We start from the raw sequence: 72,089 nt of genomic DNA on the forward strand, positions 1-72,089 counted from the left end.
TGCTGCTCAAGTAAAGAAGCCCAAGTCTGATCCTAAGCCTGAGACTAAGTGCTTCTACTGCAAAGGGACTGGTCACTGGAAGTGGAACTGCCCCAAGTATTTGGCGGATAAGAAGGATGGAAAGGTAAACAAAGGTATATTGGATATACGTGTTATTGATGTGTACTTTACTAGTGTTTATAGCAACCCCTCGGCATTTGATTCTGGTTCAGTTGCTAAGAGTAGTAACTCAAAAACGGGAGTTACAGAATAAACAGAAACTAGTAAAGGGTGAGGTGACGATGTGTGTTGGAAGTAGTTCCAAGATTGATATGATCATCATCGCACACTCTCTATACTTTCGGGATTAGTGTTGAAACTAAATAAGTGTTATTTGGTGTTTGCATTGAGCATGAATATGATTTGATCATGTTTATTGCAATACGGTTATTCATTAAAGTCAGAGAATAATTGTTGTTCTATTTACATGAATAAAACCTTCGATGGGCATACACCCAATGAAAATAGTTCGTTGGATCTCGATCGTAGTGTTACACATATTCATAGTATTGAAGCCAAAAATGCAAAGTTAATAATGATAGTGCAACTTATTTGTGGCACTGCCGTTTAGGTCATATCGGTGTAAAGCGCATGAAGAAACTCCATACTGATGGGCTTTTGGAATCACTTGATTATGAATCAGTTGATGCTTGCGAACCATGCCTCATGGGCAAGATGACTAAGACTCCGTTTTTTGGAACAATGGAGCGAGCAACAGATTTGTTGGAAATCATACATACTGATGTATGTGGTCCGATGAATATTGAGGCTCGCGACAGGTATCATTATTTTCTGACCTTCACAGATGATTTAAGCAGATATGAGTATATCTACTTGATGAAACATAAGTCTGAAAAGTTCAAAGTATTTCAGAGTGAAGTGGAAAATCATCGTGACAAGAAAATAAAGTTTCTACGATCTGATCGCAGAGACGAATATTTGAGTTACGAGTTTGGTCTTCAATTAAAACAATGTGGAATAGTTTCACAAACTCATGCCACCTGGAACACCGTAACATAATGGTGTGTCCGAACGTCATAACCATACTTTATTGGATATAGTACAATCTATGATGTTTCTTACTGATTTACTAATATCGTTTTGGGATAATGCATTAGAGAGAGCTGCATTCACGAAAAAATGGGGCACCATCTAAATCCTTTGAGACGACACTGTATGAACTGTGGTTTAGCAAGAAACCAAAGTTGCCGTTTCTTAAAGTTTGGGGTTGCAATGCTTATAAGAAAAAGTTTCATCCTGATAAGCTCAAACCCAAATCGGAGAAATGTGTCTTCATAGGATACCCAAAGAAGACAGTTGGGTACACCTTCTATCACAGATCCGAAGGCAAGAAATTCGTTGCTAAGAATGGATCCTTTCTAGAGAAGGAGTTTCTCTCGAAAGAAGTGAGTGGGAGGAAAGTAGAACTTGATGAGGTAACTGTACATGCTCCCTTATTGGAAAGTAGTTCATCACAGAAAACGGTTTCTGTGACACCTACACCAAATAGTGAGGAAGTTAATGATGATCATCATGAAACTTCTGATCAAGTTATTACTGAACCTCGTAGATCAACCAGAGTAAGATCCGCACTAGAGTGGTACGGTAATCCTGTTCTGGAAATCATGCTACTAGATCATGATGAACCTACGAACTATGAAGAAGCGATGGTGAGCCCAGATTCCGCAAAATGGCTTGAAGCCATGAAATCTGAGATGGGATCCATGTATGAAAACAAAGTATGGACTTTGGTTGACTTGCCCGATGATCGGCAAGCAATTGAAAATAAATGGATCTTCAAGAGGAAGACGGACGCTGGTAGTAGTGTTACTATCTACAAAGCTAGAATTGTCGCAAAAAGGTTTTCGACAAGTTCAAGATGTTGACAACGATGAGAGTTTCTCACTCGTGTCTATGCTTAAGTCTGTCCGAATCATGTTAGCAATTGCCGCATTTTATGAAATCTGGCAAATGGATAAACAAAGTTGCGTTCCTTAATGGATTTCTTAAAGAAGAGTTGTATATGATGCAACCAGAAGGTTTTGTCAATCCTAAAAATGCTAACAAAATATGCAATCTCCAGCGATCCATCTGTGGACTGATGCAAGCATCTCGGAGTTGGAATATGCGCTTTGATGAGATGATCAAAGTATATAGTTTTATACAGACTTGTGGTAAAGCCTGTATTTACAAGAAAGTGAGTGGGAGCACTACAACATTTCTGACAAGTATATGTAAATGACATATTATTGATCGGAAATAATGTAGAATTATTCTGCAAAGCATAAAGGAGTGTTTGAAAGAAGTTTTTCAAAGAAAGACCTCGGCGAAGCTGCTTACATATTAAGCATCAAGATCTATAGAGATAGATCAAGACGCTTGATAAGTTTTTTCAATGAATACATACCTTGACAATATTTTGAAGTAGTTCAAACTGGAACAGTCAAAGAAAAGAATTCTTGGCTGTGTTACAAGGTGTGAAATTGAGTAAGACTCAAAGCCCGACCACGGCAGAAGATAGAAAGAGAATGAAAGTCATTCCCTATGCCTCAACCGTAGGTTCTATAAAGTATGTCATGCTGTGTACTAGATCTATTGTATACCCTACACTGTGTTAAGCAAGGGAGTACAATAGTGATCTAGGAGTAGATCATTGGACAGCGGTCAAAATTATCCTTAGTGGAATAAGGATATGTTTCTCGATTATGGAGGTGACAAAAGGTTCGTCGTTAAAGGGTTACATCGATACATGCATATTGAAAGTGGGAGCAATTAGCTAGAGTAGCTCCGTGCAGAGCATTGTTGACATAGAAATTTGCAAAATACATACGGATCTGAATATGGCAGACCCGTTGACTAAACTTCTCTCACGGGCAAAACATGATCACACCTTAGTACTCTTTGGGTGTTAATCACATAGCGATGTGCACTAGATTATTGACTCTAGTAAACCCTTTGAGTGTTGGTCACATAATGATGTGAACTATTGGTGTTAAATCACATGGCAATGTGAACTAGATTATTGACTCTAGTGCAAGTGGGAGACTGAAGGAAATATGCCCTAGAGGCAATAATAAAGTTATTATTTATTTCCTTATTTCATGATAAATGTTTATTATTCATGCTAGAATTGTATTAACCGGAAACATAATACATGTGTGAATACATATACAAACAGAGTGTCACTAGTATGCCTCTACTTGACTAGCTCGTTAATCAAAGATGATTATGTTTCCTAACCATAGACAAAGAGTTGTTATTTGATTAACGGGATCACATCATTAGGAGAATGATGTGATTGACTTGACCCATTCCGTTAGCTTAGCACTCGATCGTTTAGTATGTTGCTATTGCTTTCTTCATGACTTATACATGTTCCTATGACTATGAGATTATGCAACTCCCGTTTACCGGAGGAACACTTTGTGTGCTACCAAACGTCACAACGTAACTGGGTGATTATAAAGGAGCTCTACAGGTGTCTCCAAAGGTGAATGTTGGGTTGGCGTATTTCGAGATTAGGATTTGTCACTCCGATTGTCGGAGAGGTATCTCTGGGCCCTCTCGGTAATGCACATCACATAAGCCTTGCAAGCATTGCAACTAATGAGTTAGTTGTGAGATGATGTATTACGGAACGAGTAAAGAGACTAGCCGGTAACGAGATTGAACTAGGTATTAAGATACCGGCGATCGAATCTCGGGCAAGTAACATACCGATGACAAAGGGAACAACGTATGTTGTTATGCGGTCTGACCGATAAAGATCTTTGTAGAATATGTAGGAGCCAATATAAGCATCCAGGTTCCGCTATTGGTTATTGACCGGAGACGTGTCTCGGTCATGTCACATTGTTCTCGTACCCGTAGGGTCCGCACGCTTAAGGTTTCGATGACAGTTATATTATGAGTTTATGAGTTTTGATGTACTGAAGTTAGTTCGGAGTCCCGGATGTGATCACGGACATGACAAGGAGTCTCGAAATGGTCGATACATAAAGATTGATATATTGGACGGCTATATTCGGACTCCGGAAGTGTTCCAGGTGATTTTGGAGAAAACCGGAGAGCCGGAGGGTTACCGGAACCCCCCGGGAGAAGCAATGGGCCATATGGGCCTTAGTGGAGAGAGAGAGGGGCAGCCAAAGGTGGGCCGCGCGCCTCCTCCCCCCTGGTCCGAATTGGACTAGGAGAGGTGGGGGCGGCGCCCCCCTTTCCTTCTCCCTCCCCACTTCTTTCCCCCTCCTAGTAGGAGTCCTACTCCTACTAGGAGGAGGACTCCTCCTTGGCGCGCCATAGGGGCCAGCCGGCCTCCTCCCCTTGATCCTTTATATATGGGGGCAGGGGGCACCCCTAGACACACAAGTTGATCCACGTGATCATATTCTTCGTCGTGTGCGGTGCCCCCTTCCACCATAATCCTCGATAATATTGTAGCGGTGCTTAGGCGAAGCCCTGCGATGGTAGAACATCAAGATTGTCACCACGCCGTCGTGCTGACGGAACTCTTACCCGACACTTTGCTGGATCAGAGTCCGGGGATCGTCATCGAGCTGAGCGTGTGCTAAAACTCGGAGGTGTCGTAGTTTCGGTGCTTGATCGGTCGGGCCATGAAGACGTACGACTACATCAACCGCGTTGTGCTAACGCTTCCGCTGTTGGTCTACAAGGGTACGTAGATGACACTCTTCCCTCGTTGCTATGCATCACCATGATCTTGCGTGTGCGTAGGAATTTTTTTGAAATTACTACGTTCCCCAACATGTGCATGCTCCAGATATGTGTCTCATTAGGCTTTGTATCATCCGCCTTGGCACAGTGCATTGTATGCAAAGAGAGTGTCATTATTTGGTTAATCAATTGACTAACACGTGTTTCTCTAATTTAGTTTCACAATTTTATTATAACACCTAAAATCGAATAAAAACAATGAGACACTGCTCATCGTGGACTGGAGGAGGCTAATTGAATTAAACTAATTAAGCAAACTAATGGAACTAATACACCTAATTGAACTAAACCAATGAAACTATACTAACTAGCAGGTAACAAACTAATCCATCCAAATCCAGCACTAGCACCTAATTGAACTAAACTAATGAAACTACACTAACTAGTAACTAACTAATCCAACCAAGTTCATCTCTAACACCTGTACACCAAGGAAATTTCTAAAACATAAAAACAAAAGAAGAAAAAACAATAAAAAAGGCAGGACCAGTCACCATGGACTGGAGGAGGTCGCCGGCAGAGGACGAGGCGGATAGAGGTGTGTCGCAAGAGAAGGCGGACAGCGGCATGTCAGAGGAGGTGGAAGCGCAGCTTTAGTTTGGTGTCGAAGGTGGCACGACACGTCGGAAGAGGCGGAGGTGCGACGTCGAAGGGTGCGGCAGTGGGGCGCGGGGCGGTGACGACAATGGCCTAGGGCGGAGGAGGAGATGGAGGAGACGACAAGGAGGAGGAGAACGGACGCGGGGTAATGTCTATGTGTGCACGCGCGTGTGGGGAGAGGGGATTACAACGGGGCTTGGGCGAGTTGCCCATCTTACTTGTAGCGTTGATAGGTGGGTCTCACACCACCACTATTAACTTTAAAACAAAAATATAGTGTGTTATTATTTTGTAGTCTATTTGTTTTCAAATTTTGTATAGTATTATTATTTTGCAATCGATTTTATTTAATGTGATTTTTAGGTTTACTTATGTTACTTTTTAAGTACTCCCTCTGTAAAGAATGTGATAAAAAAGATCCTATATTTCTTATAGAGGGAGTAATATTTTATTTAGTCTATTTTGTATTTAATTTAATGTTTAATTTTATTTATTTAGTTTAGTTTAGTTTATTTTGTATTTAAATTTATTTTTAGCTTAGGTATTGTCAAGATTAATTTTAAATTATTTTTGTTTATCTTTTATTTATTGAAGTCGACCTAGGTATATATTAATAAGAAAACATAATACCGACCTGAAGGCTAAACAATAGCTACTAATCGTTCCGCGACCTACCTACTTGCCTAAACTTGCAACATGGCACTCCAATGACTCGGACAAGAAGTTAAGAAATGTTGCCACCAATCCAGCTAAGAGTGCAAGCTCAACCATAACACTAGCTAAAAGTGCATATCGTACCTTCTTGAATTTTCTGATCTAGTCTCGCATCTCATTGTTCTGGGCTTGCATCACATCTAGCTATAGTACTCGAGCAACTCGCTTGCGTAGTTCTTCACGAGATTTACTCATATCCATGTGTGGCAAGAGACTCCTTTCTACATATATGTATACATAATGATGTGAGCAATGCAAGTTTGTATGCATGCCAATTTGCTAACACAAAGGGACATTTTATGTCATATACCTTTCCACGGCCAGCACAGGTGAAGAACTCTCATTGTGGATTCCGTGGTGTGCATGCAGTTCTCTTACCAAGAGGGAATTGGAAGCCACAAAACAAAACGAGTAGCCTAGCTGGATTCTAGGCCGCTTCGCCGCCGGTGGTGTAGGATATGCTGCCAGGTCAAATGGACGTGCTGCTGCAGTGGGATGATTAGCTAGACACGACCAGTTGCAAAGGCCATGGTAGCGAGCTCATGACCGAGCCAATAGGGGCGAGAAGTAGATCAGCCAAGGCGGCAGAGCCCCAATTTTTCGGCGCTCTCGACTAATGTGGGCTCGCGTGCGGGGCTCGTTGAGGGTGTCCTGGACTATGGGGTGCACAACACGCCAGCCCACCATTTCCGGGCCAGGCCAAGGACCCACCAATAATCGAAGAATGGGCCCCGCATGCCCTGGCCCTTGGCATGATGAAGATGAAGTTCTTTGAAGACTTTGCATACACTTCAAGGAATATTTAAAGGATCGACATGCTTATCAGTAGGTTGTAACCGACCAAGTGTAAACCCTATATACCTCTGATGCCTATATAAACCAAACCAAGGGATTTTAGTCGATAGACACGATTTCAAGGTCTAAGAGCTTAGCATTCATTCATACGATCTCGAGGTAGATCATATTGTACTCTGTACCGCATCCACAATGAAAATAACAAGAGCAGGACATAAAGTTTTACCTCTTTGAGAGGACTCGGGCCTAGGTAAAACATTGCGTCCCTATTCTTCATGTTTACATCTTGCTCAGATCATCAGCCTGAGACCCCCTACCCGAGATCCGCCAGTTTTAGCGCAGACATTGGTGACCATGGAGGTCCCGCTGCGTGATCATGGGAGCTTGATGTCGAATTTTCTGATCAGTGATAGCATCGACTGCGAGGGTATCTTCATCCCTGGCCAGATTTTTTTTCCTTTGGCAACATTGTGTTGCATGCTAACTCGACTGGCCACCTTGGCCAAGTAGAGAATTTCGCTCTAGGAAAAACCATTCGGTTTGGCCATCTGGAGTATGCCACGGATCCACAAGACGATCTCACTTTCTCTGGATGGGTGTCAGACCAACCTGAGAATCCTACGGATGTTGTCGTCCATGCACTAGATTATATCTCGGAACCGGGCTCTGACAAGATCGGCGTCTCGGATTTGGCTTCAATCTTGGATCCGAGCATCCACCTATCGACTCAAGCGTCAAGCCCTACCATCGAAAATCCCGAGGCAGGCATTACCTCACCTAAGCTTCAGGTTAGCCCCACCTATTGTCAAGAGATGGGCGAAGCCGACCTCAATGCACATGGTGAAGGAAATATGCCCTAGAGGCAATAATAAAGTTATTATTTATTTCCTTATTTCATGATAAATGTTTATTATTCATGCTAGAATTGTATTAACCGGAAACATAATACATGTGTGAATACATAGACAAACAGAGTGTCACTAGTATGCCTCTACTTGACTAGCTCGTTGATCAAAGATGGTTAAGTTTCCTAATCATATACATGAGTTGTCATTTGATTAACGGGATCACATCATTAGGGGAATGATGTGATTGACTTGACCCATTCCGTTAGCTTAGCACTTGATCGTTTAGTTTGTTGCTATTGCTTTCTTCATGACTTATACATGTTCCTATGACTATGAGATTATGCAACTCCTGTTTACCGGAGGAACACTTTGTGTGCCACCAAACGTCATAACGTAACTGGGTGATTATAAAGGTGCTCTACAGGTGTCTCCAAAGGTACTTGTTGGGTTGGCGTATTTCGAGATTAGGATTTGTCACTCCGATTGTCGAAGAGGTATCTCTGGGCCCACTCGGTAATGCACATCACTATAAGCCTTGCAAGTATTGCAACTAATGAGTTAGTTGTGGGATGATGTATTACGGAACGAGTAAAGAGACTTGCCGGTAACGAGATTGAACTAGGTATTGAGATACCGACGATCGAATCTCGGGCAAGTAACATACCGATGACAAAGGGAACAACGTATGTTGTTATGCGGTCTGACCGATAAAGATCTTCGTAGAATATGTAGGAACCAATATGAGCATCCAGGTTCCGCTATTGGTTATTTACCGGAGACGTGTATCGGTCATGTCTACATAGTTCTCGAACCCGTAGGGGCCGCACGCTTAACGATCGATGACGATTTGTATTGTGAGTTATGTGATTTGATGACCGAAGTTTGTTCGTTGTCCCGGGTGAGATCAGGGACATGACGAGGAGTCTCGAAATGGTCGAGAGGTAAAGATTCATATTGGAAGGTTGCATTTGGACATCGGAATGGTTCCGAGTGGTTCGGGCATTTTTCCGGAGTACCGGGAGGTTACTGGAACCCCCGGGAGAAGTATTGGGCCTATTGGGCCTTATCGGAGGAGAGGAGAAAGGCCATGTGAGAGGGGGTGTCCCCCCGCCCCTTGCCCAAACCGAATTGGAATAGGGGAGGGGGGCGGCCCACCTCTTTCCTTCTCCCTCTCTCTCCCTTCCCCTTTTCCCTCTCCAGTGGAAGGAAGGAGGGGGGTCGGATCCTACTTGGACTAGGAGTCCAAGTAGGACTCTCCCCTTACGGCGCGCCCCCTAGACCGGCCACCTCCTCCCCCTTTATATACGGAGCGGGAGGGCACCCCAAAGGCACAACAGACATCTCTTAGCCGTGTGCGGTGCCCCCCTCCATAGTTTACTGATGTCTACTACACAACCTTCTTCTTGTAGACGTTGTTGGGCCTCCAAGTGCAGAGGTTTGTAGGACAGTAGCAAATTTCCCTCAAGTGGATGACCTAAGGTTTATCAATCCGTAGGAGGCGTAGGATGAAGATGGTCTCTCTCAAGCAACCCTGCAACCAAATAACAAAGAGTCTCTTGTGTCCCCAACACACCCAATACAATGGTAAATTGTATAGGTGCACTAGTTCGGCGAAGAGATGGTGATACAAGTGCAATATGGATAGTAGATAAAGGTATTTGTAATCTGAAATTATAAAAACAGCAAGGTAATGAATGATAAAAGAGAGCGTAAACGGTATTGCAATGATAGGAAATAAGGCCTAGGGTTCATACTTTCGCTAGTGCAAGTTCCCTCAACAATAATAACATAATTGGATCATATAACTAGCCCTCAACATGCAACAAAGAGTCACTCCAAAGTCACTAATAGCGGAGAACGAATGAAGAGATTATGGTAGGGTACCAAACCACCTCAAAGTTATTCTTTCCAATCAATCCGTTGGGCTATTCCTATAAGTGTCACAAACAGCCCTAGAGTTTGTACTAGAATAACACCTTAAGACACAACTCAACCAAAACCCTAATGTCACCTAGATACTCCAATGTCACCTCAAGTATCTGTGGGTATGATTATACGATATGCATGACACAATCTCAGATTCATCTATTCAACCAACACAAAGGACCTCAAAGAGTGCCCCAAAGTTCCTACCGGAGAATCACGACGAAAACGTGTGTCAACCCCTATGCATAGGTTCATGGGCGGAACCCGCAAGTTGATCACCAAAACATACATCAAGTTAATCACGTGATATCCCATTGTCATCACAGATATCCACGGCAAGACATACATCAAGTGTTCTCAAATCTTTAAAGACTCAATCCGATAAGATTACTCAAAAGGGGAAACTCAATTCATTACAAGAGAGAAGAGGGGGAGGAGAAACATAGGATCCAACTATAATAGCAAAGCTCGCGATACATCAAGATCGTGCCAAATCAAGAACACGAGAGAGAGAGAGAGAGAGAGAGAGAGATCAAACACATAGCTACTGGTACATACCCTCAGCCCCGAGGGAAAACTACTCCCTCCTCGTCATGGAGAGCACCGGGATGATGAAGATGGCCACCGGAGAAGGATTCCCCCTCCGGCAGGGTGCCGGAACAGGTCTAGATTGGCTTTCGGTGGCTACGGAGGCTTCTGGCGGCGGAACTCCTGATCTAATCTCCGTTCTGGAAGTTTTAGGATACGTGGGTATATATGGGTGAAAGGAGTACGTCGGTGGACCGAAAGGGGGGCCACGAGGCAGGGGGCGCGCCCCAGGGGGGTGGGTGCGCCCCCTATCCTCGTGAGCTCCTCCTTCATCTTTTGATGTAGGGTCCAAGTCTATCCGGTAGGTTTCTTTCCAAAAATAACTTCTCCAGTTGATTTCGTTCCGTTTCGACTCCGTTTGATATTCCTTTTCTTCGAAACACTGAAATAGGCATAAAACAGCAAATCTGGGCTGGGCCTCCAGTTAATAGGTTAGTCCCAAAAATAATATAAAAGTGGAAAATAAAGCCCAATATTGCCCAAAACAGTAGATAATATAGCATGGAGCAATCAAAAAATATAGATACGTTGGAGACGTATCAAGCATCCCCAAGCTTAATTCCTGCTTGTCCTCGAGTAGGTAAATGATAAAAAGATAATTTTTGATGTGGAATGCTAGTTGGCATAATTTCAATGTAATTCTTATTAATTGTGGTATGAATATTCAGATCCATAAGATTCAAGACAAAAGTTCATATTGACATAAAAATGATAATACTTCAAGCATACTAACTAAGCAATCATGTCTTCTCAAAGTAACATGGCCAAAGAAAGTTATCCCTACAAAATCATATAGTCTGGCTATGCTCCATCTTCACCACACAAAATATTTAAATCATGCACAACCCCGATGACAAGCCAAGCAATTGTTTCATACTTTTGATGTTCTCAAACTTATTCAATCTTCACGCAATACATGAGCATGAGCCATGGACATAGCACTATAGGTGGAATAGAATGGTGGTTGTGGAGAAGATAAAAAGGGAGAAGATAGTCTCGCATCAACTAGGCGTATCAACGGGCTATGGAGATGCCCATCAATATATATCAATGTGAGTGAGTAGGGATTGCCATGCAACGGATGCACTAGAGCTATAAGTATATGAAAGCTCAACAAAAGAAACTAAGTGGGTGTGCATCCAACTCGCTTGCTCACGAAGACCTAGGGCATTTTGAGAAAGCCCATCATTGGAATATACAAGCCAAGTTCTATAATGAAAGATTCCCACTAGTATATGAAAGTGACAACATAGGAGACTCTCTATCATGAAGATCATGGTGCTACTTTGAAGCACAAGTGTGGTAAAAGGATAGTAGCATTGCCCCTTCTCTCTTTTTCTCTCATTTTATTATTATTATTATTATTATTATTATTATTATTATTATTATTATTATTATTTGGGCCTTCTCTTTTTTATGGCCTATTTTCTTTTTTTATTTGGGCTTCTTTGGCCTCTTTTATTTATTTATTTTCGTCCGGTGTCTCATCCTGACTTATGGGGGAATCATATTCTCCATCATCCTTTCCTCACTGGGACAATGCTCTAATAATGATGATCATCACACTTTTATTTACTTACAACTCAAGAATTACACTCGATACTTAGAACAAGATATGACTCTATATGAATGCCTCCGGCAGTGTACCGGGATGTGCAATGATGCATGAGTGACATGTATGAAAGAATTATGAACGGTGGCTTTGCCACAAATACAATGTCAACTACATGATCATGCAAAGCAATATGACAATGATGAAGCATGTCATAATAACGGAATGGTGGAAAGTTGCATGGCAATATATCTCGGAATGGCTATGGAAATGCCATAATAGGTAGGTATGGCGGCTGTTTTGAGGAAGGTATATGGTGGGTGTATGATACCGGCGAAAGGTGTGCGGTATTAGAGAGGCTAGCAAAGGTGGAAGGGTGAGAGTGCGTATAATCCATGGACTCAACATTAGTCATAAATAACTCATATACTTATTGCAAAAATCTACAAGTTATCAAAGGAAAGTATTACGCGCATGCTCCTAGGGGGATAGATTGGTAGGAAAAGACCATCGCTCGTCCCCGACCGCCACTCATAAGGAGGACAATCAATAAATAAATCATGCTCCGACTTCATCACATAACGGTTCACCATACGTGCATGCTACGGGAATCACAAACTTCAACACAAGTATTTATCAAATTCACAACTACTCAACTAGCATGACTCTAATATTACCATCCTCATATCTCAAAACAATCATCAAGTATCAAACTTCTCTTAGTATTCAACACACTCATAAGAGAATTTTATTATTCTTGAATACCTAGCATATTAGGATTTTAAGAAAATTACCATGCTATTTAAGACTCTCAAAATAATCTAAGTGAAGCATGAGAGTTCATCTATTTCTTATAAAATAAAACCACCACCGTGCTCTAAAAGATATAAGTGAAGCACTAGAGCAAATGACAAACTACTCCGAAAGATATAAGTGAAGATCAATGAGTAGTTGAATAATTATGCAACTATGTGAAGACTCTCTAACATTTAATAATTTCAGATCTTGGTATTTTATTCAAACAACAAGCAAAACTAAATAAAATGACATTCTAAGAATGGCAAACATCATGTGAAGAAGCAAAAACTTAGGATCAACCGATACTAACCGATAGTTGTTGAAGAAGAAAGGTGGGATGCCAACCGGGGCATCCCCAAGCTTAGACGCTTGAGACTTCTTGAAATATTATCTTGGGGTGCCTTGGGCATCCCCAAGCTTGAGCTTTTGTGTCTCCTTAATTCCTCTCATATCACGGTCTCCCTAAATCTCAAAAGCTTCATTCACACAAAACTCAATCAAGGACTCGTGAGATAAGTTAGTATAAACCATTGCAAAAACCTTATCATACTCTACTGTAGAAAATCACTAAAATTATTATTCAACATTGCATACTAAATACCTCTGCATATTTAATAGTCCTATCCTCAAATAGAATCATTAAAGAAGCAAACATATGCAAACAATGCAAACATAACAGCAATCTGCCTAAACAGGATAGTCTGTAAAGAAAGCAGCAACATCCATACTTCCCAGCCTCCAAAAATTATGAAAGAAAATTCCCACTGTGGTAAATTTATCAGAGCTTAATATGCAAAAGTTTTCAACATTTTATAACATTCTGACTTTTCTAGGGAATTATTGCAACAGTGACAAACTTTCTGTTTTCAAACAGCAACATGTATACTTGTAACATAGGCATAGTAAAAACTATCAATGCCACTTTTATTGAAATAAAAGATGCAAAACATTGTTCTAAATAACAGAAAGCAAATCCTAACAAAATAAATTGACACTCCAAGCAAAACACATATCATGTGGCGAATAAAAATATAGCTCCAAATAAAGTTACCGATGAACGAAGACGAAAGAGGGGATGCCTTCCGGGGCATCCCCAAGCTTAGGCTCTTGGCTATCCTTGAATATTACCTTGGGGTGCCTTGGGCATCCCCAAGCTTAGGCTCTTTCCACTCCTTGTTCCATAGTCCATCGAATCCTTACCCAAAACTTGAAAACTTCACAACACAAAACTTAAAGTAGAAAACTCGTGAGCTCCGTTAGCGAAAGAAAACAAAAGACCACTTCAAGGTACTGTAATGAACTCATTCTTTATTTATACGGGTGTTATAACTACTGCATTCCAACTTCTCTATGGTTTATAAACTATTTTCCTAGCCATAGATTCATCAAAATAAGCAAACAACACACAAAAAACAGAATCTGTCAAAAACAGAACAGTCTGTAGTAATCTGTAGCTAGCGCAAGATCTGGAACCCCAAAAATTCTAAAATAAATTGCTGGGAGTGAGGAATTTATCTATTAATCATCTGAAAAAAGAATTAACTAAATATCACTCTCCAAATAAAAATGGCAGCAATTCTCGTGAGCGCTAAGTTTCTGTTTTTTACAGCATGATCAACAAGACTTTCCCCAAGTCTTCCCAAAGGTTCTACTTGGCACAAACACTAATTAAACAACTAAAACCACATATAAACAGAGTCTAGATGAATTATTTATTACTAAACAGGAGCAAAAATTAAGGAACAAAAATAAAATTGGGTTGCCTCCCAACAAGCGCTATCGTTTAACGCCCCTAACTAGGCATGATGATTTCAATGATCCTCTCGTAAAAGATAAGAATTCAAACATAAAGAGAGCATCATGAAGAATATGACTAGCACCTTTAAGTCTAACATACTTCCTATGCATAGGGATTTTGTGAGCAAACAACTTATGGGAACAATAATCAACTAGCATAGGAAGGTAAAACAAGCATAACTTTAAAATTTTAAGCACATAGATAGGAAACTTGATATTATTGCAATTCCTACAAGCATATGTTCCTCCCTCATAATAATTTTCAGTAGCATCATGAATGAATTCAACAATATAACCAGCACCTAAAGCATTCTTTTCATGATCTACAAGCATAGAAAATTTACTACTCTCCACATAGGCAAAATTCTTCTCATTCGGAATAGTGGGAGTATCATAGGAAACTCGAATACTATAAGTTGTTTCCACATTAAAAGAGTAATGTTCATAGAAGGGGTAATCATAATCAAGACAAGTTTTATAAATATAATCACTACTTTTTATAGCATAAGTATCATCACAATAATCATCATAAGTAGGAGGCATGCTATCATCATAATAAATTTGCTCATCAAAACTTGGGGGACAAAAATATCATCTTCATCAAACATAGCTTCCCCAAGCTTGTGGCTTTGCATATCATTATCATCATGGATATTCAAGGAATTCATACTAACAACATTGCAATCATGCTCATCATTCAAATATTTAGTGTCAAACATTTTATGGATTTCTTCTTCTAGCACTTGAGCACAATTATCCTTTCCATCATACTCACGAAAGATATTAAAAGGTGAAGCATATGAGACAAACTCAATTCCATTTTTTTGTAATTTTCTTTTATAAACTAAACTAGTGATAAAATAAGAACCTAAAAGACTCGATAGCAAGATCTAAAGATATACCTTCAAGCACTCACCTCCCTGGCAATGACGCCAGAAAAGAGCTTGATGTCTACTACACAACCTTCTTCTTGTAGACGTTGTTGGGCCTCCAAGTGCATAGGTTTGTAGGACAGTAGCAAATTTCCCTCAAGTGGATGACCTAAGGTTTATCAATCCGTAGGAGGCGTAGGATGAAGATGGTCTCTCTCAAGCAACCCTGCAACCAAATAACAAAGAGTCTCTTGTGTCCCCAACACACCCAATACAATGGTAAATTGTATAGGTGCACTAGTTCGGCGAAGAGATGGTGATACAAGTGCAATATGGATAGTAGATAAAGGTATTTGTAATCTGAAATTATAAAAACAGCAAGGTAATGAATGATAAAAGAGAGCGTAAACGGTATTGCAATGATAGGAAATAAGGCCTAGGGTTCATACTTTCGCTAGTGCAAGTTCCCTCAACAATAATAACATAATTGGATCATATAACTAGCCCTCAACATGCAACAAAGAGTCACTCCAAAGTCACTAATAGCGGAGAACGAACGAAGAGATTATGGTAGGGTACGAAACCACCTCAAAGTTATTCTTTCTAATCAATCCGTTGGGCTATTCCTATAAGTGTCACAAACAGCCCTAGAGTTCGTACTAGAATAACACCTTAAGACACAAATCAACCAAAACCCTAATGTCACCTAGATACTCCAATGTCACCTCAAGTATCCGTGGGTATGATTATACGATATGCATCACACAATCTCAGATTCATCTATTCAACCAACACAAAGGATCTCAAAGAGTGCCCCAAAGTTCCTACCGGAGAATCACGACGAAAACGTGTGCCAACCCCTATGCATAGGTTCATGGGCGGAACCCGCAAGTTGATCACCAAAACATACATCAAGTTAATCACGTGATATCCCATTGTCACCACAGATATCCACGGCAAGACATACATCAAGTGTTCTCAAATCTTTAAAGACTCAATCCGATAAGATTACTAAAAAGGGGAAACTCAATTCATTACAAGAGAGAAGAGGGGGAGGAGAAACATAGGATCCAACTATAATAGCAAAGCTCGCGATACATCAAGATCGTGCCAAATCAAGAACACGAGAGAGAGAGATCAAACACGTAGCTACTAGTACATACCCTCAGCCCCGAGGGAGAACTACTCCCTCCTCGTCATGGAGAGCACCGTGATGATGAAGATGTCCATCGAAGAAGGATTCCCCCTCCGGCAGGGTGCCGGAACGGGTCTAGATTGGCTTTCGGTGGCTACGGAGGCTTCTGGCAGCGGAACTCCTGATCTAATCTCCGTTCTGGAAGTTTTAGGATACGTGGGTATATATGGGTGAAAGGAGTACGTCGGTGGACCGAAAGGGGGGCCACGAGGCAGGGGGCGCGCCCCAGGGGGGTGGGTGCGCCCCCTATCCTCGTGAGCTCCTCCTTCATCTTCTGATGTAGGGTCCAAGTCTATCCGGTAGGTTTCCTTCCAAAAATAACTTCTCCAGTTGATTTCGTTCCGTTTCGACTCCGTTTGATATTTCTTTTCTTCGAAACACTGAAATAGGCATAAAACAGCAAATCTGGGCTGGGCCTCCGGTTAATAGGTTAGTCCCAAAAATAATATAAAAGTGGAAAATAAAGCCCAATATTGCCCAAAACAGTAGATAATATAGCATGGAGCAATCAAAAATTATAGATACGTTGGAGACGTATCATTTACCACCTCGGTCATATCGTCGTAGTGCTTAGGCGAAGCCCTGCGCCGGCAACTTCATCATCACCGTCGCCACTCCGTCGTGCTGATGGAACTCTCCCTCGTCCTCAACTGGATCAAGAGTTTGAGGAACGTCATCATGTGAACGTGTGCTGAACACAGAGGTGTCGTACGTTTGATACTTGGATCGGTTGGATCGTGAAGACGTTCGACTACATCAACCGCGTTACTAAATGCTTTCGCTCTCGGTCTACGAGGGTACGTGTACACACTCTCCCGTATCATTGCTATGCATCTCCTAGATAGATCTTGCGTGATCGTAGGAATTTTTTTGAAATATTATGTTCCCCAGCATAATAATTATTATTAACTAGCAATATACCATGGATTCTTCCCAACCCGGTTTCTGCCAACACAACAATATAATCATATCATACACTTTTCTATTTAGGAATAAAAAATTGATCCACGAATGCTTACTCGTTAGTTGCTCATGTTGGTGCCGACGGCCCTCATATCGATGCCATTGTTGTTGTTGTCGAAGTTGTCCATCAGTGCGGACGAACTCATGGTGGCGGGATGGCCACGTTAGCGGAACACTCAATTTGAATACCTGCAAATTAAGCAAACTATCTAAGTAAACTACAGTGCCATAATTATTAAACAATTCTAGCAATCTCCACTGTGACATCAAGTGAAACACCCACAGAAAAGATATGTGTGTGCTCTCGATTTGTATCTCGTTAGGCTTCGTATCATCTTTCTTGGCACAGTGTAGTACGGGCAAAGAGAGTGTCATTGTTTTGTTAATCAATTGATTGACATGTATTTTTCTACTATAGCTTCACAATTTTGTTCTAACACCTAAAAATAGCGGCACCACTCACCGTGGACTGGAGGAGGCTAATTGAACTAAACTATGCAAACTAATGGAACTATTAAACCTAATTGAGGTTAAGAAAATTAAACCTAATTGAACTGAACCAATGAAACTATACTAACTAGTAACTAACTAGTCCACCCAAATCCATCTCTTGCCCTAATTGAACTAAACTAATGAAATTAAACTAACCAGTAACTAACTGATCCATCAAAATCCATCTCTAACACCTAAGTACACTAAGAAATTTAGAAGAAGAAGAAGAAGAAGAAGGCACCGCTCACCATCGATTGAACGAGGCCGGCAGAGGAGGAGGCGGATGGAGGCGTGTCGGAGGAGAAGGCAGACAACATCGTATCAGAGGAGGTGGAGGCACAGAGCTTTGATCCGGCGTCGAAGGTGGCGCGGCGCGTCGGAGGAAGTGAAGACTCGATGTCAAAGGGAGAGTTAGTAGGGCGCGGGGGCGGCAACAACAATGGCATTGGACAGGGGAGGAGATAGAGGAGGACGAGAATGGGGTAATGTGTGTGTGTGTGTGTGTGTGGTGTGTGTGTGTGCGTGTGTGTGTGTGTGTGTGGGAGAGAGAGAGAGAGAGAGGTGCGGCCTTTGGCCAGCGGCCCACGTTGCTAGTGGAGAAGGTAGGTGGGCGCCATGCCACCAGTATTAATTTTAAAACAAAATTTTAGTGTATTACTATTTCGTAATCTATTTCTTTTTTAATTTTACTTAGTATTATTATTTCCCTGCCTATTTTTTACTGTAATTTTAGGTTTACTTAGGTTACTTTTAAGTAATATTTTAATGTTTAATTTATATTTTATTTAGGTTATTTAGATTTTATTTTGTATTTAGGTTTATTTTTAGCTTAGGTATTACTAAGATTATTTTTCAGTACTTTTTTATTTATTTCAGTCAACCAAGATACATATATTACTAAGAAAACATAATACCAACCTGAAGGCTGAACAATAAGTACTAATTGCTACTCAATCTAGCTAATTGCCTAAACTAACAACATCATCACTGCAATGACTCACAGAAGAAGAAATGTCATCACTGCTTCGTCTGGCAGTACGAGCCCAATCATAACACAAGCTAAAATTGTGTATCGTGCCTTCTAGAATTTTTTGATCTATTCTCGCATCTCGTTGTTTTGGGCTTGCATCTCATCATCTTTTACTTGCATCTCGTCGAGTTGTTGTGTCATAGGTCCATTGCAGTATTTGAGCAACTCACTTACGTAATTCTTCACGAGATGACGCATGTCCATGTGTTGCAAGAGACTCCTTTCTGGACATGTTTATACATAATGATGTGAGCAACGTGAGTTTGTATGCATGCTAGTTTCCTGAAACAAGGGAGATTTTCTATCATATACCTTTCCATGGCTAGCGCAGATGAAGAACTCTTGTTGTGGATTCCATGGTGTGTATGTAGTTCTCATATCAAGAGGGAATTGGCAGCCGCAAAGCAGGACGGGTGGCCTTGCTGGATTCTGGACTGCTTTGTCGTTGGTGGTGTTGGATTTGCCGCCGGATCAAATGGACGCGCTGCTGCAGTGGGACGAGCCTGCAAACATGGCTCGCTGCATAGGCCACGGTGGTGAGCTAATGGCCGAGCTAACGGGGGCGGAGCGTAGCTCGGCCAAGGCGGTGGAGCCTCAATATTTCAGATCTCGGCCAACATGGGCTCGCATGTGGGGGTCGTGTCGATTCTCGAAGCTCTGATGGGTCCATTACCGGCCACATAGCTAGGAGAGGAAGACCAAAAACTAAGAGGAGCTAGCTAATGAGAATTGAATGGAGAGAAGAAGAGAATTGGAAAAGGAAGTGAAATCATGGGAGGAACAAAGAGAGGCTGCGAACACTTATGTACGCATAAGTTACTAATGGCCTGCCACCTATCCCAAATGCCCCCACTAGTGACAGTACCAGTGGTCTGTCACATGCCACCACTATTTCGGAAAATTAATTGTGGCATTGATTGAAAGTAGTGCACCAACTAAAATTTTGTGTAAGCATTTCCGCAATAGTGCAAGAAGCTACTCAATGAAGCTTTCTTCGGATATCATTTCAAGGGAGGGGTCATAAAAATGATTGTCAATAGTTGAACAAAAATAGCATCATGTGCTTCAGGCACAAAGCCGACTTCATCTGCATGCAGCAACCAGAAAATAGTCAGACGGATGGCTACTAGGTCATTCACCATTGTATGCATATGTATGGGAGGGAGACATGTTTTCAAAGCAATCTAACGTCTTCACGTGGGGGAAGACAATGGATCAAAGTCTCAGAAGGAGATCGCAGCGATGAGTTCATATGCATCCAACATAAGTTTGAGATCATAATCCACCGGGATGTAATTCACGCCCATGTGAGCGGTTCAAAGAAGGTGCAGCAAGCCCGGAGGAGATATCCGATTGGTTACAGCAACAGAACCGCCGTGCTGATGTTTGCCCCGCTAGTATGGCATGGCAAGAACACCAAAACGATGCTTATGTTATGTAATAGGAGAGGACAATGATGGGGTCTTGAGTACTCAGTTACATGTCATTATGTGTTAACGTTGTTCCAAACTTGCCTGGCTATCTATCATCTTGACTACTCTTTTAATTGTTGTTCTGTGTTAATAAACGTTATTTCAAACTAGTTTCCAAATTCTATTACTTACTATGGTTAAGTCCATTCTTTCTATATTGACATGTAATTATGATACGCAAACGTCTACACTGATAATCATATTATTTGCCATGTTAATTGAATATGATGCCATGTATGCAGAAAACGCTGCCGTTGGGGTATAGTTCAGTTGCCTGTAAACTCAATTAGTGGCATGTGTCGCCACTACTGTTCATAATCACTAGTGGTGTCTATATATTCAACACACACACACACACACACACACACACACACACACACACACACACTACTGGTGGTGTGGGGCCTACCATGCCACCAATAACACTTATCAGTGGCACATCATTCGTGGTGTGGGGGCTGCACACCACCAACATGGTTTTGGCACGCCACAGGTAGCATTTTTGTACTAGTGTTTATAATTGATAGTCACTGTTAGACAAGTTTGACTACATGCTTTCTAGAGTTTCCCTGTTTGCAAACAGAAGTAGTATTAGTTTTATCTATTTTTCTTTAGATCTAGCAATGGTATCCCCCATTCTTGAGTTTGGCTGTTCTATGATCCCGCTCACATGTGTTTTTGTGCTGTGTAGTGTGACTACACAGACCTAGACCACATCATTCTAACATATTAAAGAACAAATCAATCTTCAACAATTATAATCCTACCAAACCTATAAATTCCTAAAAGTTAGAATCCTATAAATCAAATATAGAATATGTTCTCAAGAATTATAATCTTACAAAGTTCTTTTGAAAATTATTAAGTAAAAATTGTTGCAAATCTACGTTATCAATTAAGATGAAACCTCGTTAGTGATTTTTACTGACAACAACCTTGTTGTATTGATCATGCTGAGTTGAAGTGTTGGTTGAAAAAATATTGGTGGGTCGATTGTACGTGGCACTAGATCAGTATGTGCCATTAAAGTTTGGAACATGTCTCTCTCAAGCGATCACCGATACTAAGTTGGTGGGTTGGTCATACAGTATATCATGTTAGTACACCCTATCATTGGATTTGAATCATCTCACCTTCATTTATTTATGTCATGAAACCATAAGAAAGGAACAAGTGAAGCATCTAGAAGTGCTTGCTTTGCCGCACACACAAAAATTCTTCATGGGAAAGCCAACTAAAGATTCTATTTGGACTTTGTAGAAAAGGTTATGTTCTTGTCCGCATAGGGCTGCTCCATGGCCCTGTCCCAGGGCACTAAGGATTTTTTTTTAGGGACAAACAAAGGTGTTCTGAATCAATGCTTTTGTTGTGACATGCTAAGCTTTCTCCCCTATAGCTAGTACGTTGCTGGGTCTCACACATCACACACATGTTTTGCCCTTGCTTAACTCGTAAGGGAAAGACATGTGATTGAGTTTGTCCATGGCCTTATAAGAATTCAAAAAATAGATTATCAATTTGAGATAAATTTATATAGGCCAAGCCTTTTAGTTTCTGAAATAAACAATTTTGCAACATTACATATAAAAAGATGCAACTCCCTACTGTACATATCTCAATTTAAAAGTGCACTTACTTTAGAATATGTAGCAATTAATTCAATTAAATGGATGATTTTTTTTAACTTCGGCATGTCAGATGGATGAAGGTTGTACCGTGTCTGACCAAGTGTTATGTAACATTTTTCTTTGTTATCTTACTCCTTAAAATCAAAGATTAATGGCCAGGCTATGTGGCTCAACCAAATTGCTCAAAGAAAATCTGTATATTTTATAAAGTCACGCCCATATATCCTTGGAAATAATAATAAAACACTATTAATAAAATTAATAATAAAAAAATAGTATTACCTACATCCTAAATTAATTGTGATGGATTTGTCTAGATACGAATGTATCTAAAACTAAAACATGTCTGTATCTAGACAAATCTAAGACGATTAATTCGGGGGAGAGGGAGTAGGTAGGTATTATTAGCCAAAGAAAGAAAAGTTTTACTACTTACTATTTTATAAAGTTACCGCCATTTATCCTTGGAAATAATAATAATACGTTATTAATAACATTAATAATAATAAATTATATATATATATATATTAATAGATATAGGTTTTAATGGAAATAATACTGGCATGATTTTACAGCTTCTAATCCCCGCTTATATATATGTGCCTCAAAGCGGAGATGGCGTACGTGTAATCTGCGTATAACCCGTCTAGTTTTCGCTGCAAGTGCGCAGGGAAACAGTCAGGAGCCTCGCCGTGGCCGCAGGAAACAGTGAGGTGCTTCCCCGTCGTCGGAGGGCACTGCATACGTCTGCGTGAAGTAGAATGGCGGTACGTCGTCCTTCCTCCCTCCTTTTTAGTTTTATTTTTGTATTTTTGATTTATTTGCCACGAGACCAACGGCGCCGGCGCAGAGTCGTCGTGGTCGCCGAGCAGCTAGCTACGTCCCTGGTGCGTGAGAACCTCGTTTATTCTAAAAGTAGCTAGGTCGGCCGGATCCACGGCCGCGCTCACTACGTGCCCGCCGGTACCGTTCTTGGTGGACATGCATGAATCCTTCTTGTTTCATGGCGGTGGTGGTCGGTGTGGGATTTCCACCGGAGTAGAATAGATAGATGATGTATTGGCTGCTTTCTGATTTCAACACCGTATACGTAGTGTAGTAGGGGGGCCTTCCTTCCGTTGCCATGTAAAACGTGCTTCTTTGGCGGTCGGCCGGCGTGGTGCTGTATCAATTTGCCATACCTACCGAGCGAACGGTTTACTGCTCGTTGGCTTCTTAAAAAAAAGGGTTTACTGCTCGTTGGCTTCTTAAAAAAAAGGGTTTACTGCTCGTTGTCTGCACTTGGTAAAGAAACATAATGGATTATTACCACCCGGCTGTCCCATAGAGAGCATGCAGCTGTCATTGCATGCCACCTGCTATTCTTATGCATGTTACATTTATGGACCAGTACACAACACAGTTTTGTCAGTGTAGTGGCGTGCCGAGTAAAATTTATATATTGCCCTGCCGATAAATGAATTAGTACGTTGAGTCTTCAAATCAGTTTCCTCCTTAACATTGTACCAGAGCATAAGGGTTGATCAGTATTTCATCAACTACTGCATCTGGATGTATGGACGTCCTCTATTATCAGCATCTCTGATTATCAGTTATACTTAGTTGTGCTTGATGACTACACTCATTATGTGTGGACCTACCCTCTCAGACACAAGTCTGACGAGCTGCCCATTTTCCGCGAGTTCTATGCCTACTTTCGCACCCAATTTCAGCTGCCCATTTTCAAAACGACAACGGTAGAGAGTTTGATTGTCACATTGTCCGCTCTCTTCTCTCTGAACATGGCTTTGTTCTTCACCTCGCATGTCCTTACACGAGTCACCAAAATGGCAAGGTAGAACGCACACTTGGCACCCTCAACGACAATGTTTGCCCGCTCCTGTATCACGCATCATGCCGCCACATTTCTGGGCCGAGGCACTCAACCCTGCCACCTACCTCCCGAACCGGCGGCCGTGCTATGCCAATGCGCCCTGCACTCTGCATGAACTGCGACTCGTCATCGCTCCTCGCTACATCATTCTTTGTCTCTTTGGGTGTCTATGTTATGATGTTACCCCAACACCATGGCCACTACTTGTCACAAACTCAATGTCCGCTCTATCGCATGTATCTTCCTCAGCTACCCATCAGATCATCGCGGCTACTGTTGCTTTGATCCGCTCTCTTGTTAGGTTCTCACCTCGCGGCATGTGCTCTTTGGTGAGGCAATATTTCCCTTTGCCCGTTCCATCGCAACTAACCGTATGCCGCGCTTGCAACTGCCAGCAGCTCCGACGGTTTTGGAGGTCCCTGTTCTCTGTCGTCCCGCAACGCACAACCCGCACCCTCAGGCGATTCAAGCATGTGCATCCAATCTCCATCGGGCAGGCCCGCTTCTTCGTCGCTCGGTGCATATTCTCGCCTTTCAAATGGTAGCGTTGGGTCAGTGATCAATGACTCGTATGGCTCTACGAGCAGGGCACCACTTCCCGATTCAAGCATGCTCATCGGATCGACATCCGACGGTGCCACGGCTTCACCACCTGTCACATGTGCTCCCCCATCGCGTCCACCAAGACTGGTCGTCACGCGAGCTCAGGTTAGCGTTTTCTGGCCAAACGGGCGGTACTAGGAAGCCGCCACTGCCTTCTCCACATCGTCGATCTCCCCTATTCCCATCTGATCGGTTCGGATGGCCATTCGCGGTCCCAACTTGCTCGCGGCCATGCACGAGGAGTATACCCACCTCGTCTTTAACTGAACCTAAGTGATGTGCCCGCCTGGTGCCAACCTGATCACCGACAAGTGTATCTTCAAGCATAAATTGCACACGGATGACCCGCTCGAGCGCTACATCTGCGGCTTTCATCAGCGCCGGCCGGCTTCGTTGGTGAAACCAAATCAGACCACCTATGTCAGCTGGCCAAGTTCCTCTATGGCTTAAAACAGGCACCACATGCCTGGTTTGTGCGGTTCGTCGGCTTCATTAAGACCCTTGGCTTCGCCGCCACATGCTCTAACTCCTCTCTATTCACGATGGCGCATGGTGCCAACATTGCATTCCTTATGCTCTGTGTGGACGATATCGTGCTCACGGTATCTTCCCTGGCTCTTCTCCAATGCATTGTGCACCAGCTCACTGGCGAGTTCGCCATGAAGGACCTGGGGCGACAACACTTCTTCCTTGGCATTGGTGTCACCCGCACTGCTACTGGCTTCTTCCTTTGTCAGCAGCAGTATGCCGAGCAAGTGATCGAGTGCACCACCATGGATAGCTGCAAGCCTTCGCCCAGTCCCATCGACAACAAGGGCAAGCTGTCGTAAGCAGACGACCCTGGTGTCAACGATCCCTTCGCCTACTACAACCTCGTCGGAGCGCTCCAGTACCTCATGATCACGCACCCTGAGCTTATGTATGTTGTCCAACATATTTTCTTGCACATGCAAGACCCACGTGTGTGTCACCAGAATCTAATCAACCGGGTGCTCCTCTACATCTATGGCACGCCAGCTCTCGGAATGCACCTCCGCAACTCATGGACTTTGGATCTTCCCACCTTTAGCGACGTGGACTAGATCGGCTGCCCGGACACACGTCACAAGATGTCCTTCTTCTCTGTCTACCTTGGCGATGCCCTCGTGTCATGGTCTTCCCAGCGGCAGGCCACCGTGTCCAGGTTCAGTGTTGTGGATGAATATCACGGCGTCACCAACAACTGTATTTTAATAGTTCAAAGAGTTGATCTCGCTTTTTCAGCACTTAATGAAAGTAAGTTGTATTGACGCATCAGGTAAAGATCAATCAAACAGGATGGACTGTATTTTATATTTTCTCTCTTGCCAATGAAATGTTGAATAACTGCCTTCTTGCTCCCGCCAATTCTTCCTAGGGGCATTGCTAATTCATGTGCGCGCATCAGCATGGTCAATTTCCGACAATTGGCCTTTTCCTGATTTGGAAGCCATAGAGAATCAAGTGAAGGATTAAATATGGTGGGTCCACCCGTGAAATCCACCGGTGAAATATCGATTATTGTCGTGCTGAGAAGGGACTGCTCATCTCCATGCACTCCGGACGACCAAGTTCCATAGGACGCTCGTGGCTTAAAGTACGTCGCTACCAAGGGTAACACACCGATTTAGCAAGTTGGTAGATAGTCTCACTCAAGAACAATCAAACACTAAGTAGTATACATGTTTTCTCTCATGCTAATGGTAAGTGTATGTCTTCTTTTGTCAATAGCTCATGAAATTGGCTAGAAAGTAAGACTTTGTATAATTAGCTGGCTTGTATATACATCCCACCAACGACGCCGACCGAAGTGGCACCTGCACAGGTTACTTCTTACATGTGGATGGCATAGCTTGCCGATCCTACACGTGTATGTGAACCTTGGGCATGATCCCTATCTTCTATCTTGTATGCTACTACAAATCGAGATTGCATCATGTATGCACAAATAAGGCTTACGACTTTGTTATTGTGTTTCCATGTAGGATGGTAAGATAGCGAAACATGGTCTTATAGTTTTTTTAGGCAGTTTGGCTTTCTTGCTCACACACAATAGAATAATCGTTGGAGGGAGTTATGTGTAGTAGGGTGTGCTACCCATGTTTTACTCGCCTAAGTGGGGAAGTACGAGGAACAAAAATGTGGCTCACGAGATGTAGGTGATCTGCATGGCAATAGACAGAAAAGCGTCGAATAATACTAGCCAATTAATGGTTGACTTATTTTTATTTTTGTGGGATTTTCTAGCATGACAATCGTTTTCTGGTTAACTCGTCAAGTAATTTTAGTACATTATAGATTCAAAATGTTTGACTATTTGTTGTCCATGATGACACATTGGCAATCATTTGACCAAAACATTGCATTTAACACATGGATGGTCTTTAAGAAGGAACTATGTGGTTTTCGTTTATGTTATACGGATCCACCTATATGGTCCTAAATTCTAGCTTCCCTGGCACTTCACAACATCCATTTGAGTTGTTCGTTGAGACTGCAATCTACAGTTGTTTAACCATTTGATGCAAGCATCATCAAATTGTACTGCAGTAATGCATGTTTAATTAGTAATCTTATTCTTGGTGATAATGGGCAAATCTGGTCAATCTGATCACCTTTTTGGATTTACCTAATCATTTTCCTCCCATAAAATAGCCCTGTTACATATAATATGATCTACTCTTGTGGTATTTTAAATCTAGCACAATTCAACCAATTAGCCATCCCTATAACTTGAAATTATATTGTTTCTGATTGTATTTGTGTATATTATTTGTGCATTAGCTTACAGTTTTGTTACAAAGTGCTATACGAATTTCATGCTAGAGATTCAATTGTGATATCTTGCAAATGATGTTATAGTGCAGGGTAGAATTATTGCTCTCCTCTACAATTTCTTTTCTAATGGTTTGCTTTCAATATTGAATGATGTGTGCTTAACTAATTTCACAGGGCTTTAGGAACGACAGTGATGGTCGTGATAAAGGGAAAAGTGATGTTGAGTCTGAACCCTCACGGGCTCCGGACATGAGGAACTTATATGCTCCTGGCCCGTCCACGCTGGTACCTCAGGTAGTAACTGATTTTGTATATAAGTACAAGAGCTAGCCAAGACTTGTTATTATTAAGATAGTAGTGTGATGTCTGCACTAGAATAGAGTAATAAAAAGGAAAGATGGCATATTTCTTGTTGTTATGTCCAATGTGTTTGCGAGTCAAATAATATGGGCCCATAGTTGACTTAGTTGTAGTTATGATGATCTAATGGTTATGCTTTCTTGATTGAAAAAGAGTAGTATATTAATGGCTGGATGTTTTGCTTTTATGTGTGATTTTCTAGCATGGCTATCTTTTCTCTAGTTAACCCATCAAGTAGTTTTAGACTTTTAGTATATAATAGATTCAAAATGTTCGACTATGTGTTATCCATGATGAGACATTGGCTGGCGGACCTTTGACCAAACATGTATTTAAACATGTTGATAGTCTTTAATAAGGAATTGTGTGGTTTAATTTATGTTATATTGATCTATCTATATCGTACAAAATTCTTACTTATCTGGCACTTCACCTCATGCATTTGAGCTATATATACATTTAGACTGGAAATTACCTTGTTTATCCATTTAATGCAAGCATCATCAAGTTGTACTGCACTAGTGCATGTTTGGTTACAAACCATAATCAAGGTGATAATGGGCAAACTTTGTCTATCTGATCATCTTTTTAGAATTACCAACCTGATCACTCCCCCCCCCCCCCCCCCACATAAAATAGCCATGCTACGCATAAAGTGTTCAGCTAACTAGACTATCCTTCCTACAAAGCTAGCACACTTCAGTTAATTAGGCATCCCTATAAATTTAAACTATAGTATTTCTAATTGTACTAAGTGTATAAAGTGTATATTGTTTGCACTTTAGCATTGTCTTCATGTGAAAATGCTGGAGGGGAGTTTTTCAAATAAAATAGATGGTTTTTTCTTCTTGCTTTTTAATGTGTTCTAACTCTAAAATCGAGTTACTATACTTGTTTCGTGCCAGAAAGTTCATTTGCGATATCTTGCGACTGATGTGATAGTGCATGATAGAATTATTGTTTTTCTCTACAATTGATTTCCTTGTGGTTTGCTTTCAATATTGATTCGTGTTTGCTTAACTAAGAGGAGTGATCGTGATGGCCGTGACAAGGGGATAAGTGATGATGATGTTGAACCCTCATGGGCTCTGGACTTGTGGAACTTCAGTGCTCCTAGCCCGTCCTCGTTGGTACGTCATGTAGTAATTGATTGTGTATTTAAGTACAATAGCTAGCCATACCTTGTTTTTATTAAGATCATAATGTGATATTGGTTTGTGCAACTATCAAAAGAGTTCTAATGGGTGGGCCAATGGGGAAGGGTCATCTCCTTCTTTAGTCAAGAGATATGTGGCAATGGGTTTCCCAAAAGAAATGGTCGTGACAAGCATCAAGGAGATTGGTAATAGAAGTAACAAATTTCATTTAATTTGTCTTATTTGTGTTTGCACCGTCCATCTAATCAAGGCTTTTGGTTTTCCTTTCAAGGCATAGTGACGAAAATGCATTGCTTGAGTTACTGTTGACCTATAAGGTATGTGTCGATGGGTGTTATTACTAAATTTATCCAATGGAGCTCTTGCTATGTGATGGCAAGGATCATATGTATCATGCACAAGAGAAAGTCTCTCAAAAGACTTGGGATCGGTGATGTCAACTGTAGGCAATAGGTGATGAAGATACATTGGGTAACGTCTCTACTTCTGGCTGCACCCTCCATAGAGTTGAAGATGGTGATGATCTTGATTTTGAGAGCTCGGATGGTGATGATGATGTTGGTGATACAGAGCCCAACTTTGGTGATTATAGTGATGAGGTATAATGATATATTTGAATTATTTCCCATTCATACCTTGCGCGCCCCTTTACATATTGTTTGAGCTTTGTTTATTTTTATCCTAGCATTTCATGAGTGTAGACTTGCGGAATGAAATTGGAACGCCTGATTTTTTTACAAAGCATTCTCATCATGTTAAAGTTTTATCATGTAAGAGTTAATATAGGATATGAGGTTGACTACCATTAGACCAATGCCTCCCTCAAAGTACTCAAAGAGGCTGTGAAGGAGTAGAAACTGAGTGTATTGTTGTGTTGCTTGTTTGTAATTTTGACGAATTAGAAAATATATTTCTGTTAGACATCACTGTTTTTTCTTCAGTTCTTACGCATTTAAATGTTAGTTACTACAAGACATGTGACTTGAGGATGTTGGTTTTGAAACACTTGAACAAATCACACCAAGAGCAACATGTACGTGCAAAGCTAGCTTCAAACAAGCACACAAGCTAGTAGCTTGATTGATGAAGACTAGCTAGTAGGAATACGTGTTTGTCTCACCAAAACCTCCTGTGCGTAAGCTTTTCGTGGAGCTAGCTCTAGATTGGATTGATCGATTCATTTCGGCGCTGTCGCCGGAACTCCTACCTAACTTGACGACAAAAAACTCAGATCGACGGATTTGATGGCCACACAGGCTCGTGTGGAGCCTGTTCTATACTTTGTATTGCTTTTTCATGGGTTGATGTTTACAAGGGGCTGGGTACATGTATATATACTAGGCTAGTCTAGCTATCTCATGAACGAGATGCTAGGAAAACTAATCTTAGGTGGACTAGTAATTCTAGTTGGACACAAACTTGTGTTTATGCCTAACAGAGGATTTATGATGCTATGAGCAAATCATACTACATGTGGTGTAAACAAGAGAACATATACACATGCCACATGCGCTCTAACTTTAAGAATTCAAAATTTGCGCACCAATTATGCCCTTTGGTTTATTTTGTAGTCCAAGCTATAGTGTACAGTCGGAGTGATCTGAGAAGAGTTCGGAAAGAAGTAGAAGCGAAACTTGATAATTGTGAATACTGAAGAAAGATGCAGGCATATAGGTGGATATATATAATTATATCCTTGACTAGAGTAAAGTTTGTGCTGCACCCTATCTCATCACTTAACTGTAGAATCAAAGGAGGGTTGGAAACTAGCATGTAGGTTAGGAAGAATAGCATGTAGGTTAGGAAGAATAAGGTCTTCAATAATTGAATGGCATAGTTCAGGATTCTTTTTTTTTACTCTCAGTGACGCAATATGAACATAGTACTAGAAAAGAATATCAAACTCACCCCAAGAAATGTTTCAAGAAGATCAACGTGTAAACCTATTAGCTGAGAAAACTGAGGGGGTCAAGAAATAAATTTTCAGCGAGAGTTGAATACCTGAAGTCACTTATTTAGAAATCTTGAAATGTAATATATATGATCTTGTAGCTGAATTTTATATTAGTTACGCAAATAAAATTTGTGAAGTGAATATTGTATGGTTCAATCCTATTCATGGCTAGAAATATGTAATGCCTGAAAACAACAAGTAGGGAGAGCATATGGAGTGTTTGTTCTCTATTACACCTGCTCAGAAAAAAAGATATGTCTTGATTGCTAGCAACCAATGAACCTGAAATAAGGTGGATGGGAATATCATCATGTTCTTGTGAAGACATGCATTTGCCTTATCATCAATATGTTTAAAAAAAATCATGAAAGTGTCATGAAGAGACCAGATGACTGTGTTTCACCACCATTATACATCATGTAACAAAGCTAGATGTGTACCTTCAGTTTATTCCAGTCCAGCACAACCAATACTTTATCTTGCTGGTAAAGCTAGTAGTTTCAAGCGTAAACCTATGATGAGCATCACCGTTCATGCATGTAGTAACTTTGTATTAATGTCACTCTCAAATAGCACCGGAGAATAACAAGTTGAGTTCCTAAATTATTTCATCGATTTAGTTCTCGTTCAATTTTTTTTCTCTTGTTTCTGGGGAAGTAGGTGCTACTCGTTTCTTGATCATTTATTAGTTGTGGGGCCCCTTTTTCCTCTAGCCTTATATGTGTCGCTATGTAGTTGTATTTCCTTAGTTGGCATTAAGTAGTCAGTAATATGTATTAAGTGTTTTCCAATCTTAGTTTTCATTATACTTTTGTGCAGGATTTTTTACAAGAAATGTCTGAGAAGGACGAGAAAATCAACTCATTAGTAGATATGAGATTTTCTGAAGATGAAGCTAATATGGCTATTATAAGATGTGGTGTGGCTCTATTTTAAACTATTGCCTTGATGTTTATTTTTTCCATGGATAAGGCACGTTATGATATTTATTTCTGATTAAATTTTCCTAGGTGTGGATGGTGATCTCTTTGTATTAGTTGATTCGATTAGTGCATCACGGGTTGCAGGAAATTTGGACTTATCTAACCATCAGGTACTTTGTGGTTTAATGTACATTTGAATAAGAAAATCTTTTTGTTCTCTCAGTTTGATGTAAAGAACATTGCAATACGTGTACATTTGTGGCAGGTTACGGGAAGATGCTTCGATTCTTTGGAGGGAGAAAGAAAGCAAAGGTTGGTGGAAGAGAGAAAGAAAAAAAGGAAGCGATGTGGATGTACTGGACAGAGCAATCAACCCTCTTTGGATTGCAACCATGATGAACAGATGCTTCTTCCAAATCCAATGGTTGGATTTAACCTGCCCAATTATAGCCCATCATCAGTTAGGGTGACTAGAACGATTCTTGAACAAGATATGGGACCACCTTATTTCTACTACGAAAATGTGGCTAGAGCTCTCACAGGTGTATGGGCGACCATTTCAAGATCTCTGTATGACATTCAACCTGAGTTTGTAGATTCCAAACATTTGTGTGCAGCTGCAAGGAAAAGAGGCTACATACATAACTTGCCTATTGAGAACAGAGCACCTCTTCTTCCTTCTCCTCCAATGACCATATTTGAGGCATTCCCCCGTTACAAGAAGTGGTGGCCTTCCTGGGATCAGAGAACACAGTTCAACTGCTTGCTAACAGGTGTGGCAGGTCCAACGCTGACTGGAAAGATTGGGCGTGCTCTTGCAAGTGCGGGCACTCCACCATCTCAAAGTATTCAAAAGTATGTCATCGATCAGTGCAAAAGGTACAATCTTGTCTGGGTCGGAAAAAATAAGGTTGCTCGATTGGAGCCTCAAGAGATTGAATATCTACTTGGTTTTCCAAAGGACCACACAAGGGGACTCGGCGACACAAATAGATACAAATCTCTAGGCAACTCATTCCATGTTGATACTGTTGCTTACCACTTGTCAGTGCTAAAAGGAATGTTTCCCAATGGTGTTAATGTGCTGTCCTTATTCACTGGTATTGGAGGAGGAGAGGTAGCTTTGCACAGGTTGGGAATGAACATGAGGACAGTGGTTTCTGTTGAAATAGACAAAGCTAGTAAGAGGATTTTCAGGGATTGGTGGAATCAGACTCAAACGGGCACACTGATTGAGATTGATGATGTAAAATCTCTTACTGATGATCAAGTTGCAACATACGTTACTACATTTGGCGGCTTCGACTTGGTGATTGGGGGCAGCCCATGTAACAATCTTGCTGGGTGTAACCGATCCAGCCGTCATGGCTTGGAGGGCAAGCAATCTGTTTTGTTCCACCATTATGTCAGAATCTTGAATGCCGTCAAGTCGGCTATGGCCAGGAAGTAGCCTAATCATTGCAGTTCTTGTTGTATCATTCAATGCTTTATATCTAGGAAGCGCAACTTATCTGTGTTTAAACGTTGAATTGATGTGGAGGGTTTTTATTTGGGAGAAATATCATATTGACATTTAGCCATACGATGTTTATGGTTGCTAACTGATTTAGATCTTGCTCGTGTTTATTTGGGAAAAGACTATTCTTGGTCCCCTCAACTATTTCAGAGCCTAATTTTGTACAGGCTGGGAGTACATTTAGTTCTACGAATTCCCTCCCTTCTAGTTTGTAGAAAAATGCCTTAGTGCTGGTTGCTCCAAATTCTGTTCAGCGGGCTCTTTTCGCCAACAGAATTTGTACATCTTTGATTTATTTGCAAACATGTCCCTCGGATGCATTCCGCGTTGAGGTAGCAGAATGGCATTGTGCTGGCAGCAGAACAGATTGTTTTCTTCATTTTTTGCATACGCTGCATCTGAACATAATTTTGCTAGCTGCGGAGAGGAGTTTCTGTTGCTGTTATATTTCTTGGAGACTACATCCAGAGGCAGTGGAGGATTTAAGACGCGCAAATTCAGGGTTTCCTACACTGTTATGTTCTGCATTTTCTGTTCAGATTGTATTCTGAAACAGTCGAAACAAAATATTTTGCCGCGCATTGCTGCTCCTCATTGGAAGCCTCCTGGTCCTCGTTGCTTTCACCCCTGAATCCTTGGACCTTGTTGTGAGTGAGTCTGAAGGATGGATGCCTATTCTCCAGCAAATGGATGATCTGTTGGTTCTCTTTTATATTCTTTTCTTCTACTCCCTCCGTTCCAAATTAGAAGGGAGTAAAAAAGAGGTGCCCATATGGCAGCTCATATTACCACAAAGCAGCTCATATTAACAAATTCAAACTGATCCAGACTATTAAGGCCCTTTCTGGGTTCTGTTTTATTCATGTAAGATTGCATCCAACATGACTGTAAGTCTGTAACCATGTTGACTTGACAATATAAGCTCGTTGCTCTAAAAAAGATTACTCGGGATACAGTGCACCATGCTGGTTGCTGCTGCTGGGAGCCACCGTGGCATTGCACCATGGTCCAAGCATCAGTGCGCCACCGCCTCACTGCGACAGGCTGCCATGTCGGGCGATAAGGACATGCTAAGTTCTGTAGTTCAAATATGAAAAGATACAAACTGAATACCACTTAAAAGTCAAAGTTTCCACACAACATTCTCAACACTACAGAGCTAAGACAGAGAAACTCGGGATACAATGCATCACAGCAATTCCATCTAACTGATTGCTCTCTCATACACAAATCAGGACACCACCCGGCCTTCTGGAAACTGCACTACAGGTGCGAAACGAAACACAAGAAAAGCTTAGACACAGCCTCGCTGGTCTGGTTCCATCTAGGATAGCAAGGAAACCAGCGAGACGAACTCTGAGATCGCCCTGCCCTTCCATTTTGTGTTAATGACGAAGTGCTCCGGGTGCTTCCTGAGCAGCTCCAGCAGCCCGAACCATGGCCTCCCCTTGGCTATAATCGGTGACTACTCCTCCCAGGTCAGGTACTTCCGCACCCTGGTGTGGTGCTAGACGTTGCCAAACCAGTCCACAAGCTGCGAGTAGACAAACAAGTATAAGACTTTGCATGTACAATGATTGAACCGTGTAAAAATAGTCTGATCATGCTTCATTGCTAATCTAAGGAAATTGCCAATAAAAAGGAGAACAACAACAACAACAACAACAACAACAACAACAACAACAACAACAACAATAATAATAATCATAATCATAATAATAGTGTTGTGACATGATACAGAATAGGAGGGATATCCCAGTAATGTGACATGATTAATTAATGAAAAATGAAGTTTTCCAGGATAGCTACCACAGGATATACTTGCAAGTCTTTCCCACTAATTGTAGAAGAGAAATGTAAATATCAGTAGAAAATCGTCCGTAGCGAGTCATGGCTCCACAAAAACGAAGCGACAAGATTCAGCACAAAACATGTTTGGAGTGACAAGTGAAGGATGCTAGCAGGCAAAGTCATGCATTAACAGGCTTAAAGCCTAAGAGCCTAAAGTTAACTGCCTTTGGATTTATATGATAGTTTTGACAAGTTATAGTACATACACCTCTTTCGAAACAGGCTTTCGCCCAGCTTTATATATATACCCAAACAGCCAAACCGATACAAAGTGGTAAGGAAACCCTCATACAAGGAGGTCAAAAGAAAAATAGTATGCCACCTGAGCAAGGGCACACGTGCACCTTACCCCACTTTGAGCGTGAAAACAGGAGACGCAACACCTAACAAGAGACAACCAAGACTATTGAATAGGACTGGACCCTCACCACTTCGAGAAACCACCGTACACCATAGTACCGAACACACCGAGCCATTTATGGAAAGGGCCAACTCACCGTTGAGATAGCCTCCTTGTTCCGCGCCATGGAGCTCAGCTTCTGCTAGGATATAGCAAGGACCGAGAACAGATACCACGGAGACACTGTAAATGACAGGAGATCACTAGACCATCCCACGCTAGAGTCGAGGATGCTACAAGTCCAGGACAAGGCATGCTCGAAGCCCCTGGCCGGTTGCAACCAAAAGGGACCGGGGCTCCGCACTGACACCCTCAAGATGGTGATGATGCCAAGTGACACCGTCGTGCCCAAAAGGACGGACTATGGTTTTCACCCGGAGCCCTTGCATCAAGAGGGGACCCACAACAATGCATCCAAGAAGGAAGCGAAACTCGTAGGCGCTGCCATCGGCGGCGCCCGAGCGCGGAGCTTTTGCTAGGACTCTCACAAGTGCCACCTGCGGAGCCAAAGTTGCGACCCGATCTGTGAGGAGGGGACCACTGCCACTAGCGCAAGGCCTCGAGATCGAGACCAGGGAGCCGCCACCACCAAAGCCACAATGACACTAGGATCATCCGCTACCCCTCCCCTTGCTACCCTCATAGCCCAAAAGGAGACGCCACCACTACCGCAACGCTACTCGCTGCAGAGCCAACTGTGTAGCCTCAACATCCAAGGTCATCGCCCTGGCATCCAGGAGAGACACACCATCACCGTCAGGGCACCAGGCCGCCGAAAAGCAAGCACCTTCAGACAGACAACGCAAGGGCGGAACCGTCGTGTCATAGCTCCACCACGATCAGGGCCAGCCAACACAGATGCTGACCCACGAGCAGAGGACAAATGGCAACGGGTGCCAGATCCCCTCTGGATCCAGCCCCGCCATGGACGGGAATGAGGATCATCGGCTCTAGCCAGCATCACTTCGCAGGCCAGCCCACCATGCAATGTCGGGGTGGCACCCAACCGAAGCGGACCGCCTGAGTAGCTGGCCTCCACGGGCCATATCCAGCCGTTTGGATCTGACTAAGAAACAATGGTGAGGCCCACTACCGGCGAAACCCTAGATTGTGCAAGATACTAGACGCCACCTACTACCGACGAAACCCTAGATCCTGCAAGATACTGGACGTCGGAGCTACGCAGGCCATCGGGGGAGCTGCCCCGTGCCACCCTAGACGACCTTGTGGCCCCATTTCTGGCCACCACGGATGGGCCACCCACCGTGTAGCCATCGTGGCTCTAAGCGCGCCCGCACAGCACAGCGCCACTGCCAGCCGATAGCACCTTGCGCCGCCGGGATTGCATTGTAACGCCCTCGATGCGGCTATATCTCCCACGTGTCGAAGCACGACTTAGAGGCATAACCGCATTGAAAGCAATGTCGCAAGTGAGGTAATCTTCACACAACCCATGTAATACACAAGGGAAAGAGATACATAGTTGGCTTACAATTGCCACTTCACATAATTACATGAATAAAGAATTACATCAACCAAATACAATCAAGGTCCGACTACGGAACCAAAATAAAAGAAGACCACCCCAAATGCTACACAGATCCCCGATCGACCCCAACTGGGCTCCACTACTGATCAACTAGGACGAAACAACACAAAGGGGAAGATCTTCATCGAGCTCCTCCTTAAGCTTGGTTGCGTCACCTGCTCGATAACATCGGCACCTGCAAACTGGTTTTGGAAGTATCTGTGAGTCACGGGGACTCAGCAATCTCACACCCTCGCGATCAAGACTATTTACACTTATGGGTAAGGTAAAAGGTGTGAGGTGGAGCTGCAGCAAGTGACTAGCATATATGGTGGCTAACATACGCAAAAGAGAGCGAGAAGAGAAGGCAAAATCACGGTCGAACAACTATGATCAAGAAGTGATCCTAGAACAACCTACGTCAAGCATTACTCCAACACCGTGTTCACTTCCCGGACTCCGCCGAGAAGAGACCATCACGGTTACACACGCGGTTGATGTATTTTAATTAAGATCAACTTCAGGTTTTCTACAACCGGACATTAACAAATTCCCATCTGCCCATAACCGCGGGCATGGCTTTCGAAAGTTCAAATCCCTGCAGGGGTGTCCCAACTTAGCCCATCACAAGCTCTCACGGTCAACGAAGGATATTCCTTCTAGCGGGAAGACCCAATCAGACTCGGAATACCAGTTACAAGACATCCTCGATAATGGTAAAACAAGTCCAGCAAGACCACCCGCTGTGCCGACAAATCCCGATAGGAGCTCCACATATCTCGTTCTCAGGGCACACCGGATAAGCTAAGCGTACGGGAGCCAACGTAACCCAAGTTGCCAAGGGACGGCCCCGCACGGTGCTCTGGGTTGGACCAACACTTATAGAAGCACTGGCCCGGGGGGGTTAAAATAAAGATGACCCTTGGGCTGGCCTAACCCAAGGGGAAAAGAGGCTAGGTGGTGAATGGTAAAACCAATGTTGGGCCTTGCTGGAGGAGTTTTATTCAAAGCAAACTGTCAAGGGGTTCCCATTATAACCCAACCGCATAAGGGACGCAAAATCCGGGAACATAACACCGATATGACGGAAACTAGGACGGCAAGAGTGGAACAAAACACCAGGCATAAGACCGAGCCTTCCACCCTTTACCAAGTATATAGATGCATTAATTAAATAAGAGATATTGTGATATCCCAACAAAATATCCATGTTCCAACAAGGAACAAACTTCATCTTCACCTGCAACTAACAACGCTATAAGAGGGGCTGAGCAAAGCGGTGACATAGCCAAACAACGGTTTGCTAGGACAAGGTGGGTTAGATGCTTGGCTTAACAATATGGGAGGCATGATAAGCAAGTGGTAGGTATCGCCGCATAGGCATAGCAAAAAAGCAAGCAACTAGCAAGCAAAGATAGAAGTGATTTCAAGGGTATGGTCATCTTGCCTGAAATCCCGCAAAAAAGAAGAGCGAGTCCATGAAGAAGACAAACGAACGAAGCCGAACGGATCCTCACAAACGCGAAGTTACCGGAACCAACCCGAAGAAGCAACACCGGAAATAAAGCACACAACATAGTAAACAACCAACACATGAACATGGTATGATATGCGGGATGCGGGATGCGGTGCATATGCATGATTTGGAAAGGAATGATTGAACCTGGCCTCAACTTGGAAATCCAAGAGTGCCACTGGAGAGGTGAGGTGATTTCGATTGAAATCGATATAAAGATCACCGGAATTGGATGCACGGTTTGGAAATGGCAAGCAAAATAAATATGGCACCGGTCTGCGATAAACAGCAAGTAGCCATCTAAATGCATCAAGATAAATATGCTACAGCACTCAAACATGACAACAAAATACATGGAAGAGATCCACTCATGAAGCTTGAGTATTCTATAGTCTCACCTAAATAGCTTGGCGTAATCATGGTCATAGCTGTTTCCTGTGTGAAATTGTTATCCGCTCACAATTCCACACAACATACGAGCCGGAAGCATAAAGTGTAAAGCCTGGGGTGCCTAATGAGTGAGCTAACTCACATTAATTGCGTTGCGCTCACTGCCCGCTTTCCAGTCGGGAAACCTGTCGTGCCAGCTGCATTAATGAATCGGCCAACGCGAACCCCTTGCGGCCGCCCGGGCCGTCGACCAATTCTCATGTGAACATGGCAAAAACATAAACAGATTCAGACTTAGTGAAAAACTGAAGCATGCAAAACAGTTAACGAGTAGGCATGTTTACGAGCTCGATGCACTCACTACAGAGCATGGCATGACAAACTAAGCATACACCCATCAAGAAGACATAGCATAGGAGCTAGACATGGCAAGAACAACAACATAGCATGCACGGATCAATAGCAACAACCTCGGCAAAATTGCTAAACATGTCAACAATCTGCCAGGATCATTTTATAGCAAAAGTAGAGCTCAATTGACTCAAGTTAGGGTGCTCCATAAATGCAAACAAAGACACGGATGGATAGAGAACCACAATATTAACAAAACATCCTTATTGATCATCCTCAAAAGAGGCACGGATCACTAGGAAACAACATGAACATATGGCATAACAACAAAAATCAGGACAAAGACTTAGTGAAATTGTAAGTCCCTAAAATCAGCATTAGCGATTACGCTACTTTACATGATTGTGCTAGTCACCACAAATATCACAAAAATACATGGCAGACACCCCTGTAAAGATGGCATGGCATATAATAAAACAATGTAGAGCTCAGGATCATAGCATGCACACATTAATCATGGCAAAAATGACAAAAGGCCATTTGCTGAAACAGATCTGACATAATCATCACATAGCCCTCTTCCAACAGCATTTCGGGCATCAAGATGAACTCAAATGAAAATGATGCAATGAGATTAAATGATGTACTCGTCGAGACGAACATTTTGATATGCTACACGCACGAATCGGAGCTACGATGATGAAGTTATAATGCGTTAAAAAGAGCAAAAAATATTAGGGTTTGAGGGGAAAAGTCAACTGAGGAGGTTCCAGATCCAGATCGGGATCCGGCACTGTAGCAGGCGGCGCGCGCGAACCGAGGTTGACCGGAGCATCGCCGGAGGATGGAGATGGCCGGAGTAGGAGGGAGAGCTCGCTGGGGAAGGGAGCTCCGGTGGAGGCAGCGAGGCCGGACGGCGACGAGGGCGGAGCGGCGCGGTCGCCGGCGCGGAGGACGGCGGTCGCCGGCGCGGAGGTGCGAGGCGAGACGGCGCCGACGCGGTGGCGGAGCCGAGGTGGCTCGGGCGGCGCGGCAGGGAGCGGAAGGCGGCGTGGGCATGGTGCCAGGCGGCGGCGGTTGCGGGCTCGCGCGGGCCCGATCTGGGTCCCGCGGGCCGCGGCGGTGGAGGGAGCTGAGGTGGCGACCTCTCGTTGGCTGAGGCGACGGAGGCGATGACGTGTCGCCACGGCATTGGTGGAGGTGAGGTGGCCGGTGCGCACGGACATGTCCGGCGCGGCGGAAAGAATTGTCCGGCGGCGCGGGGAGGAGTTTGTTAGGGTTTGTACCGTGAATTTCGGGAGAGGATCACATATATATATATGTAGAGGGAGCTAGGAGAGTCCAAATGGGGTGCGGTTTGCGGCCACGCAATTGTGATCGAACGACCGAGAGGATGGAGGAGGTTTAAGTGGGTTTTGGGCCACTTTGGAGGGGTGTTGGGCTGCAACACACACGAGGCCTTTTCGGTCCCTCGGTTAACCGTTGGAGTATCAAACGAAGTTCAAATGGCACGAAACTTGACAGGCAGTCTACCAGTAGTAAACCAAGGTCGCATGACAAGTCTCGGTCCAATCCGAAAACGTTTAACACCCGCACACGAAAAGAGGTAGAAAGGGACACCGGGTGACATGGGAGCGCCGGATTGCAAAACGGACAACGGGGAAAATGCTCGGATGCATGAGACGAACATGAATGCAAAAGAAATGCACATGATGACATGGTATGAGATGCATGACACGCAAGTAATGACATAATAACAACAGCGAATAACTGGAGAACACCTGACACATCGGTCTCAGGGCGTTACATGCATGAGGGGAAAGGAGAGCCCTGCCGCAGCCCATTGCAACCAGGCTTCGCCCGGCGGCGTGACTTAGGAGGGTGGGGGGTGGAGAGGGCTGCCCGCCCAGCCACCGCGTGGTGGTGGCACGGACGAGCAAGAGGAGGTCGCATTTTTTCATCCTCCACTGAAACCTTCCACATCATGGTACATACACCTACAGGCTACAACTAAGCTATATTAGACAGGCAGGGATGCTAGCACCTGACCTCCATCCGCAGATGATATTCTCAGTATGCAGTTTGCATTATTATTCTTTTGAATCAGGAAGACTTCTTTTAGTGTCATAAATTCTGATGATATTCTATATCAGAAGTTAAACTGTAATTGTATGGACCATCCCATCAATCAATGTATAAACACAGTAAACTACTTTCAGTATATTTAACTTTTCCAAGCCAGAGCAAGACTAATTAGGTTAGGCGTACTTTAGCTTCAGGATAGAAGTTGGGTAGCAAATACGTGTGTTTTTCCATGACAAACCTCTGTGTGAAGTTTTCTCGTAGGCATATATTGTCCAGGACCACAGATGTCAGATAACACAATCGCAACAGATGACATGACTTCCTTCTCTTCCAATTGAAGGATGTGCTGGTTGTCCACATCCCGGTCACCCCTCAACCTTATTTCTGGTCTATTGTCTGCACACACAAAAAGAAGCAAGTTCAGGTCAGATCAAACAAATATTTCCCTGCACATGGTAAAAGATAATGAATTTGGTCTTTCACTGGACAGAACTCCAAAGGTCCATAGCTGGAAGTTTGGAAACAAGAACAAAGGTCACTAACAGCTTCTAAAACTTGCATCATACCATTTCCTAATTCATAATTCTTCATAGAATGTCGGCTGCTTCAGTGATAGAAATATCATAGATAATGTACTTAATTTCTCCCTCTAGAAACTAAGATTGGAAGATGTGAAAGACATTCAGATTGAAGCATCTTGGTGTGCATCTTTCGATGTGCGAATATAACTGCATCTCTGCTACTCTTTTTCTCCTATAAAAGGTAAAAACATAAGAGATGCAGTTATGTTCACACATCATGATGTGCCAATTCGGATATAAAGCATCATGTTCTTACATAACACCACTTGCAATAGCAACTAATAATGTATGTGTACTTGCAGTAAACATATGGTGAGAGTTGCTTAAGGGATATTTCCGCGACATTACAGCTGTGTTATAATGTGCATATCTATCTCTAATATGTAATGTTGCAATATCAACATCATCTTACTTTGTAGCCATCAGTTGCAACATGCAAATAACGCGTACAGCCAGATTGAGTGACTGAACAACCAAAATCATCATCAGCTCTACATATTTTTTAGAAGAGAAACAAGACGACAAGGAAGGGAAAGTATACACAGTAAAAATGCAGAGCAAGGATTATGTATCACCTTCGCCGATTGTTCCTATTGGTTCAACATTGATTCTGTGCCCACCATAGATGTCCAAATCTCTGGGAGACTTTTCGGTTCTCTTCAGCTTGCCCTTCATTCCACTTGCACTGACACCATTCCCAACGTCATCAGTCATCACTATCCTGGCCATAATCACCTTCAGGGAGGCGGTCATGGAAATCGGACACACGAGGGTGCCCTGGCTGCACATACGATGGAAGTGCGATATGTGACGGAATAAAAGGGGCTTGTCGAGCAGCGGCAAGCGAGGCAAAGATAGACCTCGTGGGCAGGAGGAAGTAAAACTTCTTGTCCCCAATCTGAAGGAGGTCCTGCGAGTCAAGCTTAACAGGAGGATTCCAAGGGAGATGCAGGACACCCTCAACAAGGCAGCCGTTCTTGCCGATGACCTCGAGCGCGAAGCGGCAGTGCTGGAAGTCGTAGAATATCCACGCGTGGTGGCGCGAGATGTTCATCCCCCCACCAAGGCTGGAGAGATCGACATCCACAGTCGACTTCTTGCTGTTGCGGCCCAGCATGATCGAGTAGGTCTGCATGTAGTACTCGAAATCCTCACCCTGCAGCTTGGCGAACCCTGCCTCCACCTCACCATCACCGGCGGGCATTGCACAAGCACCCTCAACATGAGGCATATTGGCTTCAGTTGAATCCCCAATTTTTCGGCAAGATTAGCTGTGCCCCCCACCTCAGACCGATCAACCTAATCAAACAATGGATAGGAGGAACAGGTTAATTAATAGGGCACCAAGCGGCGACCAATCAATGAAAAAAATGCTCATGCATAACGCTGAGACAAGCAGGGTGCAGTGAGATACAATGGGTATATGCAACCTCCATCCTGGCAGGGTCCGAAACAAGTTGAAAACAGCTGCCTTATATATGCAACCTATTCATGATAGCAGTGATAAATTGAAATCTCAAATGAGCTACAATACAGAATCCAAGTAAATAGTTTGAAGCTCTGTTGTGCTGTGGTGTGCTACAATAGTTTGAAGTTCCCTAAATTTTCAGTCATGCCAAGTGATATTTCAGCTGTAGTGCACCAGCCCTCTTACCGGAGCTTCGTCAGCGGAGCCTGCCACCGCCTCCGCTCTCCGGCGTCGCCGTCGCGGGGAAGAATGGATGTAGGACCCGTTTCCGATTCTGCGCGGCTCCCTCCTACACTCCGGTCGCCGGCGCTGCTCCTCTCCCGTCCCCGGCGCCAAGAAAGACCTGTCCCAGGCCCGGCAGGACACTCCGCCGCGGCGCGACTGAGGGACTTCCCTGCCGGCTGGAGAAGAAGCCGGCGGCGGCGGCTCCGATCTGGTTGGGTTCGAAGACTGAGCACGGCCACTGGAGACGTGCGGAAGGCAGTGGCTGGCTGCTACATCAAAGTTCGGCCCATCAGGCTATCTGCTGCCTACACTACATACATGAATGTTCACAGAACATGTGTCCATAAACCCTAAAAAATTCAGATCCAAATTCAAATTGCAGAATGAGAAGGAAAAAAGACAAAATCAGCATGAATAGCGTCAATAAAAATAAAAACATGAATAGTGTGAAGACTACACTATTTACAATAGATTTGTCTTTTTTGTTTCTCAATGTGTACATCGAATTTGGATCTAAAGTTTTGAGGGTTTGTATATACATATGTTGTGAATATCCATGATTTTTTTGGATTTTTTTGAAACATTTTTTTCCAAATTGGTATCATGTGAACATCTAAGTATTGGTATCACCTGATGTTTTCCCGTACACTATATACACAACTGATGACAAAAAAAAGGGCTAACGCACACTTCATCGCGCCGTTCTTCACACGTGGGACTAATTTATTTTTTCTTGTGCAAGTTGTTGCGGTCAGTTGTTTCATTTTGATTTTATCTGCGTTGACTAGGTTTTAACTATGTTATGGTGGTGTTTATTCTTTTTTCATTTGTTGTACCGGGGTGCTGTTGAAGATGATATTTGTTCTGAAATGATAACCGAGTTGTTCGGCATGTGGTGGTGCCATCCTTATACATTTTGACCTCGTCATCGGCCCGGCATGTGAGCCCCTTGGGGGCTACTATTCCACGCTGAAAAACCATGGAATTGTTGTTATAACGTTCACATGGGCCAGCCCACAAACCTCTTGCTCGCTTAGCATTTTTTCGATCGCTCCATTGCTATATTATAAAAAGGCTGGGAATCCTTTTTAAAAAAAATTCATTAAATCAAAAGATGTTCATGGATTTTTTAAAAACTTTTATTTTTAAAATGTTGCATACTAGAAAAAACATGATTTTTCAGAAAATATTTGAGAATTAAAAAACATGGATTTCAGAAAACCAAATCTGAAATAAAGTTCACAAACTTTAAAATTATTTATAAACTTTAAAAACATTAATGTATTTAAAAAATGTTCAAGAATTTTAAAAAATATTCAAGGATTTTAAAAGTGTTCAGAAGTTTTTAAAATGTTCACAATTTTCAAGAGATGTTCATGAATTAAAATATGAAAAAAATTAAAATAAAAAAAGCAACACTTCTTTTGGCACGGGCAGCAGCATGCAAGGGCCACTGGTTTTTGAGGCAACCGTAATGACAGTGAACCAATGATTTGTACAAAAATGTCTGACATCTTGAGTGAAATCAAAGAGCAACAACATGCCCTCTTACACCCATTCATACTCCACAAATCTGAATTTCACATACAACTATAAATTTCTGTGTACAGGGAAAAAATGAGTACAGAGTACAAGTCTCATCCTTGGACCAACAGTCCAACACTAATCAGTTTACCTAGATTTTTAGTTGTTGTACAAGCTAAAAAGCTCCGTCCATGTGAAGGTAAATCAGTCAAAGGCCAAGAACAAGAGCACAGCATATAGCATACATGGCGCTGGCGGGCACTGCACATCCCTCTTGATCTTACTAACCGCGTCCTCGAGTTTTGCTTCCAGCTCGATCTCACCTTATAGAGTTGGAGGCCAGGATCAGCTGCTGCAGGACCACCTCGGGCCTCCCGATGGCCCTGGTCAGCTGCCTTCGAACACTCGGGTCATCTTCTGTCGAGAGATCTGACAGCCCTAACAATCCCCTGCGCGAAGAAGCAAAGGTCAGCAACTTCAGACCCAAGAACAAAACGGCCACACATTAGTTGCTTTAGTATGCGAAGTGACAAGGTTGTATGCTACCAGCTGAATAAAACGAATACATGCTTTCAGTTAGTTCATAATAAAACAGTTGTTGAAAGTAACAGAACTGGAGTGCAAAACTCATAAGGAAGTAGCAGCAGCTACGATCACCCTTATGATCTGAAGTACCAATAGGGAGGACTTTAACTGCATAACATCATTTTTGCAATGACTCTAAACGTCTAATACCATTCCCATCTTATGTACTGAACTACTGAACTTGCCAAATGTAGAAACATATGCTCAACATCCTCATTAACCTGACCGGTTGAGACACCATCAATTGGGCACTTCAGTAGAGCATATACTTCTTAATATATCATGAAAATTCGATAGCTTATAAAAAAAATTGGACTCTACATTTTGAACGGATTCAGGTGCACTATCACTTATAAAAGCATGCAGAAGGGGATGAGATGAATTTTCTGAACATATTGAATATACCAAAACTGAGCTTAAAGCGCATGTGAAATGCTGATAAGCCAGTGGATGAGCTATAAAACTCTGTCGGGCACAAGGGCACTACCCATAGATACATGACCATGGCCACTACCATAGATACATGACCACTTCTTATAATGCTATAAACATCACTAACCACACTGCCAAAGAAAATGTAACTTCCCAATACATCTTCCACATGTTACTAAACACATCAGACATTCCAACAACGTATAAGAGTTCCCCCTTTTATGGAATTGGACTGCTCTTGGGTTATCTACTGCTTAACCATACAAAGCTCTGCAGGTGTTCGCAGCAGGGAGATCTACCAATCAGTAGGAATTTCCACTACCTAAGTTTGTTCTTCCATCTAATTTCAGGAGTAGGCTACTAAGACTTGTCATATTCATATCTGTATTTTGAATAATTATTTACAGCTTCAAGCTCTGGGACCTGATCACAAATTAGAGAATCTAATTGAAGACATTTTCTGGAAAACAGTCATAAATCTTAGTTGTTTATTTGCATCTGTCTCACTTCAATTATCTTAAATCAGAAGGATATAAGGTATGCGAGTAATATTTACAGCAGGGATATACAGTTTTTTGCTTAACTGTCTGACAGGCTTAAAAAAGCAACAACAAAAAAACCACTTGAGTAGGAGAACATTGTTATTGAGGATATAGGTATGGAAAGTACTCCCTCCGTTCCAAAATAGATGACTCAACTTTGTACAAAGTTAGTACAAAGTTGGGTCATCTATTTTGGAACGGAGGGATTAGTACTTACAAGATCTATAGTTTCTTCATACATGGAAAATGAAAGGGGTACAGGTTGTGTACCTTCAATTTGTATAGTGAAATGAACAAAGGGTCTTAAGATCTAATTTACATGACTGCAGCACACCAAAGTTTACACATTTGAATTGCTAAGCTCAATATCTTGCAATATCTATATCCTCAGTGTTCTTTATTGAAATGAGAAGAGGTTTACACACCAAAGTTCTTAGGATATCTTGCAATACACTTCTGCAAACTTCAGGGTTTTTTATTTAAATGAAAAGAGGTTCTTAATATCCAACATACATGACTGCAACATCTAGTCTTATAGGAAGAGAAATAACTGAAAGTGCATACCTTCCTATACTACAGAGGTCATACTCAGTGACGATATTAAAGATATCAAACACATGGGGATCATACCTCTTGATCATGTCCTATGTTCAGTGCTGGGAATATAGGCGGCCAGATCGTCATAACAGGAGAGATGCGTACAGCCACACTTGTACACTCATGTTCATCTGCCATCCTCTGATACACCATCTTAACCACCCTGCTACTGGGTTGAACATAAAAGATAACACCGCTTGATGGATGATCCAAGAACACAAAGTCAGCATTGTCTCCGACGGCAGCAACATTAAGATATTCACAAGGCACCCAACTGTCACCCGCAAGACGTGCGCATGCTTCGAGAACAGAAAACGTGTCCACCAAGAGCCAACCGCCTGCACCATGGTTGTCACCTGTCATCCGATGAAGCCACACGCTGAGCTGAAACCGGTCCGCAGTGACAAGATAGATCCCGGAACCCTCCGCGGATGAGAGCATGTAATTGTACCGCACTCCAGCTGGTAGCTGTAGGATCACGAACGTTGCCGTGGCCAAATCTAGACCCAGGGTGTACCCAAAGCCGGTCACCACGAAGACCTTGCCATGGACGGGTGGTAGCATTTTTGCAAAGAAGGTTGCAGCATACTGGAGCTCTATCTCTGTCATGGCGGTGGTAGGGACGCCCCATCCGCCGGATCCCAGCACGTACACCTCCGCACGGACTTCTCGCTGGACCTTCCACAGATTCACCAAGGTGATGCCGTCGCGCCCCCCATCCTCGGGCAGGAAAATCTGAGTGAATGCCCCCTGGGTGGGCTCCTGCGGGTGACGGCGGGTCGGCGGGATCGGTGGGAGGGCCGCTTCGGGCTCCCCGGAGAGCAGCGGCGCGAGGACGGAGTGCTTGAATGTTCCCTTGCGGAGGGACTCGACGATGAGGCGGCCGTTCCGGCAGTGCTCGATGCGCTGGCCTCCGCGGGCGAAGGCGTGGGCGCAGGAGGAGGCCGCGCGGCGCGAGAGGGCGGCGAGCTCCGGGGGCTGCGGGAGAGGCACGAACTTGAACGGTCTCACCGAGTAGCCGGCGCAGACGCCGAGGACGCGGGGCGGGTTGCGCTCGCGGAAGCGGCGGAGGAAGGCCGGGTCGGAGGCGTGGTGGAGCCACCCCTTGGAGACGAGGGCGGCGCAGACGAGGAAGTTGGGGAAGCCGAGGCGGATGAGGATCTCGCGGAGGAGGTCGTCGTCGCCGAGGACCGACGCCGCCGATGCGGCCGCGGCCGCCGCCGGAGCCCGTCCGTCGCCGTCCATATTTTTGGGGATTTTCAGACGGAGAGGGATTTCGTCGCAGATCTGGTGACTCTGCAGAGTCGCCCTCTGCCGTCCATACACGCTGCAGAACTTTAGCCCACCACATCTGCCGTTCAATCCAGATCTGATGGCAGAGATGAGGCGAAGGCAAAAAAAATCAGGACTTGTTTTTTTAGAGCAAGCAAATTGCATATCGTAAATTTTTTATTTTTTTAAGGCATAGGATTCAGGCAAGCTCCCACCACAGCCGATGAGAAGCAAACCTACTCAAACTTAAGCACACACAAATACAACTCCAACGCATCAAAGAATGTCCCAACCAGACCAACAAAAATGTGTCTCAACCAACTCCAGCTCACCTTCAAAGAGCAACAACTCTAAACGAACTATCCTTTCCGACGCACCAACCACCCTGATTGTCTAAAAGAGTTGACGGATGGGTCTCGGGACTAAGACAGCTCCGAGAAAGTCATCGTCTTGAACTCACCCGCAATGACGTCCCTAGCACCCCTCACAAGCAATCTAGAACAACGGCAGGCACCAAAGGAATGCAACATAGAACCTCCAACTCGTGTCTCCATAAATAATGGTCCCAATGGAGGAACGACATCGAGGACGCCACCATTGTCGATCTGAAACTAAACCTAGGCTTTCACGCGGAGACAACCAACCAAGTGAGAGAGACAGAGACACACCACATCGGAACCTTCGTTGAGGGGACGACACCAACAAGCATCGTCGTCGTTGGCACCAACCGAAGACGGGTAGGACGTTCGTCTAAATCGTCGTACACATGCATCCCTGCCCACCGAAAATCGAGCACGCCATCCATGTTGGTTCGCTCTGCCTCCATCGCAACACCTCACCAATGAAGCCACATTGTCACGCGCCACCAACACCACCGTCGAAAATGGCAAACACCTCCATGTTGAGTTGTTGGCGTTACCACCTGGACCACCATGGTGTTCGGTGGTCGCCGAGGCCCAACTTCACCAAGACTGTCGCTAGCCACGGACCAAGCCATATCGAGTAGATCCAAATCCAAACTGGGCAAGCCTAGGACCCCTTACCGATCACTATCGCCGCTGAAACTTCGTTACACCTTGCTGGTAAGCTCTCCAGCGGAAGGGAGTCACACCACCACCAGACGCGGAGCCACTGATCCGGTCGACGCCCATCCAAACCCACCCGCAGCAAGACGGATCTGGGCGGAGGAGGCGTGACTTAGGTGGGTGTAGCCACTACTTTCCCTTCCACGAAGGAGCTACAACTTGGCAAGAAAACCCAGTTCAGGAGACGATGATATGCTATGCCATCATGACTTCGACGGCGTTTCAACAAACATGGGTAAAAAAAATTCCAATGAGAACTGCTAAAATGCAGCGTGCGTGCACCGCTCCAGCAGCGCGCGCGACTCGCCGGGGCATTGCATATATGACATTTTGGACACAAAATGAAGTTGAAACATTCAAAATGCGATGAACATGACATATAAAATTTCACACAAATAAGTTGATGAAGAAAAGTTCATGCCCACAAGTTCAAAATCATGCCCACAAGTTCATCCAACCAAGTTCAAAATGCAAATCAAGTTCAAGACACAAATGAAAGACACATCATTCCTCGTCCTCGTCTTCGTCCTCGTCCTCGGAAGACGATTCTTCCGCCTCCGAAGATGAATCTTCCTCCCTCTCCTCATCGCGCACCGCATCACGTGAAGCTCCGGTGGTGTTGGCAAGATTTTCAACGGCATCTTCATGGGAATGTGTGTGAGGAGGCACATCGAAAGACATTCCGCCCATGGCGGCCGGAGGTGCACCCATGCCTTCAATGAGAGAAGCAAAACTCATGCCTCCCACGGTGGCCATAGCGTCGGGGGGTGCTCCAAAGCCACCCATGCCTCCCATGGCACCTAAAACGCCCACGGTACCTCCGAAGCCACCCATGCCACCCATGGCGCCGAGGCCACCGCCACCCATTGCATGAACCATGGCTCTTTTTTGGATCAAGACTTCTTCACGGGCAAGATTGACATACTCCTTTTGTGCCTCATTGAGGTTAGATGTGTCCAAGAAAAACAAGTGCTTCTCCCATTCCAACAATCTAGTTCGCTCCTTATTGCTCACCTTCCTCTCCTCCAAAGCCACCTTCCTCTCCCCGGCCGCCACCCTCCTCTCATCGGCCGCCAACCTCCTCTCCTCGGCCGCGCGCGACATCTTGGTTCCTTACCATTGTCCTCACCTCGTTGGCTTCTTTTCTTGCCTTCACAATAGCTTCCATAGCATTTTTTAGCTTATCATCTCCTTTCCTCTTCTTCTTTTCAGTTTTGTCTTTCTTGCACCCATCCGGTCACTTTGGCTTCGAGTATGAAACCGAGTTGGGTGTGGGGCTTCTCTTGCCATCATCACTTGATGCATCATCCTCCTCATCATCATCATCCAACTTAATTGTTCGCTTGCGTTTGTTGCTCAAATGCAAATCATCCAAATCTTCACGCTTCTTCCACTACAAAAAAATACACTTCCGTGATGATACGTGTTTGTCACAGTAGGTCACATTTTTTGTCATGCATGTACATCCATGACAAATTTATGACAGAATCGAGATAGTCATACCTGTGCTGTCATAGAAGTGTTCCATGACATTACCAAAAATATCATCACAGAAGTGTCCACTTCCATGACGATAAATCGTGCGTCACAGAAGTGCTTTCATCAAGGGTGACCGACACGTGGCATCCACCGTAACGGAACGCTGTTAAGCTATCGGGTCGGGTTTTGGATCCGATAACCCGTTAACAGCCCCGACCAATGGGGATTTTCCACGTGTAAAATCATCATTGGCTGGAGGAAACACGTGTCGGCTCACCGTTGGGACAGATGTCATCCGCTCATTGAACCGAAGGCGCCTATGATACGGCGACACGTGGCACGGCCCAACAGAGGCTCATTCCTGTCAAAAGGCCGGCCCGTTTGACTTGGTCAAAAGGTGGCGGGCCGGCCCACGGAAAGCCTGTTAACGGCCTATTCGCATATAGCCCATTTACAGCCCGCTAACCCAGGGCCCGTTACGCTCTATCTGAATTAGGCCCAGTAGCGTCATCTGGGCCGTCCAATATGATTCAGCCCGTTTTAACTTCCAGCCCATGTGTGGCCCATGACTTCTTTCGGCCCATATGAGGACCTTTGTAACTCTTGGCCCATTAATGGCCCGTGGTGAAACTGGCCCGTAATGAACAACGTATCACTTTATACCCATTAACGACCCGTTATTCCATTGGGCCGTTTCCAGCCCAAGTTATCTTTCGGCCTTCTCAGGACCCATTGATTCTTGGGCTCATTTGCAGCATTCGGTTACATACGGCCCGTTACTGTCATTTTCTGCTTGTGGGCCAAATTCAGCCCGTCGTTACAGTCGGCCCGTTTGCGGACCGTTAATACGTTGGGCCGTTTTCATGTCAAAAAAATCCGTTGGGCTGTTTTCATAGAGTTATCAAATACGGCCTATTAACGACCCGTTATGGTCCACGAATAGTACTGCCCATGATTGGCGAATTGATGATACGCCCCGTAGAAGGCCCATAGATCCTACGGCCCGTATGAGGCCCATGGATAGTACGGCCCGTAGAAGGCCCATGGACCCTACGGCCCGTAGAAGGCCCATGGACCCTACGGCCCGTAGAAGGCCCATGGACCCTAAGGCCCGTATAGAAGGCCGATGGATCCTACGGCCGGACGAAGGCCCATGGATCATACGGCCTGCAGGAGGCCCATGGTTACAACAGTCCGTGTGTTGCCATGATTATTTTGGCCTAGTTACCAAAAATAGGCTATTGTGGCCACTAGAAAAAAACAGAAAAAGAACTGACTACAAGCAAACAACTAAACAAGACAATAAGGAAATAAATAAGCAAGCAATTAACGCTAGCCTATTACCGCTATTACACATGTTACATCCACTGGGCATCAAAGTTCGCCACCAGTGCAAATATAGAGAACAAAGTAGCACATTACATACACTGACCGTCAAAATTGGCCACCAGTGCAAATAAACGCGGCAGCAAAACAAGAGCATAATTGAAACAACTCCAGAAGAGCTCAATAAACGTTATCCCGGGTATCCATCATGCTGGCAATAAGCTTAGCAAGCTGATTAGCTTTGTCCTATTTGGTGCTAAAATCCTCCAACGCTTGCTGTTGCACCAGAAAGTATGCATCTGAATGCTCCAGGGACTTCTGCAGTCCTTCCGCTTCTTGTCGCAACACAGCTGATCGATGTCTTTCAGCTTGTAGTTGAGACTCAAGAAACCGAACTAATTCAGACAGTGAGTTTGAATAGCTTGTGCAAGCGGTAGTGGCCAGTTACTCGAACACTAAACCAAGACAGGACTTTGGGGTTGTCTCACTGTCTTCAAGATAGTCTTCCTTAGCTGTTTTATCAGCTTTGTTGGAGACCAACAAGGATGTGTCACTATCCTGAACCTTATCTGCATTACTTCCTGAAAGTGCGTTATATCGACTAGAGGGGGGGTGAATAGGCGATTTTTATGGAAGTCTTCAACACGTGGAAGTTTCGAAGACAAAAGATAGAAATAAACCTATTACCATGCAGCGGAAGGTAGACTACACTAGGAAAACCATAGTCAAGTATTCAATGAAGTGAAAGCACATTGACTAATAGCAGCTAGGTAGTAAGGATCAGGTAGGAAGATATTATGAAGCCAATCAGAACAAGCAATCACTCAGTGAAGACAAGAGATAGTGCAATCATACAATGACTTCACAAGGACCAACAGTAAGTAAAGGGAAGGGAGGGATGAAACCAGTGACTCGTTGAAGACAATGATTTGTTGGACCAGTTCCAGTTGCTGTGACAACTGTACGTCTGGTTAGGGCGGCTAGGTATTTAAACCTGAGGACACACAGTCCCGGACACCCAGTCCTGAACACGCAGCTCAGGACAACCAGTCCTCACCATATTCCCCTTGAGCTAAGGTCACACAGACCTTGCCCAATCACTCTGGTAAGTCTTCAAGGCAGACTCCCAAACCTTCACAGACTTCGTTCACCGGCGATCCACAATGTCTCTTGGATGCTCAGAACGCGACGCTAACCGGCTGGAGGATTCACAGTCCTCAAGTGTAATAAGTCTTCAGATCACACAGACAAGAAGACTTAAGTGATGCCTAACACTCTTTGGCTCTGGGTGGTTAGGGCTTTATCCTCGCAAGGAATTCTCTCTCAAAGGCTTCGAGGTGGGTTGCTCTCAAACGACAAAAGCCGTACTCTAACTCTGAGCAGCCAACCGTTTATGGTTGTAGGGGGTGGGCTATTTATAGCCACTAGGCAACCCGACCTGATTTGTCCGAAATGACCCTGGGTCACTAAGGAACTGACACGTGTTCCAACGGTCAGATTTCAAACTCACACAGCAACTTTACTTGGGCTACAAGCAAAGCTGACTTGTCCAACTCTGGACAAGATTCGCTCTCATAGTCTTCACTTGAAGACATAGGTTTTGGTTAAGCATCACTTCAGTCATTCTGACTGGTTCTCTTGGACCCCACTTAACAATACGGCGGTTCCTATGACTCAACAAAGAAGAAATAGAACTACGAAAGATCTAAGTCTTCGAGCTCCATAGGCTTCATGCGATGTCTTCTCTTGTCATAGTCTTCAATGAGAATATCTTCATAAACCACCTTTGACATCAATGTCTTCATACATTTTTAGGGGGTCATCTCTGGTAGGAAAACCGAATCAATGAGGGACTTCTACCTGTGTTATCCTGCAATTCTCACAAACACATTAGTCCCTCAACTAGGTTTGTCGTCAATACTCCAAAACCAACTAGGGGTGGCACTAGATGCACTTACAATCTCCCCCTTTTTGGTGATTGATGACAAACTAGTTGAAGTTTTCAATGGGGAATATAATATGTGAAATTGTAAAAGGATAAGGAATTGTCTTCATAAGCTGCAAGGGCTCCCCCTGAAGATGTGCATATAAGTGATTTGCTTTTGGAATGCAAATGCACATGGCAGGTTGTACTTGTGGAGATCCTCTTCAACTTATGATGACAATTCATTATGCATGTGTAGGTATGTGAAGATAATGACATGCATAATGGAAAATGAACGTCTGCAAAATGATCTAAGTGCGGAATTTACCGTCGCACATGCGGAATTTATCATCGCATCACAAAGTAGCAAATAAGTAGCAGACGACCATCGAGTTTAAGTGTTACAACTCAAAGAACCAAATGTTCTCAAAACGAGAGTTGTAAACACTAGGCAAAATATAAAGCAACCGCCCATAGGGACCCGCTTGAAGACTATCAAACTCATATGCTTCTCCCCCTTTTGTCAGTAAGGACCAAAAATGTTTGAAGACATAGAGCATCTACTCGTTCCCAAGATGAGTAGGTGAAGCAGCAGGGTCCTCGGTGGTGTTCGGCGGTGCAGAAGAACTTCGAGCAGTGTCGAAGCGTGCTGACGGAGGTGGCGGTGAAGTAGCATCGTCTTCGTCCTCGATCACTCTGGCATTCACAGTTGCCGCAGAGGAAGAGAACTCAGAGTCTTCAAGAGATGGAGTTCGTCGCAGCACTGCCCTTCGAGGAGGTGTGGAGTCAAACTTGAAGCGTTCAGAGAAGCCATCCTCTTGAAGATCATCTTCAGAGCACATAAGCGTCAGCCCTTTCCATGTGCGTCGAGAGGTTTCATGTGCAACAAAGGCATTCTTGGTGGCAAGATTGCGAATACGGTTGACATCCACCAAGAGGCTTTGCATTTGGCGCTTCAGCCAGTCATGATGCCTATCCTGTTTCTGATGAAGAGCCACCAGAAGCTCTCAGTCATTGAGAACACGAGTGCGCTTCTTAGGTCGTTGGGCAATTGTGCTATCGGTGGCTTCAGTAAGGGCAGGATGTGGTGCACGTGTAGTTCCAGCCAAAGGATACACACGAGTGACTGCTTCAACTCCTTCAATGTTCTGAGAAAAACTTTGATGCTCCGCATTCTGAAGACTTAGAGGTTCCTTGGCAGGCTCAGGATAAATTGCTTCAACAGACATATCCACATCAGGCAGAAAGATCCGATGATTGCGAGCAGATGGCTGATATGAGATAGGGGAGTGGAGTTTAATCAGCCGCATTATCCATGGAGCGTAGAACTTCAAGCCAAAAAGATCAGAGCCTGATGCAGCAAGTTGGCGGATGAAGAAGTCCTGTGCATTGAAGCATTTGCCATGAAGAATATAGAAGACCAAAGTCTTCATTGCACCTTCCAGCTTGGCATGTGGAGAATGTCCTTTGATGGGCCAGAGAGTTCACCTTATGATGTGATAAATAGTCCTTGGCAGATACTCAAGGTCTTCAACGAAGAACTCCTTGGGATATGCAGCATCTTGGGGCAATGGCTTCATCATACTGAGCATCTGACTCATGTTAGGTTCAGGCTTCTGAAAGATGCTCTCCACAGCTTCACTATGAAGCTGACAGCCATGTTCGTAGAGATCGCCAGGAGTGGGCAGACCAGTGAGCTCAATGATATCAAAGGCTTTGGCTTTGTGATGAATATTTCCTGTCATCCACTCCAGGACCCAAGTCTTCAGATCTCTGTTGTACCCACGGATGTGAAGTGTGGCATAGAATTGGAGCAGCAACTCTTCATTCCAGTGCTCTTGGTCGGTGACAAACGGCAACAATCCAACCTCTTTGAAGCAATCTAGAGTTTCTTCCAGACAGGGCAGACCAGCTATTGCTTCGATGTCAAGACGCTTATGTGGGAAGATGCGACCTTGATTGTATAGAATGCAGGAGTAATAGCTTCGTTGCGGATAGCTCCAGAACCGATCAGATGATATTCTTTTCCTTGAGTAGGGGTTCCTGGAGCTATTGAAGAAAGTGTTGTCTGCTTTGAAGCCATTGACATTGAAGGATCCAGGTGTTGATGCAGGACCTGAAAACCTGGGCAATCTTGGGATTGGCTTCTGTACCTGAGGCCTGTGCTCAACATGATAGTCAAACTGAGGACCAGCAGCAGGCGCAGGAACAGAAGCAGTAGCATCAGTGGCTTCGCTGACTTCTAGTGCTTGGGTTGGTGAAGGCTCCACATTAGCTTCAGCCATGACAGCGTCGGTGGCAGCCTCAAGATTCTCAACCTCCACTTGACGAGCTGGAGGGTCGGTCACAGTCACGTTCTCCTCGAGAACAGCTTCTTGGTGAGACGGGGGTGTAGCAGCGCTTGGGGTTTCTTCTTCATCGGCTGATGCAGCCGGAATGTCTTCAGCAGCTTTAGCTTCAGACTCAGAGACTGGAGGCCTTGGTCCTTTGCGAAGCCTGCGTAACACTGGCGACGCCTGTGGAGTTGGAGTTGGCTGGGCCTCAAAGTCATCTTCCTCTTGTGCTTGTGGGCGATTAGCCCATGATGCATCCTGAGCAATTGGCGTCAGAGGACGACCAATGCTGATGAGTTCGCTGTGCGTTAGCACAGGCGATGATACCTGTTGGTGCTCGAGCTGAGGAAGAACTGCATCATCTTCAACGTGGTCATGGTGACCAATGTCTTCAGCAGCGGTGGGATCAGCTGCTGGAAAGTATTCAGCTTCATGAGCCTCTGTGAAAGCAGGCTCATGGGCAGTCAGTTGGCGCTCTTGAGGTTCAGCGTCAGGGCGAACCATGGAGATGGGTTCAACAATCAAGGGCTCTGTGGGAGCAGCCCGTTCCTTCTTGGTCTTCCGCTTCTTCTTGGAGGGGGCAGTAGCAGAGGCTTCAGGATGTTTCCTCTTCCTGGCTTCAGCCTCAGCAGTCCTCGTCTTCTTCAGCTCTGAAGCGGTTGACCGGGCCTTTGGCTTCGAGCCAGTCATGCTAGTTGGGAAGAAAATGGGATCTGCTTCCTGCCTTGGTGCGTCGGGTTCGGCCACAGTGGGCTTCTTCTTCTGCTTGGCAGCCATCCTGGGATCAATGCCCGGACGCCCAAGGGCCTTGCGCTTCTCAGCCTCGTTGTAGCCTTGCACACACTTGTCAGCCAGGCTCTTCATGCGCTCACGAGAACCCTGAGCTTCTTCACGCTTCTTGAGAAAGGCTTCTTTAAGCTCGTGCAGCATGAGCTTGAAGTTCTTGACCTCTTGTACACTGAGCTTGGCCATATGCTTCTTGAACTGAGCTTTTTCATAGTCAATCTTTTGCTTCAGTTCGACGATGTGCTGAGCTAGAGCTAGCTCTGAAGCAATGGCGCCATGGAAGGCGACACTGAGGCCAATGGGAAGTTGCAGATCTTCGAAGCTGAGGTTGGGCGTGTCAAACCACTCATCAATGAAGTTATGGATGATTGCCACGTCAAAGAGAGGCAGATCATTGAAGATTTCTGCTTCTTGTTTGCTCTTGATGAGTTGCTCAAGAGCGTCATCTGCAAGATCTTCATCACTGGACAGATCGATGGCATTGTTTCGCAGAATGGCAGCAGCTGTCAGTTCTTGGCCGGTGTGTGGCAGAGGCATCTTGACTTTCTGAGGCTTGGAGATGCGTGATAAATCTTCAGACTGCACACTGTCTTCAGGAGGTGCAGTAGCCAGTGGCTTCGCCCGTGAGATTTTTGGTGCAGAGGCGGACTTTGAAGCTTTAGGCTGCTTCAACTTCTTTGGCTTTGGCGCTGCGGGCGCTTCATCTGATTCAGCGTCATCTGCAGGCTCATTCACGACTGTCCCTTGAACCACAATGTGAGTGATGAGACCTTCCAAGTTGTAGAAGGGCCCAAGAAGATTGGGTTCAGCTTCACGAGTTCCATCGGCACGGGGAGCAGAGGGACCAGGGTTGAAGTCTAATCCCAAAGACTTCTTGTTCTGCTTCGCTGAGTTCTGGGAAAACTGGAAGTTGCGCTTAAACAGATTGTCGTCACGACACCATAGCAGTGACGATGGGTCAGCATCCACAGGCTGTGGTCCACGGACCATGCAGGGATAGAAGCCTTGTTCAATGGCTTCATCTCTGGTCCTGGGTTGAAGATTTTTGTAGAGGATGTCTCCCCATGGTCGCTTGATGGCATTCTTTTCAGCATATTCCTTTGTCACAAATCTGTACTTGAACCACTGTTCTGCCCAATAGCGTCGAATCCATTGGATTCGTGTCTTGCGCTGATTGTAATCCTCTTCAGGATCTGTCTTGTACAGCTCTGAGAGGTCATCGGGCAGATTTCTTGATGTTTCTCCTCGACGCTTTCTGCCACCCTTCCTTGCTGATTTCTCTAAAGCCATGAACTTTAAATTGAATGGCTTCAATACGTTCAAAGGCTTCAAAGGCTTTCGTTTGCTGGACAAACAGGAACTGGCTTCGGGAGAATTTATGTGATACTGTAAGAATTCTGCAAATGAATGCAGACTATGAGAACCAAGGGATTCTCCCACGGACATGTACCTGTGACAGCATTAAGGTGCGAGGGAAGGGGAAGAGGTCATATGCATTCTTAGAAGATTTTGAAGATAAATCAGTTTAGAAGACATTGACCTCATCGTGCGAAGACATTCACTCATAGATAAGGAGTTGGTTCCAGATTTGTACGAATCCACAGATCAGTACAAGTGAGGAATCTAACTACTTTGTGAAGCATAAGTGAATATACTAGGCATATTATGAGATGCAGTTGAAGTGGATCCAACGTGTGTGAACAAAAACCACTTGTGGTAGAAAGTGACGAATCTATAGGATCAAAGGGGCCGTAAAAAGGAAGTTTTATTTACCACACGTAGAACTGCTAGACAGAGTGGAAGAGGAGGCCGAGCAGTCCGATCGTCCGTGCCCTAACTTGGCGACGGAGGACACCTACGGCGACGGCGGAGAAGACGATGTCCGCGGTCGGCGTGAAGACGGCGTCGGAGAGGTTGCGGCAGCTAAGCGCTTCGTCACCGGCGTCGTCGAGGGCTAGCGGTGGCGCTAGGGTTCGTGCGAGAGTGGAAGAAGAGATAATGACTGCGGTGAGGCGTGTATTTATAGGGACAGGGGTGGCTCAGTGTTATTACACAGGTGCCCCTGGCGATTCACATCTGAGGAACACGTGGCCATCATGCAGCATGTCGGAGGTTGTTCCACGTCCCACGCACGCCTGGATTGTCGAGGGGTCGTTCCCACTTCTCCGGGTTTCAGGTGAAGGAATTAGCATTGAAAGCAGACTTAATGTTTGTCTCTGTATCTTCTGCTGACAAGGACGCGGAGAAGACATTTGACAGTTTCAAAGGAATGCATATGATTTGGAGAGATAGAGTTTGAGATAGAAAGCATAGAGAGGTTAGGGTCCGATCACATTCACTTAGTTCAAAAGATTCAACAAGAAGACATAGCTATAAGTGAATGCTGTAGAGGACAGAACACTAGTATATATATATATATATAATCAACATAGCAAAGATAATCATGAAGACATGTTGAGATTGAAGCCAAACCAAATGTGAAGACATAGCAAATGTAACGCCATGAGTGAAACACTTCAAACAGAACCTTTGGTGGTGGCGTTACCCACCGTATATGAAGTATTAGACCCAGACACGGCACACAATTATCGTGGCGCTCCGAAGTCAATTTCCACATTAATGTATTCACACTTAGAATGTATGTCTTCATTGATTGAAGATATACGTTACTTCGTGTGTTGCACATCTAAGTCATCAATATGCATAAGTGTTAGGATGTGTGCCTGATCACAGGACATTTGAGGATTCCAAGATATTTAGCTCACACCGTAACTTGCAAAATCTCTTCTCATCCAAGGGCTTGGTGAAGATATCTGCCAATTGCTCTTCAGTGTTGACGTGTATGATATCAATATCTTCCTTCACAACATGATCTCTGAGAAAGTGACGACGAATTTCAATGTGCTTTGTCTTCGAGTGCTGAACTGGGTTCTTGGCAATCTTGATGGCGCTTTCATTGTCACAGTAAAGTGACACTTGCTTCAGATGAATGCCATAGTCCTTGAGAGTTTGCTTCATCCACAGAAGCTGAGCACAGCAAGATCCAGCAGCAATGTATTCAGATTCAGCAGTGGAGAGGGATACACAGTTCTGCTTCTTTAAAGACCAACATACAAGTGATCGTCCCAGAAAGTGACATGTGCCTGATGTAGACTTCCAATCAACCTTGTCACCAGCATAATCAGCATCCGAGAATCCAACCAGATCAAACTCTGAGCCCTTTGGATACCATAATCCTAGAGTTGGGGTGTGAGCCAAATATCGAAGAATTCGCTTCACAGCTAAGTGATGCGACTCCTTTGGTGCCGCTTGGAATCGAGCACACATGCAAACACTAAGCATAATATCTGGCCTAGATGCACATAGATAAAGTAAAGAACCAATCATGGAGCGGTATACCTTTTGATCAAACTCTTTACCATTATCGTCGAGACCCAGATGATGTTTGGCTGGCATTGGCGTCGTGAAGCCTTTGCAGTCTTGCATACCGAACTTCTTCAGGCAATCTTTGAGATACTTCTCTTGAGATATGAAGATGTCGTTGCGTTGCTGTCGTATTTGAAGACCAAGGAAGAACTTCAGCTCTCCCATCATGGACATCTGATATTGCTCTTGCATCATATATCCAAACTCTTCACTGTACTTCTAATTGGTGCAGCCGAAGATAATGTCATCCACATATATTTGGCATACAAACAGTTCACCATCATATGTCTTCGTGAAGAGAGTGGGGTCGAGGGAACCAGGTATGAAGCCTTTGCTCTTCAGGAAGTATTTGAGTGTGTCATACCAAGCCCGAGGGGCTTGTTTGAGGCCATACAGTGCCTTGTTGAGCTTGTATACCATGTCAGGATGTTTTGGATCTTCAAAGCCAGACGGTTGTGCAACATACACTTCTTCTTCAATCTTGCCATTGAGAAAAGCGCTCTTCACATCCATTTGATATAGAAGTATGTTATGATGATTTGCATAGGCCAGCAGTATGCGTATGGCTTCAAGTCGAGCCACAGGAGCAAATGTTTCATCGAAGTCAATCCCTTCAACTTGAGTATATCCTTGAGCAACGAGGCGAGCTTTGTTTCTGACAACTTGACCATGCTCATCTTGCTTGTTGCGATATATCCATTTGGTGCCTATTATATTGTGCTTCGGAGGATTAGGACGCTTAACCAGTTCCCATACATTATTCAGCTCAAACTGTTGAAGCTCTTCTTGCATAGCTTGAATCCATTCAGGTTCCACGAAAGCTTCTTCAACTTTCTTGGGTTCTGTTATTGAGACGAATGCGAAGTGCCCACAGAAATTTGCTAGTTGTGTTGCCCTTGAACGAGTGAGCGGACCGGGTGCATTTATGCTATCAATTATTCTCTCAATCTGCACTTCATTGGCAACACGAGGATGTACAGGGCGAAGATTTTGCTCTTGCTGATCATTGTCATTGTTAGAGGAATTGTCTTCAGGCTGAGCATTGTCTTCAGGTTGATCAGGTGCCGAGATGATAAGTTCCTCTTCAGGTTGAGCTTCAGAGGGTATGATTTCTCTAGTTCCCATAAGTTTGATTAATTCACTGGATGGAACTTCATCTAGCACATTTGGCAGGTGCTCTCTTTGTGAACCGCTAGTCTCATCGAACCGCACATCCACTGTTTCAACCACTTTATAATGAAAGAGATTGAAGACTCTGTAGGAGTGCGAATCCTTCCCATATCCAAGCATAAAACCCTCATGTGCTTTTGGTGCAAATTTTGAAGTGTGATGTGGATCCTTGATCCAGCACCTGGCTCCAAATACTCTGAAGTAACTGACATTTGGCTTCTTGCCAGTAAGGAGCTCATAGGATGTCTTGTTCAGAAGCTTGTGAAGATAAACACGATTGATTGTATGGCATGCAGAATCAATAGCTTCAGGCCAGAATTTTCTTGGAGTCTTGTATTCATCTAGCATCGTTCGGGCCATCTCAATGAGTGTTCTGTTCTTGCGTTCGACGACGCCATTCTGCTGTGGCGTGTACGGAGCTGAGAATTCATGTGTGATTCCCAAAGTATCAAGATATGTATCAAGGCCAGTGTTTTTGAATTCAGTGCCATTGTCACTTCTGATGTGCTTTATCTTGGTGCCATAGTTGTTCATTGCTCGATTGGCGAAGCGTCTGAAGACATCCTGCACTTCAGTCTTGTAGAGGATTATGTGCACCCAAGTATATCTAGAATAATCATCAACAATGACAAAGCCATAGAGACAAGCAGTAGTAGTAAGAGTTGAGTAATGAGTGGGACCGAAAAGATCCATGTGGAGCAGTTCGAAGGGTCGAGTAGTTGTCATGATTGTCTTCGAGGGATGTTTGGCCCTCATCATCTTTCCTGCTTCACAGGCACCGCATAAGTGATCTTTCTTGAACTTGACGCCCTCGATGCCTATGACATGCTTCTTCTTTGCAAGGGTGTGGAGGTTCCTCATGCCAGCATGCCCTAGCCTCTGATGCTAGAGCCAGCATTTTGAAGCTTTTGCTAGAAGACATACGGCAAGCTGTGGTCCTGCTGAGAAATCTACCACGTACAAATCATCTTTCCGATACCCTTCAAACACTAGAGACTTGTAAGATTCCATTAGAACAAGGCAACGATATTTTCCAAACATTACGATCATGTTCAAATCGCAAAGCATTGAGACAGACATTAAGTTGAAGCCAAGGGATTCAACAAGCATGACTTTATCCATGTGTTGATCCTTTGAGATTGCAACTCTACCTAGACCCAATACCTTACTTTTACCAGTGTCAGCAAATGTGATGTGACTCTTGTCGGATGGACGTAAGGTTGAGTCCATAAGAAGGCTTCTTTTGCCAGTCATGTGATTGGTACACCCACTATCAATAATCCATTCTGAAGACGCTGGTGTCGTACCCTACAGTGCAGTTAGGGGGATAGGATTCACGAAGAGAATTGTGAAGCAAAAACATTTGACGAACCAGTGGGTTATGAAAGCTTAGATCCAGATTAGGACTGATACGGAGAGTAGCAAGCGATTCAGGAATGAAGTACATAGTAAGACCATTCGGGCATTTGATCTTGCGCCCTACAAGATGTTTAAGGTCCCCAGCAATAGCGTCAGATGATTTTGGTTTTCTGCTGGAGACCTTTCCCTGCAAAAGAGAGTTAAGCTTTCTTAGCCACCCACATCTTCAAGGGTGGCTTAGAAGCAATAAGTCTAAGTGCAGCGTCTGAGAACTTTGGCTTTGGAGCCCTAGCAAAAAGTCTTGCAGGTGGACAATAGTACTCATAAGAATAAGCACAATAGTTCTTGGTCTTATGAACATGGCGGCTCGATGAACCGCGCTCATATTCATAGGCCTGAGTATGGTTTCCCTGTGGTGTCATGATGACATTCACAGGAAGATTTTCCAAACACTTTTTTGGCACCCAGATCTTCTTCATAGGCGGTCCATTCCTGCAATTAGTACCAATGTACCTGGCAAACACTTCACCATTCTGATTCTTAAACAGTTTATAGTTTGCATCAAAGGATTTATCAATGACAATGGGGTTAGCACAAGTGAAGCCAGATAGAGTGGATGGATCTGCTGAAGGTTCCTTTGCAGCAACCCATGTGGTTTTGGGGTACTGCTCAGGTTTCCAGTAAGAGCCATCAGCATTCATTTTCCTTACGAACCCAACACCCTCTTTCCTCGGGTTTCGGTTCAGGATCTGCCTTTTGAGGACATCACATAGTGTCTGATGCCCTTTAAGACTTTTCTACATCCCTGTTTCAAGCAATGTCTTCAACCTAGCATTCTCATCAGCAATAGCAGTGGTATCCTCAGCAGAGGGGTTAGTTACCACATCAACAGTTGAAGATATTGCAACAGTAGCAGCAATAGAACACTCAGCAACAGAAGTAGCATTGTCACGCTCGATGCATTTAAGACATGGTGGTTCAAATCCTTCCTGAGCGGAACTGATCTGTTCGGCGCGAAGTGACTCGTTTTCCTTTTGAAGATCTTCATGAGCCGCTCTCAATTTCTCAAGATCTTGCTTCCTTTGAAGATAATCATAGGAAAGCTTTTCATGAGTTGTTGAGAGCGTTTCATGACGACTTTCAAGTTCCTCGTACTTAACGTGAAGATTTTTTATGTCTTAAATTAAGGACTCAGATCGAGTCATTTCAGCGTCTAACAGATCATTGCTTTTGTCTAACAGTTTTTGAATATGTTCCATAGCTTTCTGTTGTTCAGTTGCAATTTTAGCAAGTGTTTTGTAGCTGGGTTTTGAACCACAATCAGAGTCATCTTCACTAGATGTTTGATAGTGAGTAGTGCGTGTGTTTACCTTGGCACCGCGTGCCATGAAGCAGTAGGTAGGAGTGGAGTAGTCCTTGTCATTTGCATCGGTGTCGGTGATGAAGTCATTGTCTTCAGTGTTGAAGATGGACTTGGCAACGTATGCTGTAGCCAGACTTGCAACGCCAGAATCGGACTCCTCCTCAGACTCCACCTCCGCCTCCTCAGAAGCGGACTCCTCCTCTGAATCCATTTCCTTGCCAACAAACGCACGTGCCTTGCCAGATGAGCTCTTCTTGTGTGATGAAGACTTTGAGGAAGACTTGGAAGAAGACTTTGAGTATTTCTTCTTCTTCTTGTCGTCAGAGTCATATTCCTTGCTCTTCTTCTTCTTTTTGTTCTCATTGTCCCACTGCGGACACTCAGAGATGAAGTGGCCAGGTTTCTTGCACTTGTGGCATGTTTTCTTCTTGTAGTCATGAGCAGAAGCTTCATCATTCCTTGAGCTTGATCATGAAGAATTTCTGAAGCCTTTCTTCTTGGTGAATTTCTGGAACTTCTTCACAAGCATAGCAAGTTCCTTTCCAATGTCTTCAGGGTCATCAGAACTGCTGTCAGATTCTTCTTCAGATGAGGAGACAGCTTTTGCCTTCAAGGCACGAGTTCGCCCATAGTTGGGACCGTAGATATCTCTTTTCTCAGAAAGCTGAAACTCATGTGTGTTGAGCCTCTCAAGTATGTCAGATGGATCGAGTGTCTTGAAATCAGGATGTTCTTGAATCATCAGGGCTAGGGTGTCAAACGAACTGTCAAGTGATCTCAGGAGTGTCTTGAGGACTTCATGCTTGGTGATCTCAGTAGCGCCAAGGGCTTGAAGCTCATTTGTGATGTCAGTGAGTCGATCAAACGTGAGCTGGACATTCTCATTGTCATTTCTCTTGAAGCGGTTGAAGAGGTTGCGAAGGACACTGATTCTCTGATCTCTCTGGGTTGAGACGCCTTCGTTGACCTTGGAGAGTCAGTCCCAGACTAGCTTATATGTTTCCAAAGCACTCACGCGGCCATACTGTCCTTTGGTCAGATGACCACAGATGATATTCTTGGTAGTAGAGTCCAGTTGAACGAACTTCTTGACGTCAGCAGCAGTGACACCTTCTCCAGCCTTGGGAACGCCGTTCTTGACGACATACCATAGGTCGACGTCAATGGCTTCAAGATGCATGCGCATCTTATTCTTCTAGTAGGGATATTCAGTTCCATCGAAGACGGGGCACGCAGCGGAGACTTTAATTATCCCTACAGTCGACATAGCTAAAACTCCAGGTGGTTAAACCGAATCACACAGAACAAGGGAGCACCTTGCTCTGATACCAATTGAAAGTGCGTTATATCGACTAGAGGGGGGGGTGAATAGGCGATTTTTATGAAAGTCTTCAACACGTGGAAGTTTCAAAGACAAACGATAGAAATAAACCTATTACCATGCAGCGAAAGGTAGACTACACTAGACAAACCATAGTCAAGTATTCAATGAAGTGAAAGCATAGTGACTAATAGCGGCTAGGTAGTAAGGATCAGGTAGGAAGATATTATGAAGCCAATCAGAACAAGCAATCACTCAGTGAAGACAAGAGATAGTGCAATCATACAATGACTTCACAAGGACCAACAGTAAGTAAAGGGAAGGAAAGGATGAAACCAGTGACTCGTTGAAGACAATGATTTGTTGGACCAGTTCCAGCTGCTATGACAATTGTACGTCTGGTTAGGGCGGCTAGGTATTTAAACCTGAGGACACACAGTCCCGGACACCCAGTCCTCAACACGCAGCTCGGGACACCCAGTCCTCACCGTATTCCCCTTGAGCTAAGGTCACACAGACCTCGCCCAATCACTCTGGTAAGTCTTCAAGGCATACTCCCAAACCTTCACAGACTTCGTTCACCGGCGATCCACAATGTCTCTTGGATGCTCAGAATGCGATGCCTAACCGGCTGGAGGATTCACAGTCCTCAAGTGTAATAAGTCTTCAGATCACACAGACAAGAAGACTTAAGTGATGCCTAACACTCTTTGGCTCTGGGTGGTTAGGGCTTTATCCTTGCAAGGAATTCTCTCTCAAAGGCTTCAAGGTGGGTTTCTCTCAAACGACAAAAGCCATACTCTAACTCTGAGCAGCCAACCGTTTATGGTTGTAGGGGGTGGGCTATTTATAGCCACTAGGCAACCCGACCTGATTTGTCCGAAATGACCCTGGGTCACTAAGAAACTGACACGTGTTCCAACGGTCAGATTTCAAACTCACACGGCAACTTTACTTGGGCTACAAGCAAAGCTGACTTGTCCGACTCTGGACAAGATTCGCTCTCATAGTCTTCACTTGAAGACATAGGTTTTGGTTAAGCATCACTTCAGTCATTCTGACTGGTTCTCTTGGACCCCACTTAACAGTACGGTGGTTCCTATGACTCAACAAAGAAGAAACAGAACTACGAAAGATCTAAGTCTTCGAGCTCCATAGGCTTCATGCGATGTCTTCTCTTGTCATAGTCTTCAATGAGAATATCTTCATAAACCACCTTTGACATCAATGTCTTCATACATTTTTAGGGGTCATCTTTGGTAGGAAAACCGAATCAATGAGGGACTTCTACCTGTGTTATCCTGCAATTCTCACAAACACATTAGTCCCTCAACTAGGTTTGTCGTCAATACTCCAAAACCAACTAGGGGTGGCACTAGATGCACTTACACTTCCTTTACCATTGCTTAACAAGGCACCCTTCCCCAATATTCTGTCAGCATTATAAAAGAAGAAACAAGCAGACACATAACAAGTTTAGCATGTACTAGTATATGAAACTCATTTCGGTGAACCAGTTCATTAGTAAGGTGGATAGGATTAAACTACCAAGTCTTCTATTGCCAAGTACTAGTACATAATAAAAGCATCAAACAAACATATATCTATGTCCTATGGTCACTGCATTGTCCTGCCAAATCAAAATAAAGACACGGTTCAAATCATATCACTTCAAGACAAAGCAGCAGTGAAAGAATACAAAGCGTGGGAAACTACACGGCACAACAAGATTTCAGATGGGTACCACGGGTCTACATGTACAACAACACTATTGGCTTTGTTGTGATGCTAGTAATGTGCATGATATGAAAGTCAACTGTATACACAATTGAAATTGAAATCAACAGAGCTATTGATAACAGCAAACCTGTTAAAGAAACACGCGTGAACATATCTGTTGTGCCATTAGAGTTTCGATTGGATCCTTCAATTTAAAAATAAGTTTGTATGAGTAAATACAGTGATACAAGAGCAAATCAATCATAGTTAAAAAAAGGCGCACCTAAGCGAGCGCTTAAGCGCGCCTAGGCTCTAGGCGTTGGCAAAACACATTGCGCATAACTACGCATAATCTGTGCATAATTGCGCATAAGCATGCGCTTTGGTCAGTAAAGCGCAAGGCGATGGCAAAACGCACAATTAATGCCTAGCACTTTTTTGAACTATGATAGCAATGGAATCTTAAATTAGAACAGTTGTTCTTCAGGTTTAGGCACTTGTTCTACATGAACAGAGTACAGTAAGATGCAAGAATATAATACTTAAAAATAGAAAATGAGCTCATAGACTTTACCACATTCTTGGTTCGGGACCAGTACAGAACAAGGCGTTCCTAGTCATAGTCCAGTAAATGTGTCTCAAGACAACGTAAGAGAATTTGATGAGTTTCTTTGCCGGTGAAGTACGTTTTCTTCAGGTAATTCGGATACTGACACCAAGCATTCTTGAACATAGCAGAGGTATTAGCACAGGTTACCTCATCCTGAGTTTCCAAATCGGTCCTTCTCTATAGAGAAAAATGGGAAAATTTGTTGTATTATAACCATCATGGAGGTAGGATGTATGGGACGAAGCAAAGTAATTGCCATGAATAACATTACTTACACATAACTCCTGGACAAACACCTGCAATTGGCATTTTCCTTCATCTTTAGTATAATATTTCCAAGATGGGAAGATACGCACATACGATTTAACAACATCAAATGCGATAGATGCTAAACTACGACTAGCTGGTTGTGCTTCCTCCACAGGAATAGGCGTACTAACTGGTGGAGTTGGGGTTCGCCGTGATAGTACTGGCCCTTTGGGCACTGGAGCTGCCTTACTAACTGCTCTTGTTTGGGAGCTCTGTGGTGGAGATGGTGTCGTGTCAACAGGAACTGGGTTACTATCGGTTGGGGTTGGGGTTAGATTGGGTGAAGCTGGTTCTCTATCCATCGCAGTAGGGGTACAATCTGCGAGAGTTGGGTTATGTGTGGTAGGGCTGGTTCTTGTGCATGTACAACCGGGGTGCTATCTCCACCAAGAGGTAGCACTGTTTTATTTGAAGACCGTGTTTTTAGTCCGCTAGATACTGGCATCACCCGCTCCAATTCAAATGGCTGATAAACAGGAAACATAGTTGAATGTACAGACATTGTATAAGAGACAGATGCAATAAATAGTGTGGAAAAAAGAGGGCATGAAATAGTTGACATGTATATTGTTTAACTAAAACGGATAACATGACATAATTTCACATATATGATGTCTATCTAAACTGGATAGCATAGCATAACATAATTCAAAGATATGATGATTAACTAAACAGGATCGCATGACATAATTCACCTAGATGTTATCTAAGTAATCAGGATCGCGTCATTTAATTCACATATGTAATTTATATGCTAAACAGAGGGCATTCGATATGATGTCTGAAGTAAGAACATGATGTTGAATATTATGTATGTGATGTCTAAACTATGCAATGCAAGACACCGTATGCATGATATGAGCAGTATAACCGTGCGAAGTTAGAGCATACACCTCAGTGGGGGAATAGGACTGGTCATCTGTCTCTGAATCCATCTCTGATGAGCTATCGAGACCCAACAAGAGATCTGCTTCGACAGGTAGCATTGTCTGCTCTGAAGGCCTTGTTTTCACTCCAGATTTTTCCATCTCCCACCCAAATGGCTGATTCACAGAAAGAGTAGTTTAATGTACAAACATTGTCGACAAATGGAAATGTAACGAAGAAAAGGATGGGCAAGATATCATTCAAATATATGATGCCTGGTTAAACAAGATGGCATTGCACATTTCACATATATTATGGCTGGCTAAAAGACATGAGACTGCATAATTCCCATATATGATATAGAAACTAAACAAGTGGCATTACAGAACATGTCTAAACTAAGCAGATGACATATATGATGTCAAAAGTAGGCACTGCAAGGCAACATGTGCATGATATGACTAACATCATCATGCCAAGGTAGAGCAAACATGCACCTTGGTGGGTAAATAGGAGTGGTCAGCGGCGTCTGAATCCGCCTCAGGGCAGATATCTTCCTCTGGATTACAATCTGGAGAGGGGTGGGGAGGGTTTGCCATTGAACCCACCATGGAGTGATGTCTGCATTACATTGTATTGCCGCGCAAAACTCTTCTCTTTTTCTCTACATGTTCAGCATGACTGTGTACAATATCTGACGTGCATACGAAAAAAATATGGTGAGATTATGTAAGGAGAGCATGCAGAAATTTAGAGTGATGGTAACAACCAGTGGATCAACGTTTTTCCGTTGAACCAAAATAGCCCTAATGGATCGACGTGAATGTATAGTAATAAGTGATGCAACAAGTGTACAACCTCTTTGTCGTAGCCGTGTCGACCTCAGCATCATTGGGTTGGTCGCTGAAGAAGTTGAGGCAGAGGTGGCTGTTGGAGGTGTGGAGGAAGATCTGAGGAATCTGTAGACGGCGTCCAGGGCACTGCTCTGTTGTGATGGATCGTTCTGTCATTGGAGCAGCTCCGGTGAGCCGTAAGACATCAAGGCTGAAGCAGCACAAGACAGACATCGTCAATCTCAAGTGGGATTCTAATAGCATCTCCAATAGATGATGTAAAATGGATGTAAAATTAACATCACCAAAAACCACCTGACTACAACAGATGAGGTAAAAACTGTTGACTCTAAACTTAACTGTCGAAACTGAAATTTACTGTGGAATCTGAATGCTACTGTCGAAACTGAAGGCAGTGGTAGCAGAGAGGCACTTGACATGTAGTTTAGGGAGGGCATGCAGTTCATCTTCAACCTGCACCCCCCTGAGCCGCCAGCCACCACCCGCCGAACCACCGGCCCCAGCACCGCCTCGCCGCCCCGAAACAACTCGCCACCGCCGCCCCGGCCAGCCCTCTAGGCCCCGCCCCCCATCCTGAACCCTACGATAGATAGTGGGGTACCTCTCCGGCGAGCCCCCGTCCCCGCTGCGGGTGGTTCTTCCTTAACTCCGGCGAGCCCCCCAACCCCTGAACTCGACTAACCCAAAAGTCGATTCAGTCGACTGAAGTGTGGCTTAATCAGAGCAAAGTAGCAGCATGAGCGAGGGGGGGAGCAGTAGCAGCAGCTGGGCGAGCGAGCGATCGAGCGACAGCCGGAGCAGCAGCAGCAGCGCGAGCGAGCGAGCGAGAGCCGGAGCAGCAGCAGCAGATCCGGCTAGTATGGATGCCACCGCCGAAGGGGCCTCGCACTGGGGGAGAGCCGCAGTGGAGATGTCGCCCGCGACGCCGGCTTCAAGGTAGCCGCTCCATGGGGGTGCGGGATGGAGCGTCGTCGGCGCCGGGAGGTCGAGTTAAGGAGAAGGTGCGATGCGATGAGTGTACAACCTCTTTGGTGGCGCCGAGTAGGCCTCGGCTTCGTCCGAGGAGTCGGTGAGGATGCTGCGGTTCCGGTGGACCAGGTTAAGGCGCCGTTGTGGGGATGGAGCAGCCGCGATAGATGAGGCGATCGTCGGAGCAGCTCCTTGGAGGTGGAGGACGGGGCGGCTGAACCAGTAGGACGGCGAGATGGACGACGGATCCTCATCCAGGGAGGTGGATGAGGGACGTCGAGCTGTTATGGTGGATGACATCGTCGGGGAAGAGGCTCTGGCTGGGCAGCGGTGACGTGGCGGGCAGAGGAGGGTGGGGTTTCGTGGCTGGAGCGGAGAGGTTATGGCGGCCTGGGATTTCGAATGGCGAAAAGAGGGCGATGGAAGGGGGTGAAGCATGACTTAGGGACGTGCTTGTCCAAAATGTAGGGTGTGTTACAAAAGTACCCCCCACCGATTTGAACTAGCAGCCCTTTCGGCTCAGGGTTAGAAGGGGGATTTCGCGTGTCGGGATTTGGCAGTTGGAGGGAGTTTTCGCGCGCATTGTAATTTCGGGATAGCAAGGCGCGGGTTGTGAAGGC

The 72,089-nt window shown here is 44.2% G+C and overlaps 2 protein-coding genes and 1 pseudogene across 2 annotated transcripts; 1 reads left to right on the top strand and 2 right to left on the bottom strand.

The window, feature by feature from the left end:
- Positions 1-25,058: 25,058 nt before the first annotated feature.
- LOC125547169 (DNA (cytosine-5)-methyltransferase DRM2-like) lies at positions 25,059-33,156 on the top strand. The gene is made up of 9 exons (XM_048711158.1): positions 25,059-25,342; positions 26,520-26,523; positions 27,487-27,597; positions 28,906-29,014; positions 29,100-29,146; positions 29,276-29,428; positions 31,603-31,702; positions 31,794-31,876; positions 31,972-33,156. The coding sequence occupies exons 1-9, from the start codon at positions 25,059-25,061 to the stop codon at positions 33,154-33,156; spliced, it is 2,076 nt and encodes a 691-aa protein (XP_048567115.1).
- A 1,155-nt stretch (positions 33,157-34,311) lies between these two features.
- LOC125549138 lies at positions 34,312-43,155 on the bottom strand (annotated as a pseudogene).
- A 1,982-nt stretch (positions 43,156-45,137) lies between these two features.
- LOC125545916 lies at positions 45,138-48,607 on the bottom strand. Its single transcript, XM_048709972.1, has 2 exons — positions 47,331-48,607; positions 45,138-45,590 (listed from the first exon to the last, which is right to left on the bottom strand). Exons 1-2 carry the CDS (start codon positions 48,540-48,542, stop codon positions 45,552-45,554), a joined length of 1,251 nt encoding a protein of 416 aa, XP_048565929.1. The 5' UTR covers positions 48,543-48,607; the 3' UTR covers positions 45,138-45,551.
- Between the last annotated feature and the right edge of the window lie 23,482 nt (positions 48,608-72,089).

This window comes from Triticum urartu, chromosome 3 (genome assembly GCF_003073215.2).
Source record: "Triticum urartu cultivar G1812 chromosome 3, Tu2.1, whole genome shotgun sequence".
NCBI classification, from domain to species: domain Eukaryota; kingdom Viridiplantae; phylum Streptophyta; class Magnoliopsida; order Poales; family Poaceae; genus Triticum; species Triticum urartu.

Coding starts and splice junctions, on each gene's coding strand:
- LOC125547169 (XM_048711158.1), top strand. CDS start 25,059: ATGGCGCATGGTGCCAACATTGCATTCCTTATGCTCTGTGTGGACGAT. Junction 27,598..28,905: donor CTCCTGGCCCGTCCACGCTG/GTACCTCAGGTA, acceptor AACTATCAAAAG/AGTTCTAATGGGTGGGCCAA. Junction 29,015..29,099: donor GACAAGCATCAAGGAGATTG/GTAATAGAAGTA, acceptor TTTTCCTTTCAA/GGCATAGTGACGAAAATGCA.
- LOC125545916 (XM_048709972.1), bottom strand. CDS start 48,542: ATGGACGGCGACGGACGGGCTCCGGCGGCGGCCGCGGCCGCATCGGCG. Junction 45,591..47,330: donor ACATAGGACATGATCAAGAG/GTATGATCCCCA, acceptor TTCTTCGCGCAG/GGGATTGTTAGGGCTGTCAG.